At 38.4% G+C, this 72,089-nt stretch overlaps 1 protein-coding gene across 18 annotated transcripts; it reads right to left on the reverse strand.

Moving 5' to 3' along the window:
* Window positions 1–46,191: 46,191 nt before the first annotated feature.
* Window positions 46,192–54,720, reverse strand: LOC113722463 (uncharacterized). Of its 18 annotated transcripts, none has more exons than XM_072062469.1 (7): window positions 54,088–54,720; window positions 51,807–53,940; window positions 51,491–51,648; window positions 50,811–51,018; window positions 50,539–50,673; window positions 49,367–49,517; window positions 46,192–46,619 (listed from the first exon to the last, which is right to left on the reverse strand). In XM_072062469.1, the coding sequence occupies exons 1-2, from the start codon at window positions 54,425–54,427 to the stop codon at window positions 51,824–51,826; spliced, it is 2,457 nt and encodes an 818-aa protein (XP_071918570.1). In that variant the 5' UTR covers window positions 54,428–54,720; the 3' UTR covers window positions 46,192–46,619; window positions 49,367–49,517; window positions 50,539–50,673; window positions 50,811–51,018; window positions 51,491–51,648; window positions 51,807–51,823. The 18 variants fall into 18 exon arrangements, with proteins under 18 accessions (XP_071918570.1, XP_071918291.1, XP_071918319.1 ...); XM_072062190.1 differs by having other exon boundaries at window positions 50,811–50,922; window positions 51,003–51,018; window positions 51,807–54,720; XM_072062218.1 differs by having other exon boundaries at window positions 50,539–50,658; window positions 50,811–50,922; window positions 51,003–51,056; window positions 51,807–54,720.
* Window positions 54,721–72,089: the final 17,369 nt, after the last annotated feature.

Consider the following 72,089-nt stretch of genomic DNA (forward strand, 5'->3'; position numbering starts at 1 on the left):
TTTCAATAGCCGTTTAATAGACTCAAAGTGGTACAAGTACAAATTCAAGCTAGGAAAATGTCCGGAAAGGAAGACAGATTTGACGTTGTTTTGCGTAACGGACACAACTGAGGCTATGCTTATCGGATTGAGGTGTAATATATACTGTTTCGAAGCTAAGACAGAGAGCTATAACTTTGATGGAGGGTATTTAGTCCAGTTCTCACCCTAACTAGGTCAAATTTACCAAAATAACTCCAGATTTTCCAGTTCGAAGCTCACTGTGAAATTCAACTAGCAGTCCTGATTCATTCACTCATATCTCAACACACACAACTCCAATTCAGGTAATTCCAAAGTCATTTTAAAGCTAAGATACAAGGCTATAATTCTTAAGAAGACATCAACAACCAATTCGGTAATATTCCTGGTCAAACTAACCACTTACAGAGGCTGATTATCATTTTTGACAAAAACAGGGCAGCAGGGGCAATTTTGTCATTTCACAAGATACCCTGCTCTGATTGAGCTGAAATTTTGAAGGCAGCTATAAAACATCATTATCTACAACTTTCATGTTTTGTGCTAATCCTAATTCGGCCTCCATCATGGTCAAACAGAACCGGGCAGAACAGGGCAGTAACAAAACTCAAATCTGGAATTTGAACTTTTCCTCTAGAATTTCATATCCAACAAGTGTTCTATCATCAAACCCACCAATTACTAACTCAATAACATCAATTAAGAGGTAAATAACCATAATCAAGGCTGAGAATATAAACCCTAGCTCCATATTCCAACATATCATTCCAAGCTAACAAATTTACCGTCATAAGGCAAGATTAAGAGCTTCTAACTAAACTTTAACAAGATTAAATGCAAGAAAAGGATAGGAAACCATAATAACTCACCAAAGCTGCTAGCAAGAGAGAACCACAACCTTTTCCTCCAAAGTGTCACCACACAAAGCCTCTTAGGTACTAAAGGAAGAGTTTAATCGGTTTTGTTTTTGGATTTTCACTCAAATTAAGCTAAAAATCAAGATGGAAATTGAATGGTTTCTTCCCTCTTTTCTCTCTCACTCTCACGGCTAGAATGTTCAGAAATGGTGGCTGAAATGAAGCTTGAAGAAGGTTAAGATGATAGGAATTCATTTGGGTCAAAATTGGACAAGTGTCACCTTGTGATTGGAAGTCAATTTTTTGTTCTTTTCCTTGATTTTCTGGTCAAGAATTTCGGCCCTTTGAAGAAGATATTTAGGGCCAATTTTTCTGAAATAAAAGTGAGAAGATTAAGGTAATAAAATAGTGTTCAAGTGGTGCACTCATTCGGTAACAAACGGTACCCGTCGGTTCAACCCATTTTTCCTTATTTCGCGCGTACTAGGGTTTTCACTTATAATTCATTAACTTATTATTATCACTTCTAATCACACACTTAATATCATCTAAAACTCACTCTTAATCACCAAATTTGATCCACTCTCCGTACCGGATAGTCACACTACAGATAGGCGAAAAAACCTTAGTTTACCCTAACGATGAATGCAAAAGGGAAAACTCTTAATTTTATTCTTTATTCTAAACATTGGAGATGTAAATGAGTAGTATAGCTATTATAAGGGAATAAATGCCAAATAAAAAGGAATTTTAAGAAAATATGAGGGATTTTACAATTCCAGTGATTATAATTAGGGTTTTGATTCAAAATGAGAGATTTAAGAAAACCGGTTTGTCACAAGTAAATTAGGGTTTTTGTTTAGACTTTAGGGTTTCTAGAATTTAGGGTTTTCTCTCTTTTTTTTTTTAAACAAAACAATGTCTTAAATAAAGAAATCGTAATATCCTCTTGGAAACTAACAACAATAGTATCCTAAAAGTTAGGGTATCACAAAACTCGATGCTAACATTGATAGAAACTGTGTTAGTGGGTTGGACCCGATGCTAACGGATACCCGATACTAACGGTGATAGAAGGCACGTTAGTGGGTTAAACCGATGCTAACGGAGATAAAAGACACGTTAGTGGGTTGAACCCGATACTAACGGATATAAAAGACTTGTTAGTGGGTTGGATCCAATCCTAACGGATATAAAAGATGTGACGCCCCCACTTCTCCCTAAGGCGCACCAAAGGGTATCCGCGGAACGCCTGCCTAGCTCTCGCTAGGACTCAAGCAATAAACGTTCAACCTTAAAGCGATACTAGATACCAAAATCAAATTAGTACGAATACATATAGTGCGGAAACGTTCATGCTTAACAATATCCATCCATTACCCAACCTGTCAGCATATGGCTCTGATGCCAACTGTGACAGTTCTCATGGTTACATCACAAGGTACCTATCAGCTTGCCACCCGCACGTCGTGCGTTCATAATACAACTTAAATTTCAAAATATAAATCACAGATATCTGAATGATACATTAAACTTCCAAAGTACAATCATAAAGGGGTCAAGCCAAAATACACCTGAAACCCTAAAACACAACATATCCAAAAGGAGATTTCTCCGCGTTAACTCCATTTCCAGTCCTGTTAAGGAAAACAAATCTACAGGGTGAGCAAAACGCTCGTGAGGCCAAGGACACACATGCAAGCACATTGTTCAAATAGCAATCTCAACTTTATCAAATAAAACCGTGATATTTCAATAAAGTACCATTTGAGCAGGAAAAATAATCAGAAACAATTCAATGATATAGTAGCTCTCAGGAGCTAAGTTCCACTCACTCTGCCGATGTCATTCGTATACCTTCCCGCATTGACCCTCCTGTCAACCGGGTCGGTATTTCCATTTCCGTAGATCACCACTTACTTCCCTCCGTCCACCGTACACCCCAAGGGCCCACAAGTCTGTTATAAGGCGATACTCTACGAGTATGCCAAGCAGGACCTCTTATTAGGTCGAGCTTATAATCTCATGGCTCGCCCAAGTTCCCGACCAAGCCCATTGCCGGCTCGAGTTCAAGGTCGGCCTATGAGTTTGGGCGTCCCCCATTCATTTGGAAGTCGAGGAGGTTCACTCCAACGACATATGTAACCATTACATAGCATTGCATTTCATTCATTCATTCAATACATTTCATTCATTCATTTGAAATCAGAACGGATGCGATAAAGTACACACCCGCCCTTATTTTTAAAATCTCTAATAATTACCACAATTAAGCAAGTATCAAAGATTCACACACTTGACACTCACCGAGCAATTTAATAAAGATTATTCGCTGGAGTTCAAGTGTCCACGGTGAGATCCTCTTGAAGGTCTCCTTGTGTGCCTGGCAGTTAATGGTGGATAATTACTCAAGTATCTCAATTATCAAGTAAGATTGTACATTAGTACGATCTAAGGAATATTTCACAAAAATGAACCTCAATTACTCGTAAATCGAGGTTCAACTTGCGTTTTATGAAGTATAATATTAGTTGAGTTTTTTATCATGAAAATCGTGGGCAAAACGTTTAGATAATATCAAAAGTGTAAAGAGTTCTTGAAAAACTCTATTTCTTTGAAATTGGAAAATTTTCAGCTTTATCATGAATCTTTGAAAAATCGTAACTCACTCGGTACAAGTCAAAAATTGGAAAAATTTATACCGTTGGAAACCTCTTAGAAAGTACTATAAGTTCCTAGAAGACGCTTTTCCATGAATCGAAGTGGAAAGTGCTCAAAAATGGGCTTGAAGGTGCAGACTTGGTTTCAAGGCAGCATTAAGTTGGATTTCGGCCAACTTTGAAAATTCGGCACGATTTACACGTTGCAAAACGGCCTCTGAAATTTGTAACCCAATTAGAGTTGCAAGTGAGGTGTATAGCAAAGCAAGCGGATCAAGAATCGGAGTTTTGAGTACCGAGATACGGTAGCTCAAAGTTGGGGAAAATTCAGGACTGGAGAAGAATTTTCCAGATTTGAACCTCCAACTCTAGAAATTTAATTAGGTATCGAAACGAACTTGGATTGACACCAAAATTGGCAGTATTTCAATACTATATGGAAGGTATCTCCCTGTCAAAATTCAGGGAAAAATACCCTCGGGAAGGTAGTTAACTAATCATCCAAATTTTCGGAAAATTCCTAAGGCAATCTGCCTTTTGACTTTCATTTCCCAAATTCAAATCGTTTAACCAAGAAAGCTATCCAACCATGGTTCATTTGTGAAATAAAGGTCTAAGATACAACCATGATACCTTCGGTAATGGTTTAGCATCGAAATTTCAATTAATAAGATCACTCACGGTTTTTGTCCAAAACCAGTCCAAATGTTACGTTTTTCCAAAACAGGGCAGTCTTCTTATTTTGGTCACAACGCATTCAATTTAACTCGGAATGGAGTGTGGTTTATGGCGTTGGAAAATACATTCATAGGACTAAAAGTTCACAGAAGAAATCATTTCAAAATTTGGCAAGCAACCAGCTCGAAATTGAGCCTCAAGTTGCTGCCTCTACAGACCATTCCAGCAGTTCCGAGAAACAGGACAGTGGTCTTAAAACGCTTGGTTCGGCTCACTCACAAAGAATCAGAACGTGCATTTTATCTCAAATTAAAGCCTGGGATGTCTAGTTTCAAACGCCACTGACGACACATGATTTCGACATCCGAGGACAGAGTTATAGCCAAAACACCACCGCTGGTCTGAGCCATACGTGAACAGTTTCCAGATTTGCTAGTTTCCCCAAAAAAATTCATTTGCCCCACCAAACCTTATTATTTTTCAATGAAATTTTTCACACATCTCATATAACATATAAACATCAGGTTCATGCCAATAATTCACCAAAAATTGGCCTTATAGTGGCCGAACAAAACAGGGGTATTTTCGAAAATTTTTGCTTCTTGCACCCAATGAAGTTTCTATCAATTACCCACCACTAATCCATCATTTTAACCACTAAACCAACAATATAACCACCATCAATCATCAAATCAGCAACAACCCAAGTGTGGGAATCCATAGAGCCCACTTTTCAATTTTGGTTGGAAATGGTATGTAATGATGCTAGATGGTGGAAAAAGTGGAAGATTGCAAGTGATTTCTGTTTTGAATGAAATCTGGAAAATTGGGGTTTCTTGGTTCTTCATTCTGTCCGAATATTTTGGTCCTAGATAGAGGCCGAATTGGCCTTGGCTTAAAACATGAAAGTTGTAGGAAATGACATTTTATAGGTGCCTGTAAAATTTCAGGTCAATCGGAGTAGCGTAGAGTGAGAAAAGTTGAAAATACCCTTGCTGTTCTGGTTTTGTCCGAATGTAAGAACTGCACTTGTAATTGGTGATTTTGGATAGGATTACTTCAGAATTGGTTGTTCTAGTCTTCTGATGAAATGTAGCCCTGTTTCTAAGCTTTCGTATGCCTTTGAAATTTCGGAATTTGGACTTAAGTAGGCTGAGTTATGCTGTTTGCACCAGGTTGCGGTTTGTTCACCTGTTTTACGATTCTGGTTTAGTATCTTACAGTTTTGACCTAGTTACACTCGAAACTGGGTTAAGTGGCCTTCTTCAACGTTGTAGCCTTTTAAGTGCTGAATCTACCTGTAAAATTGCAGGTCAAACAGATTAATGTATTCCGAGTTATAGACAAAACCCTCAGACCTGTTTTAGACGTCCGTTTGTGTACGTTTTGCATTTCAGTTTCTGCCGTGCATTTTTCCGTTCTGATTCCATACGATCTGGGTGTCGACTCCTTCATAAGAAATTTAGATCTTGGTCTCAGCTTCGAAACGGTATAAAGTACGTCGAAAACCGAGTTCCGTAGCTCCTGTTATGATCAAAACAATAACGCTCGTCAGAACTGCCTTGTATTTGGACAGTTCTGACGGGTACGTTGACACTCGATTTTCGTTCTGTTCTGAGTGGATTCAGGTCTTGGCCAAAACATCAAAGTTTTAGCCTTATGTCTCAGCTTTCTAACGCCTTTGGAATTTCTTGATTTCGATTTCTGAGCCGTGAGTTACGGCCTTGCAAACAGGGCATGTTTGGTAACTTGCCATGAAACAGCTGGCACTATTTCGTGCCTTTTTGACCTATACCTATTGAGATCTGGGTTGAGATGTCTTCATGAGAATTGTAGCCCTTCCTCTTAGCTTCGAAACGGTATCTCGCTCACCTTGATCCGACACTCCTAGCCTAACTTTCGACCAAAACGGTTTAAGATGGCCGATTTGGCCGTCCCGTTTGCCGTTCCGCGCGCGCGCGTGTGCCCCTTTTTGCCGTTTTCGCACTTGCGCGTGCCAATTTTGCCGTTTTGCTTGTTTTACGTGTGTGAGTAGCTGTTTGTGATATATTGTGACACAATCTTCGATTTCAGACGGTGGTGAACTAGGCGGAGCCGGTGGGGCCCACTACTAGCCAACCAACGAAGTGATTTCCGCTTTTGTACTACTTTTGTATTTGGAGTAAGTATTCAGGCCGCTTTTGTATGTTAGTTGCTTATGTGTTTCGATATGTATGAAGAGGGTACTTAGACGAGGGTGTACTTTATCGCACTCGCTCTAAACCCTAATTTGCACACATATTTGTACATGGCTTATGTATATGAGCAATTTTGGAACTAAAACCCTTGAGCTGGTGGCTCAGGGTGACTTTTGAATAATTTTGTGAATTTTGTGAGTTTGAGGTTGAACTCAATACCTAGATGGACTATTCGAGCCGGTTAGGGCTTGGTCGAAGTCAGTCCAACTTGGTTTGAGGTCACCAAGTTTGTGAACCCGGTTCGCTGAGTATGTGAACCAATTTTGTGACCCGAGCTTGTGACTCAAGCTCAAGTTTGTGATTTCGTTCGCCTGGGCAAGTTTGTGAGGTGACTGGCCAGTGAGGGTGATAAGGTGTTCGGTGGGTGTACAAGTGGAGTTCTACGGACCTTATGTATGGTCGACGGAGTGTCGACAGGAGGTCACGCATGGCAACGACTTGGCTTTGGAGCCACCTGTATCCTTATTATGTGATGTTACTTTTCTGCTTTTGCTTTACTCTTATTGAGTAACTGTGGTTACGTGACATTTACGCTTTTGCCCCTGTTTACTTACTAAGCATATAGCTTACCCCGTTCCTTTTGTTTTCCTTAGCAGGGGCCGACGCGGGGACTTATGGGCACTTACACTAGTATTGGTTTGTCATAGTTGGACAATTAGGATGTTTGTTTTTATTGTGGTGGTTTGTATAAGGACCCTCCTTAGGGTCTACCTTTTAGTTTTGGTTGTAATTATAAGGGTGTAATAGTTTGAGCAGGTACTTTTGGAGAATGTAATTATAACCTTTTTGGGATTTGTATATAGTATGTAAGGTACTCTTTTGGATTTTCTGGTTTTTATCGCTTTAAGGTTTGAGTCCTGGCGCGAGCTAGGCAGGCGGCCCGCCGATACCCTTGGGTTCGCCCTTGGGAGAAGTGGGGTCGTCACAGTTGGTATCAGAGCTTAGGCTTCAGATCTCTGTAGTGTATCCTAGGCTTGAAGTTTAGGATGCCGGACTGTGGGATTTGATTTGATATGAAAGTTAAGTAATTGAGGGATAAAATATATAGCTGCTTCGCGTGGTCTCTGCGCGGAGTGAGCCTGGACTAAGTGGTGAATAAATATGAAGGACTAAGTGCTCGTTCGAGCATAAGCTGTGAATTGCAAATGTTATGGGCCTTTAATCTTTTCCGTGGTATTTGAGGATCATAAATAGGTACGTCGGGTAGGAATTTCGATTGTAGATAGTTTACTCTTGGGACTGGCCAGCTCGAGATGTGAATTATCTTATTTCGGATTCTCGTGCCCGAGTACTCTAAAGTTGAGGCAGCGTTAAGTACTTGAAATTTCATTTTGGAAACATGAACAGGCTTTGTCTGACTAGAATGAGCACAAGAGGTCAATGGACGTCTAGTTTGGATAGAAAGTAACGTGATAGATCGGACGGGGTTATTTATTTGAGACTGGGACGATTTCACCTTTTCTTTTGACTCGCCCGTATATAGTTACTACATGATGTTAGTATGTGTGTGTGTGTACATGGTTATCTGTCCAATTTGATATGTATTTGTGTAATTGATTATCTGTCTCCTTAATATGGCGTGTTATGTGCGTATAAGTTTATTTGCGTATTTCATTTATTAAAGTACCCTTTGGAAGAAAAAAAAAACATAGAGGGAAGACGTAGTCGCGGACATGGTCGTGGCCGTGGAGCCAAGCGGGGCCAAGAGTCAAGAAAAAGGGGAAACAACCACTGAACAAAACCAGGGACCGAGAGTGTCATTGGTATTTAGGAATTTATTATGACCCATTGTTTTGGCCAGCAGGCTACTATCGAAGGTCCAGCAACTCCGTGAGATGGCACATTGGGTCGAGATGTATAAGGAAATCGCAGTTCTTCGAGACGAAATAGAGGTCCAAAGGAGACTAGCCGCATACTGGGAAGGGCGATGGAAGCACGAGTATTCAGAAAAGATTGAGCTCTTGCACCAGAACTTGGAGCTAAAAAGGAAATACGAAGGGATTTCTGAGGAGGCCTTAACAATGGCACAAAACACTACTGCTATGGGGTTTCCAGAGGAAGCTCAAAGGACAGGAATTGCAAGGCCACAAGTAAATATCTTCCATGCAAAGAAAAGAGGTAAAAGGCCAGAACAGTGTAAGCGAGGTAGGCCAGTCGCTAAGAAGGGTCGTGGAGTAAGGGGTGTGAAAATTTTGGAGACACTTAAGGAGGATACTCCGGGAGGAAACCCAAGTGGAGAAGGACCACTGCATGATGTCTCACAAGAGGATCAGACCCCAATCGCTCTCTCATTTTGTGGCTACTGTAGAAAATCCAACCATATGGAGGTGGATTGCTGGAAAAAGGATGGAAGGTGTCTGCGTTGCGGGAGCACCGAGCATCGGATTGCTAATTGCCCTAGTTTATTGCGTGAAAAGAAAGGAACCCAGCAGCCAACCCAGACCGACCCTGGACCGTCAAATAGAGAAGGGACTGGAATGAAAAGCCTCGTTTCTTCTGAGGACGAAGAAGGTACAGGCCACTGGTTACTTTAGATTCGATAGGTTCCGTTCATAGAAAAATTTCGAGGACGAAATTGTTCTAAGTGGGGGAGATTGTGAGGCCCCAGTCCGTTCTACGTTGATATATTCATTAGCTGGGCGGTAACGTTTGGTTTTAGGAGTATTTCGAAAACCCTATGTAGGGATTAAGATTTAAAGCCCTACTATCCAATTATTCCATAATAAGTGCAAGTGAGCCTAGAAAGTAGGGTTTCACTCTTCGGTTTCAGCATTGGAGCAAAATTAGGGTTTTTGTGATTTTCGCCGGATGAAATTTTGGTACGGAAAAAGGATCAAATTTGGTGATTAAAAGTGACTTTTAAGTGAGAAATAATATGTAATTAGGAGCAATAAGATAAGATTAGTGAATAGGAAGTAAAAACCCTAGTACGTGTGTTTTAAGAAAAAACGGCGCGAACCGGCGGGTCCCGCGCATTACCGATTGAACGCACCAATTGACCACCACTTACTTGCCATGCAAGTTTACCACTAATAGAGCAAAATATCTTCCCCCCTCTTAGCTTCTTATTGGCCGAAAATTAGTGGTTCAAAATGCAACAAGAGAGAGAAAATTGTGTGGTTGTGATTCAACCAAGTGTTAACCAAACTTGTGGCTAGAATTAATTCTTATTTTTTCCAACCTTCTTATAAGACAAATGAAGCTTAATCTTCCTCATTCTTTTCTCTCTCTTGGCCGAAATTCTCTCCAAAGGAAGAAAGAAAAATCTCTCTCAATTCCTTGTCCTAATCTTGCTCAATCTCATAAACTAACCGGTTAATCTTGAATTCCTTCCATAAAACCTCTTCATTTGGTATTAGTAAGTTGATTGGTGAAGTGTTTGTGGAAGCTAAGGTGACAAGCAACTCCCTCTCTCTTGTTTTACTAGGTGAGTAATGAATGAACTCTCTCCTTCACCTAATGAAGCTTAATTCATGCTTAGTGGTGTTAAGAGATGAAAAATTATGGTTTATATCTTGATTTGTGGATGATTTAGTGAAGTTTTATATTTATTGGGATTTTTCCTGTTTTAATATAAGCATGATTGTGTGGCTATATATGATGGTTGGAAATGGTATGTAATGATGCTAGATGGTGGAAAAAGTGGAAGATTGCAAGTGATTTCTGTTTTGAATGAAATCTGGAAAATTGGGGTTTCTTGGTTCTTCATTCTGTCCGAATATTTTGGTCCTAGATAGAGGCCGAATTGGCCTTGGCTTAAAACATGAAAGTTGTAGGAAATGACATTTTATAGGTGCCTGTAAAATTTCAGGTCAATCGGAGTAGCGTAGAGTGAGAAAAGTTGAAAATACCCTTGCTGTTCTGGTTTTGTCCGAATGTAAGAACTGCACTTGTAATTGGTGATTTTGGATAGGATTACTTCAGAATTGGTTGTTCTAGTCTTCTGATGAAATGTAGCCCTGTTTCTAAGCTTTCGTATGCCTTTGAAATTTCTGAATTTGGACTTAAGTAGGCTGAGTTATGCTGTTTGCACCAGGTTGCGGTTTGTTCACCTGTTTTACGATTCTGGTTTAGTATCTTACAGTTTTGACCTAGTTACACTCGAAACTGGGTTAAGTGGCCTTCTTCAACGTTGTAGCCTTTTAAGTGCTGAATCTACCTGTAAAATTGCAGGTCAAACAGATTAATGTATTCCGAGTTATAGACAAAACCCTCAGACCTGTTTTAGACGTCCGTTTGTGTACGTTTTGCATTTCAGTTTCTGCCGTGCATTTTTCCGTTCTGATTCCATACGATCTGGGTGTCGACTCCTTCATAAGAAATTTAGATCTTGGTCTCAGCTTCGAAACGGTATAAAGTACGTCGAAAACCGAGTTCCGTAGCTCCTGTTATGATCAAAACAATAACGCTCGTCAGAACTGCCTTGTATTTGGACAGTTCTGACGGGTACGTTGACACTCGATTTTCGTTCTGTTCTGAGTGGATTCAGGTCTTGGCCAAAACATCAAAGTTTTAGCCTTATGTCTCAGCTTTCTAACGCCTTTGGAATTTCTTGATTTCGATTTCTGAGCCGTGAGTTACGGCCTTGCAAACAGGGCATGTTTGGTAACTTGCCATGAAACAGCTGGCACTATTTCGTGCCTTTTTGACCTATACCTATTGAGATCTGGGTTGAGATGTCTTCATGAGAATTGTAGCCCTTCCTCTTAGCTTCGAAACGGTATCTCGCTCACCTTGATCCGACACTCCTAGCCTAACTTTCGACCAAAACGGTTTAAGATGGCCGATTTGGCCGTCCCGTTTGCCGTTCCGCGCGCGCGCGTGTGCCCCTTTTTGCCGTTTTCGCACTTGCGCGTGCCAATTTTGCCATTTTGCTTGTTTTACGTGTGTGAGTAGCTGTTTGTGATATATTGTGACACAATCTTCGATTTCAGACGGTGGTGAACTAGGCGGAGCCGGTGGGGCCCACTACTAGCCAACCAACGAAGTGATTTCCGCTTTTGTACTACGTTTGTATTTGGAGCAAGTATTCAGGCCGCTTTTGTATGTTAGTTGCTTATGTGTTTCGATATGTATGAAGAGGGTACTTAGACGAGGGTGTACTTTATCGCACTCGCTCTAAACCCTAATTTGCACACATATTTGTACATGGCTTATGTATATGAGCAATTTTGGAACTAAAACCCTTGAGCTGGTGGCTCAGGGTGACCTGGAAAAAATTCTGAGAGAGGCTAAGGCAAAAGGGCGAGGGTTTTGAGAGAGAAAACAAGAAAACAGAGGCGAGAGCGAAGGGTTAGAAAGCATAGCTGGGCGGCGGCGAGAAAGAAAAACTGAAAAGGGGAGTTCATCGGGGCAAAGGAAGGAGAAAGCTTCAAGATTGGGGGCATTGAAAACGCGAGGAAGACACAAGAAAGGATCTGGGGTTGCAAGAAGGTGACAGGCTGAAAGAAAGGAGGAAAGAGCAACAGCGGGGAAGGAAACATCTTCTAGAAAATCTGTTATTCATGCTGATTTTTTGAATGCCTGCGGAGGCAATTTTCTCTAAGGAATCGGTTTCTTATGGGAGAATTTAGGTGATCTGGAACATCTACTGAGTCAGATCTTGAACTTTTGTTCAAGGATGTTTGCAAAATAATGCTGGGAAGGCACATGAATGGCTGCTCGAAGCAGCCTGCTCGCCAAGGCGGCGGTTTCGACGATGAAGATCTCGACACCATTTCTGGACTTAGCGTGCGGTTCCTGAGCAACGTCTCACGAGCAACCGACTGCAAAAATCATTCTCAGTCGAAGACAAAGTGTTGTAGGAAGGAAAACCACAGACAAGCATTCATCAGCACCATTATTGTCGAAAGCTTTGCCAGCCACGCGATTGTAAGGATTTCTTTTCGCTTTGCTTTGTAGATCGCTTCGATTAATGATAGATTTGTAAGAAACCTGGATGTTGTTCAATGCTTTGAGGAATGATGTTGAGGTTCTTTTTATGATTATGGTTTTTTGTTCTTGGGTCTTTAGACTGAGAGTTGTCGCAACAAGTTTGAATCTTTCGACTTGTTGCAGCAATTCAGACATGGCGGTAGCTTTTTCTTTGTTTTGCTGAAGCTTAGACCCGTTTGACCATGCTTGTTTTGTTATCAATGCTTTGCTGAAATGCCATGAACAACATTTGGAGTTAGAAGTGCGTTTGAGAGTCCATAACAGAAAATTTGCTGCAATGTGTTGATGTAGTTTAGTTGCGTCAGATTCAGAAGCCTTGTTTCATTGTTCTTCTGTCTTGTCCCAAGTTTTGCATTCTGTGTTTAGCTAGTGAAACAATTAGAACTCTCTGGTGGTGTTCGGCATGTATACATCTAAGTTGCAACAGGTTTGAAGTCCTGTTCTTTTTGTAGCAGCAGTTTTTGAGTAAAAATAAATCTGTTGGGCTGCTAAATTCTATCACTTGAATAAGAAACCGAAAAGCTGCAGAAGTTTTTGTTTTCTTCAAAGTCAGTATGTTTTTGTTCCATTTCTGTTATTCCAAGTCAAGTCTTTTGTATGTCGTGTTTGAATGAGGGAGAATGTGTTGAGTCATTTTCATGAATGCTTTCTCGGCCAAATGGGTAAGAAATTGCAGCAAGTTTCACTTTCGTTTGCTGAAAATTTTCATTTATAGGCAATGGTTTCAGTTTTCATTTATTCATTGGAGTGTTAAATGTCTTTAATCGGAGATGATTTGAAGGTTTTGTATGAACTTTGTTTGCCAAAAGTTTGCATACAATGGTAGAAGCTTGCGGATAAATTTTGCAGAAAATTTCCCTAGCTGCCAAATTTGCTTCGTAGCAGAAAGCTTGGTTCATATTCTTGTTGGCATGAACATCTTCATCATTTTTGGTTCTTCCATCCTCTCTCACGCATCTGGAAATGATAAGTTCGATAAAAGTTGGAGGGTGAGTTCCGAATTAAGAGATTTGTGAAACTTGTTGCACGAGGTTGATTGCCGAAGCTTCATGAGCTGCAAGTTTTTGTTGCAGAAAGCTTTCTCGTAGACTTTGCATGAGCTGCATGAAAAACTTTCAGGAAAATTGCATTCCAACCCCTCAAGTCTCCCCTTGTTCCACTATGACCCAACCAATTGAATGTTTTCCTCAATTTGGTCCCCTTGGTTTTTTTTGTTAATATTGCAAAGGCCCAATTACATTCCATTGCCAATTAAGTCCTAGAATAATTGCACTTTGGTCCACAAGTCTCTTTTTGTTCCACTAGTACCCAATCAATTGAATAATGTCCTCAATTTAGTCCTTGGTAGTTTTAATTTTGAAACTTCATTGCTTGCTTTGCTTCAAATTAACTACCATGCTTTGCCAATTGCACTTAAGCCATGACTTTGGGGGCTTTATGACCGAATGAGCTCTTGTTTGCCTATTTTCTTTAATCTCTTCAAGTAAATTGGTACCTTGACCATTTCTTTTATTTTGGAGGATAAATAAGTGATTTCACTCCATTTAGAGCTTCATTTCAAGGGCGGTATATTTTCTTTTATCCCTTTTTGTTTCTCTCCTATGTGACCCAACGTGTTAAGTGAATTGCATGCCTACTTTGCTTTCCTAGCTTTTCTTTAATTCCTTTTACTTATGTCATTTACCTTTTGTTTTCATTAAGTTATTCTTTTAATGGGGTATGTGTACACCTCTTGGCTTGTAATAGATAGGGCTTGGAGGAGCATCCGATGAAGACCTATTGAAGACGTGTGCCTAGCTAGCAAATGTAATAGTTCATTAGTTTGGTTGCTTGCTATATGTTATGTGTTAAATGCTTTATTAGGATTTTTGCATCTAGTCGAGCATGCTAAGTGTTACGTGCTACGTGTTTTAGGTGATTTGCATGTCTACTCGTTTTTCATAGTGTAGATGAATGGAATGGATGAATGTACGTTTCTACTAGTCCAACGCTAGTCGGAATTCATAGAATGGGCTAGTCCAACGCTAGACCCTTAGGGATTTCCCCTCGTTAGTACATGTTTGCATATTTCACTTCATTTCATGCATTTTTCTTAGTTTTATCATTTTGCATGCCCCTCGAACCCCTTTTCCCTCCATTTTAGGATTTTTGCATTTCATGCTAGTCATAGGGTTCATTCACTTGAGAGTCCCCTCTTGATAAGGGAAACGAGCGAGTGTGGCTACTCGATAGCCTTAGCACGCTAGTTTTACCTTCTAATCCGAGGGAAAATAAAAGTCGAAAAGTTAGGAGTCAACCCCCCACACCCGACCTGATGCATTCCTTTAGGTTCATTTATTCTCATTTATCACTTACTCATTTTTCAATTCACATTTCCTCCTCACTTTTCCTTTCCTTATTGTTTATTTTGATTTCTACTTCACAAAATTGCACTTAATTATACCTATATACACTTATCACTATATTTCATACACTGGCACACAAACACTTGGATTTTTCATACAAATTCACACATGCACCTTTTCATACACTTGCACACAAACACTTGGATTTTTCATACAATTTCACACGTGCACCTTTTTATACACTTGCACACTTGTACTTTAGCCATCATTTGCATTAATCGACCTCTGTAAGGTTTTCCTTTATTGGCCGCCACAATTCATGTGGTTGGGACCAAAAACCTTACAAGAGACATTTTAGAATTTAGGTTTGCATTTTTTCTTTTCTTTTGCATTCATGTAGTGCATCCAAATGTAATAAATTCTTTGGTTAAAATGAGAAAAACTTTGATTAAATCACGCAACTAGCCTTGGCTAGGTCGAAGGGGTGCCTTGGATTTTTATCCTTGCCTTCCCCTTCGTCAAATGGACTCCCGAACCTTTTTTTGGTTTACGTGGACTAGGAGTCGTTTAAAAGGGGTTTCTTACAACTTTTTCCTAAAAAATTCATTTTTAGGTGACTTGGTACACCTTAACTCATTACCAAGTGGCGACTCCCATTTTTTCAAAAACCCTTTTTAAACTATAATTTTGGGTCAAATCGTCGCATTTTCAAACCCCCATTTAGACCCATTTTTCTTTTAAATCACAATTCATTTTCCAATCACAAATTGAATCCAAAAATACATTTTCAAACCATTTCATTTTATTTATCAAAAAATGGGGCGCGACAGTTGGCGACTCCACTGGGGACATTCGAGAGTCCAAGCAAATTTGATTTAATCAACCTGTTTTCTTCTTTTAACCTTTTCATATATTACATTTGGGTGTTTAGGATTGCATTTTTCCTTTTATTAGGATTTTTGCATCTCACGCGTATCCAAATACTCCCTCGCTCGCGAATGTATGGTTGATTGGATGTTTACTTGCTTACCTCGCGTTTGCATTGCATTTGGGGGGGGGTGTGTGTCACCTTTAGAGTCTCGCGTGGTTCTCAACCCCTTCCCTCAAAATAGGGAGCACTTCATACGTGCACGTTTACTTAATGTTATCCCATTTTATTTTTGTTTTCGTGGGCGCTACCCCACACCGCCTTGTAGGATTAGGATTGATTGCCTTGGGTAGGCGGATGGTGTGCACTGCGCCCATAGCGCTACCTGAGGGATCACTCGAGCCACCGACCAAGGGCCTTGGGAGTGATGACCCTTTGCCTTTAGGTCTGAAGGCTTGGGAGCTGAAGCCTTATCGAGTTTAGTTGCATTAGTGAGCCCCAACCTCATGCATCCATGTTAGAATTTTCCTAGGTTAGAGTCAACCTCACCCTCTTTTAAGCACAATTAGGCAGGAGGGAAGGGGTTCCACCCCTTTTATTGGCTTTTATTGTATTTCTTTTCTTAATTGCTCCCAATATGTTATGTGTACTATCAATTGCACTAACCATTCTTTTGTTTTCTTGGATTGCATTCATGTGCCTTAGCAATAAGAGGCCTTTTTGGCACTCTTTTAGTGACTTACCCACTAGATATCTCACATGTTTCAATTTCAGTTATTACGCTTAATTTTGAATAAATACATTTCATTTTAGACCTTTTCCCCCTCGATGCATTATTCATGTCCTTTAGGCCATATTTGTCACATATTTACATCGTTTTAATAAATGGCATCATGCATAAACCATAGAAAGGGAATGCCACATAGGGAATCCCGTGTTAGGAATAAGCCACCTTGTGTCTCGGATACTTAATCCAGTGAGACTTGCACGTTTACATTTTGTACCATCCAAAGGGGTAGTGCACAAGGTTAGGTAGGATCCGATCATTTTCATAGAGTGATCTTTGGAATATGAGCATCTAACAATCACTTTTTGGCCATTTTATCAAAAATTGGTAAAAATCCCTTGCGTGAAGGACATTAATTTGAAGAAATTCACAAATGATTCCTCCTATTGAGACGATAAATAAATTGAGGCCAAAATTTGATTTTTAGAAGGTCATAGACTAATGCACCTCAATAATTTTGAAATAACCAATGGCCGGACAATTCGACCAATCCATTTTGCCAATTCATTCAATAAATCATCAATTCATTTGACCAATTTACCCTTTTTAGGGTCATCTGGTCGATTTTGAATAAATCATCAATTCATTTGACCAATTTACCCTTTTTAGGGTCATTTGGTCGATTTTGAATAAATCGTCATTCATTTGACCAATTTACCCTTTTAGGGTCATCTGATCGATTTTCAATAAATCTTCAATTCATTTGACCAATTTACCCTTTTTAGGGTCACCTGGTCGATTTTTGAATAAATCATTAATTCATTTGACCAATTTACCCTTTTTAGGGTCATCTGGTCGATTTTGAATAAAGCGTCAATTCATTTGATCAATTTACCCTTTTTAGGGTCATTTGACCAATATACCCTTTTTAGGGTCATTCGGCCAATTTTTGAATAAATCACTAATTCAATTTCATTCATTTGGCCAATTTACCCATTTTTAGGGCAACCGAGCCGATTTTGAATAAATCAAGTTTTGTTCAATCTATTTGATCAATTTACCCTTTTTAGGGTGATCTGATTAATTTTGGATAAATTAAATTTCGTTCAATTCATTTGACCTGTTCCCCTTTTTAGGGTAATCTGGTCGATTTTAAATAAATGATCAATTTCATTCAACCCATTTGACCAATTAAGGTTTCAAGATCGAATTTCAAATTGGGAAACCTAGTCGGTTTTGAGAAAACTATCCACTGCATCCAGCCATTTGATCAGTTGGGGTTTTGACCCGCGCTTTACTGAGGAAATTTTGTCAAATGAATTCCGGTCTCTTCGATAGGAAGTTCGTCAAGGTCAAACCTGTTCGTTTTTGCAAATTCTTGTATCGATCAAAAGTGATCAATCCCTTCGGACGAGGTCCTCATTTTGACCAACGTCTCTTCTCATTCCAATGGGCCAAATTTTTCAAATTATTTTTCACTCCATAAGCTGATCGGATCCATCAGGTATGGTATAGTGCCTATCCTAGAGGATTGCATTTTCATGCTAGGCCTACCCTTGGCACAAAAAGGGTTCCCCCATAGGACATGCATACCGATTTTGCAGTCTTGTTTACTAACTCGGGTTATTTTTCTTTTGTTTTTCCCCCTCCCCTGCATTCATAAAAAATGTTTCAATAAGGCAAAAATATTTTTCTACATTTGATAACATTTCTGATCTAATAAAGTGTGAAAATTACAAGTATTATTTGATTCTTGGGCAGATCCTACAATGGAAACGTGAAAGATCCATCTGAAAGTTCTAGACTAAGAGCTTCTAAGAGATTTCATAATTATTTTTCAAAGAAGACTCTGTATATTGGATTTGTTAATACATTCTTGTTCCCAAAAGAGGCAGAAATGTGTATATGGGGAGTTCTTAGAAGTTTTTCTCTTCTCATTTGTATTATAATTGAATGAGCATTTTGTTTCAAACTCTTTCAGCAATAAAATTTTTGGACAATTATTGTTTTGTATATCCATGTACATTTCATTCTTTTTGCTCATTGGAAATTTCATGATGAATTTTAAGGAAATAAGACTAAATTGAGATTTCCTCAACCTCCAGTCTGAAAATTCACAAGTGTATGCTTTCTAAAATTCTTGCGTACACTAGATTGGTGATCCGAGCTATCCAATAAGAGTGCTCAAAGTTAAAAGAAGTCACTCAAAAGACCCAATGAGATACCTTTTTTCCCTTTACTATACAATTCATATTTTGCCCACTCCTATTGACCCCAAAATAAAATCAGTCACATTGATTGATAAATTGCAAATTGGGGCAATCTTTGCTTGGAAAAATGTCCATAGCGTCTAATTAGATTCAATTCACATCTCAATGAAAGCAAAAATGTGCATTATTCTTGTTTGTTTTGAAAATTTGGAATGACACTTTAAGTGTTCGTTTCTCTATCCATACAGTTTTTATCATTTGCTCTCCCATTTGAGCCTTTAAAAGAATAATTTCGTTTCAAATAAGAGTCTTAAAGTTCACTACCCTACATTGGAAAATTTTCACATATCAAAAGGGAGTGGATTTTCAATGAGCATTGCGTTACTCTGATTGTCATGAGGTGTAAAATGATACTTTGGCCATCATTTTTACGACCTAAACACCATTTATCCCTTGCATCCTCATTTGAGCCAAAAAAAATTGGTGGTTCTTTTCGAGTGCACATATGATCGCACCCCACATTGGGGAAGGAGATTGGGGAATTTTGAAAAAAAGAAAAAAAAGGGGAAAAGCAAAAATAAAGGGGGAATCACGAATTGGAGAAATTTGCACTTGGGTTTCAATTTTTTGAAAAAAAAAGAAGAAAAGAAAAGGAAGAGTTTTGTCCGCACGGACCGCCTATGTTTCACAAATATGGACGAACCACTTATGGAGAGTCTTCCTCAGTCAATTAATTCAGATACATGTAAAAATTTTTCGCATTGACGAAAGTTTCCTTTCAGAGTTATTGTAAGGGACGGAACAAAGGTCAGGCCCTCTTCTTTTCCAATCAAGCATTCTATCCCTAGTTATCCCTTTTGAGCCATCAGAATAAATTATTTCGTTTGGCAACCCCTGAGAATCGCCAACCCCACACTGGGGCAAATTGGAGTTGAAAAGAAAAGTTTTCAAGAAGTGAAAAGTGACGAAGCCACAAAATCAAAAACAAGAGGAAAAAGAGAACCTCAGTTCAAAAATAAACTGGGGCAAATTTTGTGAAAGTTCAAGAATGGCAGAAAGCCGAAAAGTCAAAAGAAGAAAGAAAATGAAAGAGAAAAAGCCTCAATTGAGCATAAACTGGGGCAAATTCTGATTTAACCCTAAAATAGGGTTGGTGTAACAATGCGATCTCAGATTCTTCAAACCATTTTTAAAATCTGCCTTCAAGCCTAAACTTTTCTAAAACACCCCACCTGACCTCATTACAAAAGCCGAAAGTCCTGACTTCTGTTCTTTGCAATGGCCCTGTCAAGAAAATTTCTGATGCCGAAAATTTTAGCTGTATTTCTGAATTGTTTGGGTATGGGGTTGGCGCTACTCACCATATGAAAATCCACCAAGTTGAGGGAAAGGGAAAAAAGACAAAAAGCAAAGCAAGAAAAGTAAATGCAAGAAAAATGCAGAAAAATTCGACGCTGAGGTCCCTGGGGAATGATAAGAAAATCCAAACAAAGTTCAGAATCTTCGAGTTCAAAATAGGGGCAATGCAATCTTCGGAGCTATGTCCTTGAAAGTTTTATTCTTTAGCTATCGCTTTCAAGTCACATTACAAGCTAACAAAGTCCATCGTTGACTTATGCCTTCATGACAATCCAAAGGGAGGATCATGCTCATAAGAAATTCATCAAATCATTTGTGATCATAAGGGTATAACCCGTTTCCACATGTTTAGCTATCACTTCTGTCCATACGTTACAAGCCTAGAAAGCTTGTATGTTGACTAAGTTTTCTTGAAAAATAAGAATGGACAAACTATCTGCTTTCACTAAGATGTGATGTTGAATGCATTACAATTTTGGGCACAAGAATAAGACAAATTCTGACCTCCCATCTCCTTAGCCATTTCAAAAAATAAAGTCACTTGATTGGTCCAGAAAGATGAGCCAACCAGAAGTGGTGACCCGTTACCCAAAACACCAATGCTAAAAGTGAGGAATAAATCTTCTTGAATTTGGTGTTATTTCGAGGAATTCATCATGAAATTTCTGCATCAGTTCAAACTTGACGTTTAAAGTTTCTTCACATTGTTATATATGTGCATTCTTTCCTAAATTTTAGAAAGTGCGGTTTTTCTTTGTTCAAATAAATGGAAAATCATCAGAACCAATTTTTGCAATCAAATGGGCCCACACTGGGACAAAATTTTTATTTGCAAAATTTCACAAAACAAGCTCACACAGGGGCAAATATTTTTGTTAGTCCAATTGAGGATTTCGTCCAAGAATCAAATAATGCATCTTTCAAATCAATCACGCTGCTCTTTTCATGTAAATGTGAATGCATGTCATATATTGGTAAGCCTCCTGTGCAGGTATTCATTGTTGAAATCGACGAAAGAGCATCTGGTGATGTGGAAGGTCGATGCCGAAAAAAAGAAAAAAAGAAGGGAAAAAGGCCCTACACTGGGGCAAATTATTTTTGAAAAAGATTCTTACAAAAAATCAGAAAAATTCAAAAATTTCAAAAATCAAAAATCAAGTTTAATTTCTTGTTTCTTGAAAAATCAAATTCAATTTCCTGACCGCTTTTATTTTCATAGGGCATGGGTTTTATCCCTCCGATCTCGGCAGGCTCGGGTTTTATCCCACTGACCGCTTTTATTTTCATAGGGCATGGGTTTTATCCCTCCGATCTCGGCAGGCTCGGGTTTTATCCCACTGACCGCTTTTATTTTCGTTACGGCACGGGTTTTATCCCTCCGATCTCGGCAGGCTCGGGTTTTATCCCACTGACCGCTTTTATTTTCGATAGGGCATGGGTTTTATCCCTCCGACCTCGGCAGGCTCGGGTTTTATCCCACTGACCGCTTTTATTTTCATAGGGCATGGGTTTTATCCCTCCGATCTCGGCAGGCTCGGGTTTTATCCCACTGACCGCTTTTATTTTCGTTAGGGCACGGGTTTTATCCCTCCGATCTCGGCAGGCTCGGGTTTTATCCCACTGACCGCTTTTATTTTCGTTAGGGCATGGGTTTTATCCCGCCAACCTCGGCAGAACTGGGTTCTATCCCGCTGACCGTTTATCACGTTGAAACTGGGTTTTATCCCGCCAACCTCGGCAGAACTGGGTTCTATCCCGCTGACCGTTTATCACGTTGGAACTGGGTTTTATCCCGTCAACCTCGGCAGAACTGGGTTCTATCCCGCTGACCAATTCATTACACTGGGACAAATCTTGGATAATTTCCCAAGCAAGTTTTATACAGCTTTTTTCAAACATACCAACATTTCATAGCCACTGGAGCTGAGGTTTGTCCCGCCAGTGAGCTTTTCATTTTCATAGCCACTGGAGCTGAGGTTTGTCCCGCCAGTGAGTTTTTCATTTTCATAGCCACTGGAACGTGGGTCAGTACCGCCAGTGAACATTTCATTTTCACAGTCACTGGAACGTGGATCAGTCCCATTAACACTTCATTTCGCTTCTATCATTTGTATCACCAATAAACATGGGTCAACCCCACCAATACTCCATCTCACTTCAATTCATCCCATTTAAAATTCTGTTCGGGTCTATCCCGTTTAAACTCTGTTTGGGTCAGTCCCGTTTAAATTTCGTTCGGGTCAGTCCCGTTTAAATTTTGTTCGGGTCAGTCCCGTTTAAAATTCTGTTCGGGTCAGTCCCGCTTAAATTCTGTTCGGGTCAGTCCCGTTTAAAATTCTGTTCGGGTCAGTCCCGTTTAAATTCTGTTCGGGTCAGTCCCGTTTTAAATTCCTGTTCGGGTCAGTCCCGTTTAAATTCCTGTTTGGGTCAGTCCCGTTTAAATTCTGTTCGGGTCAGTCCCGTTTTAAATTCCTGTTCGGGTCAGTCCCGTTTTAAATTCCTGTCTGGGTCAATCCCATTTCAACATTTTGATAGAGAGGTCAGTCCTCGTTTCAAGAGCGGCAATCGTTCCAAACATTCGCCACCGAATAACACAGGTAAGTATTTGGTGTCTATTTCTTTGTCTCAAGTTTTTTCAAAACTCAGACAAAGAGGGGCAAACTGTAGACACCAAATTTTGGTGTAATTTCATTTACTATTTATCTTTTAGTCTGTGTTCGTTTTATTCACTTTTTAGTTTTTAGTTTTTTAGTTTTTATGTTGTTATTATTATTTTTAAGTTTTTAGCATAGAATTTCTCGAAAAGAAAAGAAACGCATTCAAAAAAATATGTTTTAATTGTTTTGATTTAAATGCAATGTTTTCTTGGAAAAAATGGAAAAAAAAAGAGAAAAAGGAAAATCATAAAAAAAGAAAAAAAAGAAGAAAATTGTTCGCAAAAATACGTTCAAATTCAATCTTTTGGCATTTTGGTTTATTTTTGTTAATTTATTTTTGAAAAAATGGAAAATGATGAAAAATGGAAAAATGAAAGAAAAGATCGAAAATGGTAATTTTTAGTTTGTTTATTTTGATTAAAATTGTTATTTTATTATTATTTAGTTTTATTTAGTTTACTATTATTTTTGTTAAATCATTAATTTTTAAAAAAAAAAAAAAAAAGAGAGAAGCCAAAAGCTGCGTTTTTGCCGCAGCTTGCAAATGAAAGTTGCGGGAGGTCCTGGGGGAAATTTTTGGCTGAAGAGGCCAGGTGTCTAGGACACCTGGAGGGGGAAGAGGAATCTAGAAGGATAGCTAGGTTTTGAGAGAGAGCAGGAGGGATAGAGAGAGGGGGAACAGCGGCAGAACTGGAAAAAATTCTGAGAGAGGCTAAGGCAAAAGGGCGAGGGTTTTGAGAGAGAAAACAAGAAAACAGAGGCGAGGGCGAGAGCGAAGGGTTAGAAAGCATAGCTGGGCGGCGGCGAGAAAGAAAAACTGAAAAGGGGAGTTCATCGGGGCAAAGGAAGGAGAAAGCTTCAAGATTGGGGGCATTGAAAAGGCGAGGAAGACACAAGAAAGGATCTGGGGTTGCAAGAAGGTGACGGGCTGAAAGAAAGGAGGAAAGAGCAACAGCGGGGAAGGAAACATCTTCTAGAAAATCTGTTATTCATGCTGATTTTTTGAATGCCTGCGGAGGCAATTTTCTCTAAGGAATCGGTTTCTTATGGGAGAATTTAGGTGATCTGGAACATCTACTGAGTCAGATCTTGAACTTTTGTTCAAGGATGTTTGCAAAATAATGCTGGGAAGGCACATGAATGGCTGCTCGAAGCAGCCTGCTCGCCAAGGCGGCGGTTTCGACGATGAAGATCTCGACACCATTTCTGGACTTAGCGTGCGGTTCCTGAGCAACGTCTCACGAGCAACCGACTGCAAAAATCATTCTCAGTCGAAGACAAAGTGTTGTAGGAAGGAAAACCACAGACAAGCATTCATCAGCACCATTATTGTCGAAAGCTTTGCCAGCCACGCGATTGTAAGGATTTCTTTTCGCTTTGCTTTGTAGATCGCTTCGATTAATGATAGATTTGTAAGAAACCTGGATGTTGTTCAATGCTTTGAGGAATGATGTTGAGGTTCTTTTTATGATTATGGTTTTTTGTTCTTGGGTCTTTAGACTGAGAGTTGTCGCAACAAGTTTGAATCTTTCGACTTGTTGCAGCAATTCAGACATGGCGGTAGCTTTTTCTTTGTTTTGCTGAAGCTTAGACCCGTTTGACCATGCTTGTTTTGTTATCAATGCTTTGCTGAAATGCCATGAACAACATTTGGAGTTAGAAGTGCGTTTGAGAGTCCATAACAGAAAATTTGCTGCAATGTGTTGATGTAGTTTAGTTGCGTCAGATTCAGAAGCCTTGTTTCATTGTTCTTCTGTCTTGTCCCAAGTTTTGCATTCTATGTTTAGCTAGTGAAACAATTAGAACTCTCTGGTGGTGTTCGGCATGTATACATCTAAGTTGCAACAGGTTTGAAGTCCTGTTCTTTTTGTAGCAGCAGTTTTTGAGTAAAAATAAATCTGTTGGGCTGCTAAATTCTATCACTTGAATAAGAAACCGAAAAGCTGCAGAAGTTTTTGTTTTCTTCAAAGTCAGTATGTTTTTGTTCCATTTCTGTTATTCCAAGTCAAGTCTTTTGTATGTCGTGTTTGAATGAGGGAGAATGTGTTGAGTCATTTTCATGAATGCTTTCTCGGCCAAATGGGTAAGAAATTGCAGCAAGTTTCACTTTCGTTTGCTGAAAATTTTCATTTATAGGCAATGGTTTCAGTTTTCATTTATTCATTGGAGTGTTAAATGTCTTTAATCGGAGATGATTTGAAGGTTTTGTATGAACTTTGTTTGCCAAAAGTTTGCATACAATGGTAGAAGCTTGCGGATAAATTTTGCAGAAAATTTCCCTAGCTGCCAAATTTGCTTCGTAGCAGAAAGCTTGGTTCATATTCTTGTTGGCATGAACATCTTCATCATTTTTGGTTCTTCCATCCTCTCTCACGCATCTGGAAATGATAAGTTCGATAAAAGTTGGAGGGTGAGTTCCGAATTAAGAGATTTGTGAAACTTGTTGCACGAGGTTGATTGCCGAAGCTTCATGAGCTGCAAGTTTTTGTTGCAGAAAGCTTTCTCGTAGACTTTGCATGAGCTGCATGAAAAACTTTCAGGAAAATTGCATTCCAACCCCTCAAGTCTCCCCTTGTTCCACTATGACCCAACCAATTGAATGTTTTCCTCAATTTGGTCCCCTTGGTTTTTTTTGTTAATATTGCAAAGGCCCAATTACATTCCATTGCCAATTAAGTCCTAGAATAATTGCACTTTGGTCCACAAGTCTCTTTTTGTTCCACTAGTACCCAATCAATTGAATAATGTCCTCAATTTAGTCCTTGGTAGTTTTAATTTTGAAACTTCATTGCTTGCTTTGCTTCAAATTAACTACCATGCTTTGCCAATTGCACTTAAGCCATGACTTTGGGGGCTTTATGACCGAATGAGCTCTTGTTTGCCTATTTTCTTTAATCTCTTCAAGTAAATTGGTACCTTGACCATTTCTTTTATTTTGGAGGATAAATAAGTGATTTCACTCCATTTAGAGCTTCATTTCAAGGGCGGTATATTTTCTTTTATCCCTTTTTGTTTCTCTCCTATGTGACCCAACGTGTTAAGTGAATTGCATGCCTACTTTGCTTTCCTAGCTTTTCTTTAATTCCTTTTACTTATGTCATTTACCTTTTGTTTTCATTAAGTTATTCTTTTAATGGGGTATGTGTACACCTCTTGGCTTGTAATAGATAGGGCTTGGAGGAGCATCCGATGAAGACCTATTGAAGACGTGTGCCTAGCTAGCAAATGTAATAGTTCATTAGTTTGGTTGCTTGCTATATGTTATGTGTTAAATGCTTTATTAGGATTTTTGCATCTAGTCGAGCATGCTAAGTGTTACGTGCTACGTGTTTTAGGTGATTTGCATGTCTACTCGTTTTTCATAGTGTAGATGAATGGAATGGATGAATGTACGTTTCTACTAGTCCAACGCTAGTCGGAATTCATAGAATGGGCTAGTCCAACGCTAGACCCTTAGGGATTTCCCCTCGTTAGTACATGTTTGCATATTTCACTTCATTTCATGCATTTTTCTTAGTTTTATCATTTTGCATGCCCCTCGAACCCCTTTTCCCTCCATTTTAGGATTTTTGCATTTCATGCTAGTCATAGGGTTCATTCACTTGAGAGTCCCCTCTTGATAAGGGAAACGAGCGAGTGTGGCTACTCGATAGCCTTAGCACGCTAGTTTTACCTTCTAATCCGAGGGAAAATAAAAGTCGAAAAGTTAGGAGTCAACCCCCCACACCCGACCTGATGCATTCCTTTAGGTTCATTTATTCTCATTTATCACTTACTCATTTTTCAATTCACATTTCCTCCTCACTTTTCCTTTCCTTATTGTTTATTTTGATTTCTACTTCACAAAATTGCACTTAATTATACCTATATACACTTATCACTATATTTCATACACTGGCACACAAACACTTGGATTTTTCATACAAATTCACACATGCACCTTTTCATACACTTGCACACAAACACTTGGATTTTTCATACAATTTCACACGTGCACCTTTTTATACACTTGCACACTTGTACTTTAGCCATCATTTGCATTAATCGACCTCTGTAAGGTTTTCCTTTATTGGCCGCCACAATTCATGTGGTTGGGACCAAAAACCTTACAAGAGACATTTTAGAATTTAGGTTTGCATTTTTTCTTTTCTTTTGCATTCATGTAGTGCATCCAAATGTAATAAATTCTTTGGTTAAAATGAGAAAAACTTTGATTAAATCACGCAACTAGCCTTGGCTAGGTCGAAGGGGTGCCATGGATTTTTATCCTTGCCTTCCCCTTCGTCAAATGGACTCCCGAACCTTTTTTTGGTTTACGTGGACTAGGAGTCGTTTAAAAGGGGTTTCTTACAACTTTTTCCTAAAAAATTCATTTTTAGGTGACTTGGTACACCTTAACTCATTACCAAGTGGCGACTCCCATTTTTTCAAAAACCCTTTTTAAACTATAATTTTGGGTCAAATCGTCGCATTTTCAAACCCCCATTTAGACCCATTTTTCTTTTAAATCACAATTCATTTTCCAATCACAAATTGAATCCAAAAATACATTTTCAAACCATTTCATTTTATTTATCAAAAAATGGGGCGCGACAACTCTTATTGAGTAACTGTGGTTACGTGACATTTACGCTTTTGCCCCTGTTTACTTACTAAGCATATAGCTTACCCCGTTCCTTTTGTTTTCCTTAGCAGGGGCCGACGCGGGGACTTATGGGCACTTACACTAGTATTGGTTTGTCATAGTTGGACAATTAGGATGTTTGTTTTTATTGTGGTGGTTTGTATAAGGACCCTCCTTAGGGTCTACCTTTTAGTTTTGGTTGTAATTATAAGGGTGTAATAGTTTGAGCAGGTACTTTTGGAGAATGTAATTATAACCTTTTTGGGATTTGTATATAGTATGTAAGGTACTCTTTTGGATTTTCTGGTTTTTATCGCTTTAAGGTTTGAGTCCTGGCGCGAGCTAGGCAGGCGGCCCGCCGATACCCTTGGGTTCGCCCTTGGGAGAAATGGGGTCGTCACACTATCCAACCATGGTTCATTTGTGAAATAAAGGTCTAAGATACATCCATGATACCTTTGGTAAGTGTTTAGCATCAAGAACTTCAATTAATAAGATCACTCCCAGGTTTTGTCCCAAACCAGTCCAAGTATTACGGTTTTTCCAAAACAGGGCAGTCCTCTTGTTTTGGTCACAACTCAGTCAATTTAACTCAGAATGGGGCATGGTTTATGTCGTTGAAAAATACATTCATAGGGCTATAATATCACAGAAGAAATCATTTCAAAATTTGGCACCCAACTAGTTCAAAATCGGGCATCAATTTGCTGCCTTATCACTTCATTCCAGTTGAACAGAGCAACAGGACAGCGATCTTAAAACGTTTGGTTCGGCTCACTCACAAAGAATCAGAACGTGCATTTTATCTCAAATTAACGCCTGGAATGTCTAGTTTCCAACGCCATCAACGGCACATGATTTCGACATCCGAGGACGGAGTTATGGCCGAAACACCACCGCTGGTCAGAGCCATACGTGAACAGTTTCCAGATTTGCTAGTTTCACAAAAAAAGATTCATTTACCCAACCAAACCTCATTATTTTTCAATGAAATTTTTCACACATCTAATACGTCATATAAACATCAGATTCAAGCCATTAGATCATTAAAAATTGGCCTTAAAATGGCCGAACAAGGCAGGGGCAAAATCGGAAACTTTTGCTTCTTGCACCCAATGAAATTTCTATCAGTTACGCACCATTAATCCATCATTTTAACCAGTAAACCAACAATATATCCACCATCAATCATCAAATCAGCAACAACCCAAGAGTGGGAGTTCATAGAGCCCACTTTCACATTTTTCTAACAATATCAAGTCATCAACTTTCATGCAAGTACTTAGAGATGCATATCTACTACTATAAATCAAGTTTAAGGTGATGGATCATGTTATACCTCCTTAGTGCTTTAGATCACAAATTTTCGGTCCTCAAGAGACTCCAAGAAACCGTGAAATGCAGCCCTTTGGTTAGCTAGATCCAACCTCCAAGTAGTTTGCTAGTTGCTCTACAAGTTTGGTGAAGATTGGTTGGAGTTTTGTGGTTGATTTGGTGAAGAAATTTTTGAAACAATGGAGTTAGAGAGGGAGAGAGGGCTGGTCGGCAATCTTGAGAAGGAAGAGAGAGAGAGTGATCAGATTTTTAAGCTTCCAAGAGAAGATACTAACTTGTGGCCACAAATCACCCATTAGTCAACTCACATTAGGGGGCGTTTGGTGCGATTAGGGTTCGATTTCTCGCGCGTTTGGTTCACTAGTGCACTAAACCTCTAATGCACTTATTTTCATGTAAATATTATTCACTCTTAATTGTCCCGAAATAAGGGTCTAAAGTCCCTCAAATAAAGTCGCGCGTGTGAAAATGCGTACCGTCAATTTTAACGCTATAACGCGAAACCTGCGAGAAATTCTTATAACGATTGTACTACTAACTATCACTTGAGTATTTATTCATAAAATTACCTATTTTAGGACCATAGTACAAGTCTCCAATATTCCAAGCTTATTGTGCTCCTACACGGTAAAATCTCCGAGCACTATTCACTATTTTTACTAAACGCACTCCAGGAAATTAATTTTTGAGAAGAGTCACTTTAAAAATATAACAAAGTTATATTATCATGTATTTAGGTCTAATAAGATTAGAAAATATTTCTCGTGGTAAAAATCCAATTAAATAATTTATTAAGCCATAAATTAGGCTTAAAAATAATAGTTTTTACAAGTCCTCACATCCTCTCCCCCTTAAGAAAATTTCGTCCCCGAAATTTACCTTGGTTGATGAACAAGTCTGGATACTTCTCTCTGATTGTCTCTTCAACTTCCCATGTTGCTTCCTCTACTCCGTGGTTCTTCCATAGAACTTTCACTAGTGGTATCTGCTTGTTCCTCAATTCCTTCACCTTTCGATCCAGAAGTTTTACCGGTCTCTCCTCATAGGTCAGCTCAACACTCTTCGGTTGTAAAACATGACAAGGGTCTGGATGATACTTCTTAAGCATGGACACATGGAACACGTTATGAATTCGAGATAAGCTCGGCGGTAATTCCAGCTTATAGGCTACATTCCCAACTCGTTGAATAATCTTATAAGGCCCTACAAACCTTGGTTGTAGTTTCTTCCCTTTTCCGAACATCAATCTCGCTTTTAAAGGCGTAATCTTGAGAAATACCATATCTCCAACAGTGAACTCCAAATCCTTTCTCCGATTGTCGGCATAACGTTTTTGTCTACTCTGAGCGGTTTGAATCCTTTGCCGTACCAACTTTACCTTTTCATTAGCTTCCTCAATCCAAGATACGGTAGTCGGGTCTCAAATTTTTCGTTTACCTACTTCATCCCAACAAATTGGGGATCTACACTTCCGACCATAAAGTGCTTCATATGGGGCCATTTGAATTGAAGAGTGGAAACTATTGTTATAGGCAAATTCCACTAAAGTCAAAAACTTACTCCAACTCTCTCCAAAATCCAGTACACAAGTCCTTAACATGTCTTCAAGGGTCTGAATTGTTCTTTCAGATTGTCCATCAGTCTGAGGATGATAGGTGGTACTAAAGTTTAATTTAGTCCCCAACACTTCTTGCATCTTTTGCCAAAACCTCAAAACAAATCTTGGATCCCTATCTGACACAATACTCACAGGTATACCATGTAGTCTAATGATCTCATCCAAGTACAACCTGGCCAGCTTCTCTAACGGGTATTTCATGTTAATTGGTAGAAAATGAGCCGATTGAGTCAATCTATCCACTATCACCCAAATGACATCATGGCCTCTCTGTGTTCTTGGTAAGTCTGATACAAAATCCATGGTAATATTTTTCCATTTCCACTCAGGTATTTCTAGAGGTTGCAAAAGTCCTGATGGTCTTTGATGCTTGGCTTTAACCTGTTGACAAACCAAGCATATCTGAACAAATTGGGCAATTTCCTTCTTCATATTCCCCCACCAATATAGACTTTTCAAGTCTTGGTACATTTTATTCTCTCCAGGGTGTACCGTAAACTTCGATCGGTGTGCTTCCTTCAAAACTTCCTTCTTAAGTGTTTCGTCCTTTGGTACTACTATCCGATTTCGAAATCTCAATATTCCATCTGATCCCAAATTGAAATCCGTCTTGTCTCCCATCTTAGCTTTTTCCACCAACTTTTGCACTTCAGTGTCCTTTTCCTGAGATTCCTTAATGCGTTCCAACAAAGTGGAGGTTATTACAATGTTTCCCAAAATTACTTTCCTTGGTTCTAATCGAAGATTCCAATAGCTAACTTCCTCCAACAATTGAAATTCCTTAACCATCAATCCAGCCATTTGTACCTGACGGCTCAAAGCATCGGCCACTACATTGGCCTTCCTAGGATGGTACTTAATCGTACAATCATAATCTTCCAGAAATTCCATCCATCTACGTTGCCTCAAATTCAGCTCCTTTTGAGAAAATAAGTACTTAAGGCTTTTGTGATCTGTAAAAACCTCAAATGTTACTCCGTACAAATAGTGTCTCCATTTCTTCAAAGCAAAGACCACAGCCGCTAACTCCAAATCATGAGTCGGATAATTTCCTTCATGCGGTTTCAATTTCCTAGAGGCATATGCTATCACTTTATCATTTTGCATCAAAACACATCACAAACCTTCCTTAGAAGCATCTGTGTAAACCACAAAACTATCCTTTCCGTTTGGCAAACCTAACACAGGCGCTCTTGTCAATCGTCTTTTCAATTCCTGAAAACTTCCTTCACACTTAGGACTCCATATAAATTTTTCATTTTTCTTGGTCAACTCAGTCATAGGCCCAGCAATTTTCGAAAAATCCTGGATGAATCTTCGGTAATACCCTGCCAATCCTATAAAACTCCGAACTTCGGTAGGGTTTTCCGGTCGTTTCCATTTCGAAACAGCTTCAACTTTAGCTGGATCCACTTTAATCCCATCCTTAGAAATTATATGCCTAAGAAAGTCACTTCTTTTAGCCAGAATTCACACTTGCTAAACTTAGCATATAATTGATGTTCCCTCAAGATTTGTAAAACAATTCTCAAATGTTTCTCATGATCCTTCACATTCTTAGAATACACCAAAATATCATCAATGAAGATCACCACAAATTGATCCAAGTAAGGTTTAAAAATCCTATGCATTAAATCCATGAAAACGGCAGGTGCATTGGTTAACCCAAAAGGTATCACTACAAACTCAAAGTGCCCATACCTCGAGTTAAAAACAGTTTTAGGTATGTCCTTCTCCAAAATCCTCAATTGATAGTAACCCTGCCTTAGATCCAACTTTGAAAACACTACCGCCCCTTGCAATTGGTCAAACAGTTCATCAATGTGGGGTAGCGGGTACTTATTCTTAATCGTAACATCATTTAAGCCTCGATAATCTATACATAACCTCAAACTCCCATCTTTCTTCTTTACAAACAAAACTGGGGCTCCCCACGGGGAATCACTCTCTCGTATAAAACCCCGTTCCAACAAATCCCGTAATTGTAACTTCAACTCCTTCAATTCAGCTGGAGCCATCCTATATGGTGTCCTTGAGATAGGTGCTGTTCCTGGGGCTACACCAATTTTAAAAGCTATTTCCCGTTCCGGGGGTAGGGACTCCAATTCCTCAGGAAAAACATCGAAAAATTCTTTCACTACCGGTGTGTCCTCCAAATTCACCTTATCGCTAGGGGTGTTGATAAGAAAAGCTAAATATCCTTGAACTCCCTTACTTAACGATTTTCTAGCCCGGATTCCCGAGATAAGTGCAGACGAAGCTAACTTACCCCTCACATCCAATTTCAAGGTTGCCTCCCCTGGAATACACAATTCTACAATTTTCGTCCTACAATTCAGTTGGGCATTATAACGGGCTAACCAATCCATCCCTAGGATCACATCATATCCTTTAATCGCTAGGCCTATCAAATCTGCCAGCAATTTTCTTTCCTTCACGTAGATTTCACTATTCTTATACACCAGATTAGCAATTAGACTTTTGCCCCCAGTGGGTGTTTTAACCTCCAAGTCATACGGTAACTTAATTGGCTTCAAGTCTATTCCACTCATGAAATCAGGGTTTACAAAAGAGTGTGTTGCACCCGGATCAATTAGAACCCTAGCTAGGCGATGAAAGATTGGAATTGTACCTTCAACCACCTCGGTCGCCTCTGGGACCTGTTGATAGTCCAATGCGTAGACCCTAGCCGGTACTTTCGGTCGACTCCCTCCGGCACCGGTATGCTTAGAGGTTGATTTTTCCGGCCTCTGCGGGTTTCCCCCTGTCTTTGGCGATTTCGGACAATTTGCGACTTGATGCTCAGCGCTCCCACACAGTAAGCATTTTCCTAACTTTCTCCAGCAATCGTTCTCAGAGTGGTTGGATTTACCATAATACCCACATGTAACTTGAGGGGTCACAGTCGATCCAACAGAAGGTGCCCCCCTAACTTGAGTCGTCCCGCTACGACCTCCTCCAGATAGAGCTCCCCTAGAAGCTCCAACAGTTCTCGTTCCTCCTTCTCCTCTTCCCATTTTAGAAGGGTGTACATTCTTACTGGTCTGCCCAGAAGTACGACTAGGAAAATTCCTTTTTCTGTTATGGAAATCCCTCACTTGAGATCTCGCATTCTCAACCCTTTGCGCTTTCTCTAAAGCCTCAGTAAATGTAGAGATTTGGGTTGCAGCCAGGCCCTCCTGAAGTTCCACATTAAGTCCCTGTACAAACCTTCTAATCCTCCTCCGTTCATTGGCTACTAACTCGGGAGCATATTTGGAAAGTTTAGTGAACTTCTCCTCATACTCTGCTACAGTAAGGGTTCCTTGTTTTAGCTTAATAAATTCGTCCTCCCTCTTTTCTTGGATTAAGGGTGGAAGGAATTTCTTATTAAACTCCCTCGTAAAGTTATCCCAAGTCCAAGGGGTTTGAACTCTTTCCCATTTTCCTTTTATCGCATCCTACCAAGCACGAGCTATTCCCTAGAATTGGAAAGCAGAAAAGTTCACTCGCCTATCCTCAGTGTAATCTAGAGCGGCGAATATATTGGTCATCCTCTCTAACCAATTCTCCGCTACTTCGGGGTCAGGTTCACCCATAAACTTAGGCGGATTAAATTTTAAGAATCTTTCCAGGGCTCTATCCTCTCCTCTATCCTGGCCCCCAGGTTGGTTAAATGGTCCAGGACCCTGTCTCTCCGCTAGACGTTCTAGGATATCAGTCATCCTATTGATGGCAGTAGCCACTTGGTTACCCTCAATGTTTTCCTGTCCCTGGGTCGGTCCAGTTGCCGAACCCTGGTCGTCCCCCTGAGGTTGGGCCTGTCTAGACGCTCGCCCACGGCCTCGACCACTCCTTAATCCTTCCATTAGTCTAAATGTGCCTAGTGCAAGAAATAGATTAATTTAAGCGGAAGAAGAAAAAAAAAAAGAAGAAATATATCAAAACGAGAACCAACCAAGAAAGCGTTGAAATTAACGATAATTTACATTCATAAGCATGTCAAGTTCGTACAATTAGCAAGTTAGGGACAATTCACAAAATATAGCACACAGGTGCTCAAAAGTATACTTTTAGTCACAGAAGACTAAAGTAAGAACAAGTGCCCCAAAAGTAGGCCACACAAGCATGCAAAATACAATGGCCTCAGCACTCGCGTCACCCTAACTAGTCCTAGCTGTACCGGTCAAAAGTCAAAAGGGGTCAACTACTAAGATCCTAGTCCATAGCAGGGCTATCAGGAGGAACCTCCTCCTCGGGATCCTCCTCCCCAGCATCAGGAATCACCTCAGTAGTTTCTTCAACCAATCTAGTAGCACCAGTCAGGATCTCGAAAGCCCGGTTACGGACGTCCCGTCCTAGCCTAGTGAGTCGAGCCCTAGTATCCCGAACCTCCTCATTAACCACTGCAGATGTGGCTACCTCACCCTCAATTACCTCATCGAGCTCCGCGATCCGCTCACCCTGAGCGCTAACCATCTGCCTAAGCTCGTCTACCTCAGCCTGTAGATCGCGGTTGGCATCCACCAACTGACGACGCTCGTCGTCCAGGGCAAGCACTAGATGGTTCGGGTAGGCGAAGGTCAACCTACACGAACATCGAGGGTATCTATCATATGGTGAGTAGCGTACTCGAGCTCCTCCCGCTAGAGCTCGGTAGAAGATAGTCCTAAGAGGCTCATAATGACCATTCGTATGGCCATTCCCGTTAGCTGTCGGGGCTCCATTTCCGTCATCCATCCCTGCAAAATAATAATACTTTTCAGGTTAGAAACCTAAATCACTACCTAGTTCCAATATCCTGCAATGCATGCCTAACTTAATCGTTGGTTCATCCCAATTGTCACTTGAGGTAGGACTAACTTAGTTGCTAGCTCGCCTCAAGTATCACTTAGGGTATGATTAAGTCATCCCATATCGAGTTTTAAAGGTAGAGTATCTAATATGTCTCCCATATAGACGTCTAACCTAGTGCTCTGATACCAACAGTGACGCCCCCACATCTCCCTAAGGCGAACCAAAGGGTATCCGCGGAACGCCTGCCCAACTCTCGCCAGGACTCAAGCAATTCCATTCAACTTAAAACCAAACTGAACATTTCGAAGAGAGCAACATGAATACAAATAATGCGGAAACGTTCAAACTTAACAAGGCACTTAACATGTAACCAGTACATCGCGTAATCGTAATACGACTTAACTTCTAAATACACGTCAGGGCCCAAATTTTTATATTTCAATTTCAAAAGTACAACCCAAACTAGGGCATAGCCAAAATATAGTAGAAATTCTAAACAAAAGAACAACGAAGGGTTTCTCCATACTTCTCCGAGATTTGGTCCTGTTAAGGAAAACAAAACTATAGGGTGAGCTAAACGCTCGTGAGGCCAAGAACACATATGCAAGCACATTGTTCAAATAGCAGTCCCAAATTTATTAAATAAAATCGTGATATTTCAATAATCAACCATTCGAGCAGGAAAAGTAATCAGAAACAATTCAAGGATATAGTAGCTCTCAGGAGCTAAGTTCCACTCGCTCTGCCGATGCCATTCGTATACCTTCCCGCGATGACCCTCCGTCAACCGGGTCGGTATTTCCATTTCCGTAGATCACCACTTACTTCCCTCCGTCCACCGTACACCTCCAAGGCCCACGAGTCATTTATAAGGCGATACTCCACGAGTATGCCAAGCAAGACCTCTCATTAGGTCGAGTTTATATATCTTATGGCTCGCCCAGGTTCCCGACCAAGCCCATTGCCGGCTCGAGTCCAAGGTCGGCCTATGAGTTTGGGCGTCCCCCATTCATTTGAAAGTCGAGAAGATTCACTCCAACGACGTATCTAGTTATAACATACAATTGCATTTCATTCATTCATTCGATATATTTCATTCATTCATTCGAAATTAGAACGAGTGTGATAAAGTACACACCCGCCTTCATTTTTAAAATCTCCAACAATCACAACAAATAAGCAGGTATCACGGATTCACACACTTGACACTCATCGAGTAATTCAATAAGAATTATTTTCTGGAAGTTCAAGTGTCCACTGTAAGATCTTCTTGAAGGTCTCCTTGTGCGCCTGGCAATTAATAGTGGATAATCACTCAAATATCCCAATTATCAAGGAAGATTGTACACTAGTACAATCTAAAGAATATTTCACAAAAATAAACCTCAATTACTCGTAAATCGAGGTTCAACTTGCATTTTATTAAGTACAATATTATTTGAGTTTTTATCATGAAAATCAAGGGCAAAACGTTTGAATAATACTAAGAGAATTAAGAGTTTTGGAAAAACTCCTTTGCCTTGAAAATTGAAAAATTTCAGTTTTATTATAAATCTTTGAAAATTCGTATCTCTCTCGATATAAGCCCAAAATTGGAAAACTTTATAACGTTGGAAACCTTTTGGAAAGTGTTAAAAGTTCTTAGAAGACACTTTTTCATGAATCTAAGTGGAAAGTACTCAAAAATGAGCTTGAAATCACTGTTCCAGAATGTTCAGGATTGAGCTGGGGTTGGTTTTTCGCTAACTTCGGAAATTTGGCAGAATTCACTCGTTGCAAACTAGCCCTTGAAATTTATAACTCAATCGGAGGTACAAGTAAGGTTTAGGGCAGAACAAGCGGATTGAGAATTGGAGTTTCGAGCACCGAGATATGGTAGCTCGAAGTTGGGAAAATTCAAGTCTGGTGAACAATTTCCAGATTTGAGTTTCCAAAATTGGAACCATAGCTAAGTGTCAAAACGAACTTGGATTGGTATAAAATTTTGTAGTATGTTACTCCTATATGAAAGGTACCGCTCTATCAAATTTCAGGGAAAAATACCTTCGGAAAGATAGTTAATTAATCATCCAAAGTTCAGGAGAATTTCTAAGGCAACCTGTATTTTGACTTCATTTCCCAATTCAAATCGTTTAATCAAGAAAGCTATCCAACCATGGTTCATTTGTGAAGTAAAGGTCTAAGATACATCCATGATACCTTTGGTAAGTGTTTAGCATCAAGAACTTCAATTAATAAGATCACTCCCAGGTTTTGTCCCAAACCAGTCCAAGTATTACGGTTTTTCCAAAACAGGGCAGTCCTCTTGTTTTGGTCACAACTCAGTCAATTAACTCAGAATGGGGCATGGTTTATGTTGTTGAAAAATACATTCATAGGGCTATAATATCACAGAAGAAATCATTTCAAAATTTGGCACCCAACTAGTTCAAAATCGGGCATCAATTTGCTGCCTTATCACTTCATTCCAGTTGAACAGAGCAACAGGACAGCGATCTTAAAACGTTTGGTTCGGCTCACTCACAAAGAATAAGAACGTGCATTTTATCTCAAATTAACGCCTGGAATGTATAGTTTCCAACGCCACCAACGGCACATGATTTCGACATCCGAGGACGGAGTTATGGCCGAAACACCACCGCTGGTCAGAGCCATACGTGAACAGTTTCCAGATTTGCTAGTTTCACAAAAAAAGATTCATTTACCCAACCAAACCTCATTATTTTTCAATGAAATTTTTCACACATCTAATACGTCATATAAACATCAGATTCAAGCCATTAGATCATTAAAAATTGGCCTTAAAATGGCCGAACAAGGCAGGGGTAAAATCGGAAACTTTTGCTTCTTGCACCCAATGAAATTTCTATCAGTTACACACCATTAATCCATCATTTTAACCACTAAACCAACAATATATCCACCATCAATCATCAAATCAGCAACAACCCAAGAGTGGGAGTTCATAGAGCCCACTTTCACATTTTTCTAACAATATCAAGTCATCAACTTTCATGCAAGTACTTAGAGATGCATATCTACTACTATAAATCAAGTTTAAGGTGATGGATCATGTTATACCTCCTTAGTGCTTTAAATCACAAATTTTCGGTCCTCAAGAGACTCCAAGAAACCGTGAAATGCAGCCCTTTGGTTAGCTAGATCCAACCTCCAAGTAGTTTGCTAGTTGCTCTACAAGTTTGGTGAAGATTGGTTGGAGTTTTGTGGTTGATTTGGTGAAGAAATTTTTGAAACAATGGAGTTAGAGAGGGAGAGAGGGCTGGTCGGCAATCTTGAGAAGGAAGAGAGAGAGAGTGATCAGATTTTTAAGCTTCCAAGAGAAGATACTAACTTGTGGCCACAAATCACCCGTTAGTCAACTCACATTAGGGGGCGTTTGGTGCGATTAGGGCTCGATTTCTCGCGCGTTTGGTTCACTAGTGCACTAAACCTCTAATGCACTTATTTTCATGTAAATATTATTCACTCTTAATTGTCCCGAAATAAGGGTCTAAAGTCCCTCAAATAAAGTCGCGTGTGTGAAAACGCGTACCGTCAATTTTAACGTTATAACGCGAAACCTGCGAGAAATTCTTATAACGATTGTACTACTAACTATCACTTGAGTATTTATTCATAAAATTACCTATTTTAGGACCATAGTACAAGTCTCCAATATTCCAACCTTATTGTGCTCCTACGCGGTAAAATCTCCGAGCACTATTCACTATTTTTACTGAACGCACTCCAGGAAATTAATTTTTGAGACGAGTCACTTTAAAAATATAACGAAGTTATATTATCATGTATTTAGGTCCAATAAGACTAGAAAATATTCCTCGTGGTAAAAATCCAATTAAATAATTTATTAAACCATAAGTTAGGCTTAAAAATAATAGTTTTACGAGTCCTCGCATAACGATCATTCTGAAAGTTCAAAAAGGGTAACTAGAGATAGAGTGTTTGATTGGAAAAGAAGAGGGCCTAACTTTTATTCCGTTCCTTATATTAATTCTGAAAGGAAACTTTTATTAATGCAAAATTTCTTGCACGTATCTGAATTAATTGACTGAGGAAGACTCCTGTTCATCCATATTTGTGAAACATAAGTAATTCACCGGATAATACTTTTTCATTTTCTTTTCTTTTCCTCTTTCCTTCTTCTTTTTTTTTTTTGACAACAAACTCTTTCCAATCTTACACCGACAACAGTTGCCTCAACATTTTGTCTTTTTTTCGAGTAGTCACGCTGTCTCTTTTCTGAGTAGTCACGATTTGATCCTTTTATTGTAAGCACAGGTCGCTCCTTTTGACTACATTTGGTTGCTTCTCATCAAATAAAGATTATTGTTCTTGACACTGCTTTCCATCAGCCTCCTTTTTCTACTTTTTATTCAAGTAACCACTAATTTTATTTCCTTCATCTTGATCCCCATTTGGTCTAAGTTCCTCCTTCGAATCTCTTTGAAGTATGTTCGGATACCTCCTCACTATTCCTACATTCATGCGGTATCGAGATTACAGCCATCAAATTTCGGAATGGTAATGCCCAAAGGGTCAGGCGGTTTTATTCTGGACCATCTGAAAAGAATGTGTAAGTCACAGTACATATAAAACTGTACATTTTATTGCATTTCAAGAAAAAACCAAACTTAATATCATGTTACTTGCTAAACGAAACGTATCTTCAAAAGCCACTTGATTGAAAGCTTTTTATAAAAAAACATAGTTAAACAAAAGACACACGCATGAACAATTTTTCATTGGCTTTAACCAAAACAATTCCCCAAATTTATCGAAACTTCCCTTCAAGAGGGAGGAATCTCACTAATTCAGCCCCTTCCAGGATTTTCAAATTTCTTCATTGGAGGTAAATACCGTGATGGTGCCCTTGTGTTCAGGAAAAGGATTCGTACTTGTGCTCGGTCTTTGTTCTTCCCTTTTTGTTAACACTATATCTCCTACTTCGATCATGTTCTGGATCTTATGCTTTAGTACCTTATGGGGGTAAGTATATGGAAAAATGGAAGTGGGGTAGGTGAAAGTCTCTTCGAGCATATTTAGTAACCTGGGTATGGGATAAAGGAGGTGGCTAGTGTTCTATTTCAAGTTGACCAATAGGCAAGGGATCATGCTGGACACCGCCACTACTAGCAACCAATTGGTCAATCATGCGCCTTTGAGCCGTCATCTCCACGCTCAATTCATTGAATTTGTGTAACATCTCCCTCAATTGAGCTCCCAAATTTGCAGCATCTGTTGGAGGTGTTGTGGTGGATCTATCAGATGATTTCGGATGTGTGCTTATATTTACACGATTTCTCAAAGCTCGACTGCGAGATCGTATAACGATGGGGCTTCTTCTTGTAGCTATATTTGAAAAACACCTGACATTTTAGAAAACCCTATTTAGCATCATCTCTTGACCTGTTGTTGGCAAAGCAAAAAAAGAAAGAAAAAGAAAAAGACACGAGTTAGTATATATTGAGGTAATTTGGATGTATGCCCTATTGGGGAACCCTTTTTACACCAAGGGTTTGCCTAGCATGAAAATACAATCCTTCAGGGTAGGCACTATACAATACCTAATGGATCCGATCAACTTATTGTCATTCAATTGAAAGGTAATTTGAAAATTTTGGCCAATTGAACGACAGGACATTTCTAGCCTAATAGAACAAGGGTAAAGTCCGAATGGATTGATTGTTTTGATTGATACAAGAATTTGTAAAAACACACTGATTTGACCTTGAAAAACGTTCTATCGGAGAGATTGAAATTTGTTGATAAATTTTCTCAATGAAACATGGATCGAACCCCCAACCGATCAAATGGCTGGATGCAATGGATGGTTTTCTCAAAATCGACTAGGTTTCCCACTTTGAAATTTGACATTGAAACCCTAATTGGTCAAATAGGTTGAATAAAATTGATGATTTGCTAAAAATAGACTGGCTCACCTAATCGATAAAAATCCTAATTTGACACTTTTGTTGCCAACGCATTAGTCTATAAGCCTTCTACAATCAAGATTTTGGCTTTGATTCATTTATTGTCTCAATAATGAGGAGTCATTCATGAATTTATTCAATTTAAGGCCCTTTATGCAAAGGATTTTACCAATTTGATAAAATGGGCCAAAAAAAATGAGTATTAGAGGCTCAATTCTAATGTACAAAAAATCGCTCTATGAAAATGATCGGATTCTACGTTACCTTGTGCACTACCTCTCCGGATGTTACAAAAATGTAAACGTGCAAGTTTCCTTAGATTAAGTATCCGAGACAAAAGGGTGAATTATTCCTAATATAGGATTCCCTCTATAGTTTTATGCATGATGCCAGCTTATCAAAGTGATTGAATATGAAATATAACCTAAAAAGGACCCCTTTATATGTTGGGGTAGATATGCAATTATTAGACTACAAATGTAATGAATCAAAGTTTAAACGTGCCAGAACCTATCTAAGAAGCTAGGCTCTAAAAGAGTACCATGTCCAAACTCTTATTTTCTAATGTTTGTGAATGCAATAGATGAGAAAACAAGGAAATGTTAGTTCAGCACTAAACACGTTAAGCAATTAGATGATATCGAAGGCGAAAGGAAAGAGAAATAAGAAAAAAGGGGTGGAATCCCTCCATTCATGCCTAGTGTTCCTAATTAGGTATGGTCGACTCTATCCTAAGCGATTTCTAATATGGATGCATGAGGTTTAGCTCACTAATATATCTAAACTCGATAAAGTTTTCAGGCTCCCAAACCTTCAAAGCAAAGGCGAAGGGTCATCAATCCCAATGCCTAAAAGTCGATGGTTCGAGTGATCCCTCGGACATTGCTACGCGCACGTCGTGCTACGGCTACATGTCCAAGTGGATCAATCCTAATCCTAAATAGGGATGAGTGGTATGACAACCACTAAAAGTAAAAAAAAAAAAGATTAGGTGTTATAAAGTAAAACGTATGCATGTATGAAGTGCTCCTTTTGAAGGGAGGGATTTAAATACCATCAAATACGGTTGAAGGTTCTAGGGTAGCTATCCCGTCCCCACAAGATGCAAGCACGATATATAAACATAAGTGAATAAACACATTATTTATCACATTCACGGATATCAAGATAATTGCGCATGTAGAATGCGAGAAAACCCTAAAAAGGAAAAATGCAACCTAAAACCTCCAAATATGATATATAAAAAGGTTAGAAAAAGAAAAGGATTGACTAAATCAAAAGCTCGGACTCTCTAAGTCCCCAACAAAGTCGCCAAGCTATTGCGCCCCATTTTTGAAAATAAAATAACATGTTATAAAAATGAATTTTTATTCAGTTTGAGAGAAAATGATGAGTTTTTTATTTTTAGAAAATAAATAAAGAAAATGGGCCTAGAATGGGACTAGAAAGTATGATGATTTTGGCCCAAATTAAAAGTTTAAAATGGTTTTTTTAAGAAAAAATAGGAGCCGCCACTTGGTATTGAGTTAAAGTGTACCAAGTCACCTAAATAAATTTTTTAAAGAAAAAGTAAAAGAAACCCTTTTTAAACGACTTCAAATCTGCAAAAATCAAGAGAAAAGGGGTTAGGAGTCACATTTGAAGAAAGGGAAGGTAAGGATAAAATCCAAAACACCCTTTCAACTCTGCCAAGGCTAGTTGCGTGATTTAGTCAAAAACTTTCTTATTTTAACTTACGAATTTATCATATTTGGATGTCACTATATGAATGCAAAACCTAACCCTAGGAGTATATCGGGGGGTCGAAATATCTTTTCAAATCTTAATTGGTGCAAATCACATTAATTATGATGCCCAAGTTGACTCTTTGAAGAGGTCACGAATATGCAAAAATATGAGACTCGAAGGAAAGAAAAGAAAATAATAATTATACAAATATACATGATCTAAAGGAATGCATCATAACGGGTGCGGGGGGCTAAAATTCGTGACTTTAATTTTTCCTTAATAGAGGGAATACGAGCGTGCTAAGATTTGAAAAAACCACACTCGTCCATATCCCATATTCGAGGGGTATTTTCCTATCTAATCAAACAAATGATCTAACCTAGTTCTAATTTTCTTAAATGGAATACAAGTCTAAATGTCATGTTTCACACGTAGGGATAAGAGATATATATACAGGGGAAATATGGGATAAAGGATATACATATAGCGGGAATATAAGATAAAGGATATACATATAAAGGAATGTCATGCAAAAATGAAGAAAAAAAACCCTAAAAGGTAAAAAGTATACATGAAATGTAGTGATTTTGTTCACACAAATATGATCTAACACGAGAACGGTCCTTAAGGGTCTAGCATTGGACTAACCCAAGTCTATAAGTTCTCACTAGCATTGGACTAGTGAGAAATTAGAAAGGAGGGCCACAACTAGCATTGGACTAGTGTGGAATCGGAAAAATGAGTCACAACTAGCGTTGGACTAGTATGGTGACGTCATGCATTTATTATAATCAAGTAAATCACACAAAACATAACAGAGCAAATAAACACATGAATCACATAAAACACATTGCACATAAGCATGATATCTAGATGTAAGGCCCTAAGAAAGCGGCAAACACTTAAACACAAACATTCAAGCACACACAAGCAAATAAAGCAAATAGATACCTATCTATTACATTTGGAGACCCTAACTACAATCTAAAGGGGAAAAGAATAAAATAAATAATAAAATAAATACCTAACTATTACAATTTGGTATTTAATCGCCTTTCAAATAATCAAAAATTAAAATAAATAAAGTGAATAAATAAATAAATGAAGTAATAAAAACATTCAAGAAAAAGCAAACAATTACACACACAAAATCACATAGGAGCACATAAGATCAAGTAAAATCAAAATATAGGAGTAGAGTGTACCTCCCTTGAATTAGTGACCTAATAAAATGAAATTTTTCTTATTTACCCTTCAAAACAAAGAAAAAGATCAAGGCATCACTTTAATTAACAAATAATCACATGAAATGGAAATAAAATTGAAATTGAATCAATCCTAGCATTCAAATGAAAGTAAACAACCAATATTCAACAAATTAAAATAAACAAAGACTCAATTGAAAGAATTAAAGAAATTTAAGGGGGTCAAATCATTATTATTAAAAATATTAAGGGCAAAATTAGAATAAAATAAAGTTAAGGATTTAATATGAAGCCTACCAAAACTAAATGCTAAAAGTTCACAAAATAAATCAAGATCCTCTCATCAAACCCCAAAACAATAATATTACCCAAATATTTAATTTTTTCACTAAAATCCAAATAAAACTATAAACCTAGCAAGAGTTATTAAACCTTCAAATTTCATCCTAAATCCACTAAAAATCTATCCAAAAATTTCATTAAATAATATCAAAGAAAAATAACATGTTAAAAGGATAAAATTGATTAAAATTTTCAATTTTCTGGGCCATAGTAGAATAAGGGAAAACTTGAAGGGTTAAACTGCAATTTTATGAAAAATTTCATGCGAGCTTCCAGCGCAATCTGCGATTCTGGGTTTATGAATGCCAACTCTTTTCGTTCAAACACAACTCATGACTCAACCAGCTAAAACTTGAACCAAAGTGAAAAACAAACACCTAGCATTCTTTCCACTTTTTGACCATTGTTTAAATACAAAAATTCAGAGAAAAGAGAGCATGTCTGCGTTTATTCACTACTCAATAAACTCTACCAATACTCACCAACATTCGGCCTAAAGCAAGACTACAAAGCCTATTCTCTATCCAAAACTTCAACATTTAAATACAGAAATTCTAACCAAACTGTTTAGCTATTCTCACGCAGGAAACAAAACGGCAAAAATGATAAATAAATAGTTTCGCACAAATGTGCTAGGTGATCAGCTGTTGAATATCTTGGTTGCTAGAAGAACCCCGTTAGTTGCTCTTAGCTCACATCTAAAAATCTGGTACAAGTACACAATCCTAGAACCCCATTCTTTGGGTAAAAACCCTTCATCAATGCTGGGAGTTCTTCATAGGAACAGATATCATCGAGGAAAACTTTTGGCTGCAACAATGATGACTACAGATGCCCAGTTGGACTATAGTACCATAGAGGTCATCAGGGATTTCGTCATCCTCAAAACAAAACAAGCAGAGCACCTTGCGTGTATATTTCTGCTCCCGCCAAAATTGTCCCAAATCAGTGTATTCTGCTAAACAAGCAAGGAATTAACATGTTAAGGTACAGTTTTTATCAACATGGGCCTCCATGGAATCTCTTTCAAGTGTCTATTTGAAGAGATTTCAACTCTGAATTATTTTAATTCTAGCACACTTACAGAATGAGAAATACATACTGGAAACTAGAGGTGGCAATTTGGATTAAAATCCATTTATCCATCCATATAATCCATAATTAAATGGATTTGGATTATCCATTTATAGTGTTGGTTTTAAATGGTTCATCAAAGTAAAACCATTAAATTAAATGGATTTATATGGATTATCCACATAAACCATATATATCCATTTACTTAAAACCAAATAAAAGAAATGGACTTTCAGTCCCCATTAATCCCCCAAATCAAAGGTTTGTTTATCTTTCTTCATTCTTCCTTGTCCATACGCGTACAGATTCAAAATTATCAACATCGCTCCTCCAACTTGAAAGATGTTCTCGGCTACATTTTTTCATTTCCTGTCATGTGTTTTCTAGTGGTGATTCAACGTGGGCAACATTTCACTTTTGTGAGTTCCTTGCAGAGGCCGTAGCCTACGAAAATCACAGGGCAATCCTCATATTCGACAGTCATGGAAGAGTTAACTCTAGCGCAACAGATTTACCGTTGCTCCTGTGTTGGAACAAAAATGTTGCAACGTTGATTCGTAAATGATCACGCAAGGGAACAGAAATCAACATTGCTGTTTTACAAATATCACGTCGTGGAATTGCAGAGCTCTTATATAGTATTAATTAGTACTTTTGTTTATCAAGAAAAAGAAAACGAAACGCTAGTAGTACTTGTGTTCATGGAGTTCAAACTTGAGTTTTAACAGCTCGAACTGCTTCACGAATTTAGTTTCAGCCTAGCATGTGAAGTTTGAAAGTTCGTCGAATTTAATCGAACTTCATACACACACACACACGTGTATATATATATATATATATATATTATTTATTAGTATAAAATGTCTATTATATCCCTTGTTTAAAATAAAATTATATGACCTCCCTCCTTTGATTATGATGTGATTCAGTCTCCATTAATCCCCCATTAATTACCATATGGTTATTTGTACAACAATCTTCATGGTTAGTTCCAATATTTTTGTAATTTATTGATTTTTGTCATTTTCAACACCTAAAATTTACAAGTACATAAAAAAGTATCTTCATATTACAAGAAATGATAATACAAAAAAAAGTAATCAAAATATTTAAATGGATTATAAATGGATAATTGGTTTTTATTTAATCCATTTAGATCCATCCATTTAGATCCATTTAATAAATGGATCTAAATGGATTGGATAAATTTAATCCACCATCCATTAAGTCAAAACCAATTATGAACCATTTATCCATATTGCCACTTCTACTGGAAACCATATTTTGTCAAGTATATAGCACTGGTCCAAACGTCTTAGTAAACCCTTCCAATAAGGCAATGCCACCTCCCGTAGTAATTTCAGCTCCTCTCTAAAATTTGAATGAATTGTAGATATCATCCTTCAAATTCCTCTATACAACAGAAACCAAATATTACAAGTGTGTGTGAGGATAGAAGATTATTTGGAAAAATTAAAATTGCTACAGATGATGAGCATCAAAGAAAATATGGTTCGGCAGTAGTATTATCGTAATCATGAAAACCAAGCAGAAAAATCCATCTTCTTGGCATGCCTTTTAATATCTTTCAGTTGTCTTGACGACAACAAAAAAAAAAAGGAATTTGCTACAAATTCCAATATTCATCACTTTGCTTAATTACATTCGCTAGTAGTTATAAATTGATTAACTAAGATAAGTCTGACAACCAAATTCAATGAATAACTTTGCACTACGAAGTCTTTACAGTTTAAGACATCAGAAGTAGTCAAAGAAATTATACACAGACAAGCCAAGGAGAAGAAAAGCGAAAGGAAAAGGAAAAGGATGATGATGCTTTTGTAATATAACGACCAGAGAACAAAGCAGGGCACACCTTGGACTAACTTGTTTCTCATTGTTATGTTTATTTTTTTTTCCCAATTGCTCTTTACGTCGTATAGATAAGCTTATGATACAAATAAAGGGCCTACAAACCAGTGTACAACAGTGTCCATATTGCACCCTAAATTTTTTTCATTTCCACTTTGCACATCAAAGTTTAATTTTGGACACATCATCTTAAAGTTTCTGATGCATATCCATTTTCCCCAAATCACTGAAAATGTAAACAAAAAACAAGAATTCGTGCATCTGCACTTCACACCAGTCTAATGTGCATGGTTATTTTTCATTTCCTGAAACTGGTTCCAACAGTTGAAGCTAAACTGATGGTCAGATTGATTTGGTTGACCTTTTAAACCACTGGATGCAACCGGAATACGTGTTGATGTAAGACAAGATAGGTAATATCTTACCTATCAGCATCAGTGGAAGAATGGTAGGATATTGGGGCCACGAACCATGGGGACAAAGAGGTCAGAAAAACAAACAACAAAACAACTAATAAACCAGAGAGTTAATTCTTCAGTGTAGCATATGTAGAAACACAGGTACTTATAAGCTATAAACTTTCTCAAAACTTCCATTTCCTATTTTAACAATTGGTCGAATTGGTTACCTAATATATAAATGCCTAAAAAGACTCAATGATGCTATTACTGAAAATCTACTGCAAACAAGTAAAAAACGAAAATAGCCCAAGCTCCAAAATCCTAGAAACTACTAAAACTTAGGTAACGAAACCATAATGAACATAAATAAACTTGAGGAAAACCACAAAAAACCTGGAAGCCCAGATTTCCTTTAACTCTTTATTGACTGCATTATTGTCCCTGATTGGATAAATCTCAACCTAGAGTTTTAAAGATTCGTAGGAGGAAGAACTTGAAGGTCTGGAATGAGCTGAAAGAAGAATTGCAACTCCAAGAACTACTCTTGCCGTGTACTTGAGGGAGCAACAGTTAAAGCTGGGGCTTTGTAGAGTGAATATTGCTGAACTCTCCAAGGACCAAGTGAATTTTTGGAGTGAATAGGCTAGAACAAATTCTTAGCATTGTTCCAAAACTTGCAGATCTATGATGCTACAAAGCCTCTTACTGTCTTTCATATGGTTGATTGCAGCAAACTCATCCAGCTTTAACTGCTTGACCTGCTCAGCTGAAATAGTGGCCTCCACTTAATTTCTACAACTTCCTTCACTCCAGAATCCTCGTATGCGTCTTCAAAAGTTTTTAGAGCCACTTATGTTTTCTCCTCAACAAACTCGTCAAGTTCAATGGTCAAGTTTGAAAGTTCAGGCACTACCACCCCCAATCGATTGCCTTCCCAGCAATATTATCGAATCTTCTAGCCATATCGTCTAATTTAGCAACACAAGATTGTAAAGCATCAAATTTTCTATCAGATACTTGCACTTTAAATTTGAGCAAAGAAACTTCATTTTGGGTACCCTCAAAGTCTTTCAAGAAAGGCCCAAACTTTGAGGAAGTTTTGCATTGGTAGCCATATTGATAGAACAAAAAATATGCCTGAACAAACAAGAAAGTTTGGGCTCTTGATACCCAGCTGATGTCGGACAAGATAGGTGAGATCTTGGGTACTAGCAATAGCAGAAGAGTGGGAGGTTTGAGGGGCTGTGAAGAGTACTCTTGAAAAGGAGCATGGGAGAAATAAAAAAGGGGAAGCAGGAAAAAAATTTATGGGGGCAAACAAAAAAAAAACAAAATAATAAAGCAAAAATGAAATTCTTATTCATCAATTTTTCTGCATAGATTAATGTTAAAAAATAGTAGTTATGAGCAACAAACTCTCCTAAAACTCCTATTTCTTCATGTAAAATAGCAAAGTATATTGTTAATAAATCTTTACTTAGGAACTTTCCTATGACAATTGACTCCAATTAGTTACCTAATATTATAAATAACTAAAAGAGGTTCAATGACACAATTGCTGGAATTTCCTGCAAACAAGTAAAAGAACAACCAACATTCTAGGAACTGCTAAAACTTAGGGATGAACCAGGCTGTTAATATTCACAGGATGTGAAGTTGAAACTTGAGGAAAATCATAAAACCTTTAATTCTAGATTTGCTTGATCTCTTTTTTGACTGCATCACATGTAGAAGTTTAGGGTGCAAATATTCCAACTTCAAAATCCTAGTTGCAAAGTGAAAACTATTAATGGTAGAAAGTGGAATTCATCCGGTGAAAGTCTTGGGTACTTGCATGTTGTGGTGGACATAAAATTCAAGGAACTTGAGAAACTGCAAATATGTTACCTCAACTATGGTATGATGCCACCATAAGATGATTGCTCACATTAGGCAGATTATACAGATGGATCAATTTTCAAATCGTTGAAATATGCAGGAAATCCTCCAGTTGGATTCTGTGTCCCAAATCACAATACTGTTCTTTTATCCAATTCACCTGCATAGATCCTAAAAATTCATTAGTTCCTGAAACACCAAAAAGGCAATGCTTTTACATAGTAGTTTGCTTCTTTTATTGGTCTTCTCTTGTTGTAACATCAGAGATCTGTTCTATAACTCCTCTAATGAAACAAAAAAAGAAAGTTTCATAAATTCAACCCTCTTTTTGTCAATGTCAAAATGTTTGACCCGTTAGTCTTATATTTCATATCTGATGGACTACATGGTCAAGAAGCCAGATCCATGCCTCCTTCCTGTACATAACCTCTCTTGTGTCACTAGCATACACTAGGCAGAAGACATGTTGATGTAGCCAAACAGCTCAAAGCACAGAACAACTTATAAGTTTTTGCAATTGCATTCAAGCATTAGGTTCACATACCTAGGAGATACAAAATACTTTAAAAGTTTTTATTTTGTTAGAATATTTTAGTACAATATTGAATTGGTTATTTTGGAATCTTCAGCAATATCTTGTCAACAAATCAAATTAGTAATTTAGTTATCATTTAAATTTAGAAATGGAATCATATTCTTTTGACGTACATCCAAAAAAAGAGAAGAAATAGGTCTATGAGCGTATAAATAATGTACTCCTCCTCCAAAAGAGATCGAAAAGATTTCATTTAGATAAACCTGCACATTGTAAGCATCACCATCAGCATTCTGCTATGCATCTTTCCATGGATGCAACGCCTTAAGTTCAATGTTCAAGGTTATCAGGATGATTCCTTGAGTTTTCTTCTTCTTTCATTGAAGTTTAAAGCAATTCTTTTGTAATTTAAGTGCACTTATACCATTCAATAGCAATTGAGCTACTAAATTATCAACATACCAGCAGATTTGTGCTGCATCACATGCTAAACTTTAATGCCCATCCTTTTCACAAATACAAACATAATAACATGCTTCAGTCCTTGTAACCACAGTTGCAATTTCCTCCCACAAACAACGGCAAAACAAAAAAGCACAAGCGAAATGGACAAACGAAAAAGAACAAGAACATGAAATTGTCATACCTAACAGGTGCTGAAGGCATCAGACATTCTCATGCTGAAGAAGCAAAACCTTCACTTGCCATTATCCTTTAATAATCTTCAAGTAGGAGTATATTTCTTCTCTCACGATCTGAAGCTGCTCTGTTCACAGTATATCTGAAAATTATGAGCATTTTACCCACAAAAACAACCTGATGATATGCCTGCTACTTATTTTTGCTTCAATGGAGCACTAAATAAACAGAAGAAATACTACATCCAAGTTAAAATAGAAATATAAAACAAACACAGACCTTCCAGCATTCCAACATAAAAAATGACCAGAAGCTAGTCCTTCAGATCTTGCATAAATGTAATCCGGCTTCATTCATATATCACTCCTCATCCAATTTGAGTCCATCTAGCCTGACAAACCAAAACAGCAAACTGGGTATTGCTACAGGAAACTGCACTAACAATCTCATTGTGATGCCCAACAGATCTACCTGACACAAGACACCACTGCATCTGGGGTCAGGTTCGAATCAGTTGTAAATGCACTCAAAATTGCAGGAAAACAGAAAAATCAATGGAAAGAACAAGTCATCCACCATAATTAAATAAAATAAAGCATTTCCTAAGCATGGTAATATTGCAGATATACATTGTCATTCTGTACAATTTAACATTTAATTGAGCAACTTCCCCATTGCACATGAAAGAGCAAGACAAAAAAGATGAACTGAAATGAGCATTATAATTATGAAGTCTAGGTATCTCATCCTATTGCCAAAAAGAGGGTGGGGACTTTACAGTTCAGGAGTCTTTCCCAAATGGCCCACAAAGCACTGTATTCCATGCATTTTATTTTGATGACACCCTAACCATAAGTTTTGACTGCTGCACTCCCAAACCATGCATTTTTATAAAGTTTCCACCTTGACTAAAAGTGTAACTTGGGTCTGACCAAAAGTTCACTGCATGAGATGGTTACCTTTTAATGTACCATATTATTTGTGTACTTGATCCATCTAGAGAGCATCCAATGAGCCAATATGGCAATAGACCCTACTTGCAGGTTCTAAAGCATGTCGCTGAGTATCTTCTGAAGAGATTCAAGTCAACATCGTCCCTTGATCTACTCCAGCTTGCCTGAGAACATTCATTGTATTATTTACTCATAGACTTGTAGAAAAATCAAGAAAGAGGAGGTAGTCAAATCCATTGACATAAATCATTCAACTTCAGTCATTTAACATGCGACCCGAAAATTTTTCCACAATTTTTTTATAAAAGCTACAAAAACCTACCACACTTTATTGGCAGTTCAGTCTTCTTGCGCAACTGCAGAAGGTTGGTGCAAACGACTGACTAAAGAAGTATATATAGCATCATCTACTTTAAATCCTGTTTGCAACATGTTATCGCATAACTTGAAGGCCTCTTCTATTTTTCCTTCTTTACAAATTCCATTTGTTAGTATACTGTAAGTGACAGAATCTGGAATAATTCCATTCTTTACCATCTCAGCAAGTAGGTGAGTTGCTTCTTTCATATTCCCAGACCTACAATACCCATCAATAACTACAGTGTAGGTAATCTCATTAGGGTGAATGTCACATAAAGACATTTCCTGCAGGAGTTTCCTTGCTTCATTCATTTGACCTAGCTTACAGTAGCCACCAATTAGTGCAGTATAACAGACAACATTAGGTACCAAGCTGTCCGTTCTCATTTCATCAAAAAGGCTTTTGGCATCCTCAACACAACCAGTCTTGCACATTGCATGTATGAGACAAGAATAGGTAGCACATGTAACTAGGATGCCTTTGATTCTCATTTCATCACGCAGTTTAATAGCTTCTGTTATACTCCCATTTCTACAATAACCTCCAATCATTATATTATAAATAATGGAGTTTAACTCAATATTGTGTCTGCTCAACTTATCAAAGAGAATTCTGCCCTCTTCAACTTTTCCATCTTTGCAGAATCCATCTATCATGATCCCATGTGTATAGGCATCGGGAACAAGGCCAATCCTTTCACATTCATTCCAAAGCATCATTGCTTCCTCAATCTTTCCCTCCTCACAAAGCCCATGCATCAGTAAATTGTATGTAACAATGTCCGGTACAATCCCCCGCTTAACCATTTCTTCTCTGAGTTTAAATCCACCATCCAACTCTCCCTCTCTGCACCAACCATAAATGAGTGTGTTGTAAGTGATTCTGTCTAGTGGCACATTTCTTTCTAACATCTCTTTAAGAAGCCTAACAGCATCCTGCATCCTACCAGCTTCACATAGTCCATGAATGAGAGCATTTGAGGCTACTGTATTGACTTTAAAACTTTTCTTCAGCAGCAGGAACCAAAGCTCCACTGCATCTGAATGGTTCTTGTTCTTGCAGAGCCCCTCAATTAATCTGGTCAGTAATGTGTCATTTGGTTTCATATTTCGCAATATCATTTCCTTTGTGAATCGTAGCGCAGAGCCCAGCTGTGACTTTTTACATAACTCATGAATAAAAGAAGTAAAGCCACCAGCATTCATGCACAACCCTTCCGATAACTTCTCCTCTACCAGCTGTACAGCTCGATCAATTTGATTTACCTTGCAGAACCCACTGACAAGAGAACCAAGAGTAACTGAATTAGGAACTAAGCCATGAATTATCATATTATCCCTTAACTCTATTGCACACTGAATGTCTCCAATTCTGCAATAACCATCTATGAGAGTGTTATAAACAATCTCATTTGGCACAAATCCTGTGTCAATCATTTCCTTCAAAACAATGTTTGCTTGATCAAAATTCTCAAGTTTTACCAAAGCATTAATAAGCGTACTGTACGTAACAATACTAGGTTTTACACCATTGTTAACCATTTTCTCCTTGAATTCAAAAGCTTCCTCTACATTGTGATTCTCGCACAGACCATGAATAATATTATTATAAGTAACAACATTTGGAGCAACACCCATCTCCTCCATTTTTTGAAACAACCTCATTGCATCCTCAACCCTTCTTCCTTTACAATATGCATTGATGGCAATGCTAAACATAAAAACATCGGGAACAAAGCCTGAGCACAGAATATCAAAAGCCTCATAACTCTTGTGAAGCTCATTCGCTTTGACAAGAGAACTCAACACAAAAACACCCGTTCTCAAAGAGGGAAACAACCCCCTTCTCGCCAACATACAAATCACATCCAATGAAGAATTCAAGCCACCCGAAACCTTAAATTGAGATGCAAAAACATGAACCAACATGTCAAGTATCCTAACATCAACCTGAGAATTTCCCATACTTAAATCAGCAAATAAAGCAGCGAGCTCCAAATGCTTACCGTTATCACCATGACCATCATTAATTCTCAAATTATCACAAAAAACACTCAATTTTCCATCGATCAGCCTTATCAAAAGCAACCGGGCAGCTGAGTCAAGGTTGGAAATAACAAGGAGACGAATCAAGATACAATACGATCTAAGACTAAATCTAAAACCACAAGAATTCGACGAAAAATAAAAGAACTTCAAAGCAGCTAAAGGTTTCACAGTCTGATGAATGTCAAGGAAAATACCCTCAAATTGCAAAGGAGACAAAAGGGTCAGCAAATCTTTACACTTGGAAAAATCTAAACGCTCTTTTGATAAAATAGAACTAACCCACTTCGCCAAATTGTTTCGTTCACCAATTCCAACCTTTTCCTTATCGATCCATTGTTCTTTCCCTGGTAAAGGCTTAGACTTTGGTATTGGCTTAGTCAGCTGTGGCTTCTGATGTTGTTGCTGTTGTTTCTCGGGTTGGTTGTTACGGTTAGAATGGATATTGTCTTGGGCTGTTGATGTAATTAAAAGGCGATTGATAGGTGGAAACAGCAACTTTGTAGCTTTGTGAGCTCTCAGTCTTGTAATGTCCATTTGAATGTGTGGATTGATTATTGGGGTGTGTACTATGTGATAGTGTGCTTTTGGGAAGAGGATGTCTGAAGGGGGAAAAAATGGTTCCTTCTAGGCAGAGAGGAACGAAGTGAGAAGAGCTAGGGTTGGCGGTGGCGGCGGTGAAGACCCTGGATGGCAGAGTGCCATCAGGGGAGGGTGGCGGTTAGACGAGGAAGAAGAGCGACGCAGAAAGAAAAGGGAAGTTAAGGCGGAGAACTCTGACCGGCTACTTTAGGGCCACGATCGGATGGGCCAAGATGATGAATTCCATTTTTTTAACCTTTTACTCTTTTTCTATTTGGTTAGATTGGAAAATTAGCTGTTTAGGTGCTATTAATTTACATTTCTTTAAATTTTGATTGTTGTAAATTAGTTTTACTGAAATTAACTATAGTTGAGGGGAAGAAACTAGGATTACACATTGTTTTATATAATTTCTTCTTGGGAAATTTTGTGAGATGGAATGCGGAAAATATACCTTTTTTATATAAAACAAATAATCAGTTTTATTTATAAGAAAAGCGTGCGTACACAATAAGGACCACAATCACACATACCCATCCATCCTCCTACGAAACGATGGAAACCCCAACCTATCCATTCAAATATCTCTCCTGACCAATCCTGGGAGATCGGAAAACTTATTAAATACCTGCCCTACTGTTGAGTCTACACCACCATTTGCCAGGCGGTCCGCTGGCAAATTTGCCTCCTTGTAATAGTGCGATATCGTTCGAAAGTGGTGTTTAAACTGAAGCAAGTCATCCAACTCCCTCTGCAAGTGCCAAGGGCAAGCACTATCCCCTTGAACGATGCGAACAAGTGTAAGCGAATCTGTCTCCAAGTGTAACTCCAAGTACCCTCGGGCAATACAATATTGGACGCCTAACAGGAGTGCTCGCAACTCAGCCTGTAGACTGGTCAGCATACCCAAAGGCTCCGAGTAACCAAATACAAAATTTGTAAGGTTCGAAAACAACCAAGTGAAAGAGATAAATAATGTAAAGATCACAAACGTAACAATAAGTAAATAAAAGGAAAGAATTACAAACCAATTAACTACCCAACTCCTCTTGAACTTGTAAATTAATTCAAACAAACTTCTTCAAGTTGATGAATTACAATCACTCTTGTGTACAAATGAAGGTTCACCTCCTCCTTGCCCCGAACTCCACTCGGCCAAGTTAGGACGTTTTACTATCCCTCAGGACAACCCTCTTAGAGCTACACTCATGAAGTATTCACTCACAAATGAAAAGCTTACAATAAACCTCACACCACTAAGGCTACAAATCTTCCTTGAAGAGTATTTTCTCACTAAAATCACTCTAAATCTTTTGTATCTTCAATTTACAAAAGTTGTTTTATGTATCTGACCGACCACTATTTATATAGGACCAAGAAAGTGCCTTATTAATGTTTTCAACGGATAGAAAGTAGCTAAAGAGTCAACTAGCCGTTGGAGTATCGGACGTCCAGTACTCCTGTTTTCTTGCGTCCGACAGCAGACAGTGAGTTTGAGAAATTTTCTTCAATTCTATCGGACGTCCGGTGCAAGCTCTTTGTGCGTCCGACAGCAAGCAGAGAGATTTGAGAAATCATCTTGTTTCTATCGGACGTCCGGTGGAGACATATTTAGCGTCCGATGGTTTCGTAGACTTTGAAGGATCCTATCGGACGTCCGAAGCATGCGTCCGAAGTTGTGCAATGATTATCGGACGTCCGGTACTCTCATCACAAGCGTCCGACAGCTTTCAGCAACCTTTGTCTTCTTTCAATTGCACTTGTTCATGGAATCAAATAACTTCATAACTGAAAGTATATCTTGAAGAAATATTAGTATCATCCATTCGTTTTGTAAACATCAAAAAATAGGGATCAAAATCAACAAAATTCCCATGAGAATCCCATACCAGCCCATCCCCACCACTTAAACCTGGGTTTCCTCGAGAACACCTATCTGAATTCAACTTCCACCCTTCCTGCGGAGACACCCATCTCACCGGTTGAATGTGCATCCTCCCCTGTCGACTTACCACCTCACGAAGCAACCCTTCCCACGAAGTTTCCACCCAACGCATCCTCGGGAACCGTGTCTGAAAGATTTCAACTAGAAATTGTGTGACGCCCCCACTTCTCCCTAAGACGAACCAAAGGGTATTCATGGGACGCCTGCCCAACTCTCGCTAGGACTCACTATAATCTACAATTCAAAAGGTCGGAATACTTCAATAATATTTCAAATAACTTCAATACATAATAAAAGTACTCCAAAATATCTCACACTTACAATTAATCAGCTCTCAAACTTAATACAACCCAAAAGAATATTTACTACAGTCATCTACTGTAATACAACTTAAAGTCTTTAAAAGAAAGCAATCTACTACTATTCACGAGCACTCTTGGTTTCGAATCCTGTTAAGGAAAACAAAATCATGGAATGAGCTACACAGCCCAGTGAAGTTCCAAGACACTCTAGCAGTTCTAATAAATCAAGTAATTAAGCATACCACATGTATGGTTCAGGGTTGCACGTTGACATATGAACATGAGACAATTATCATTCTACGAGTAATTTGAGCACATCACAGGTATAGTACATTTCCATAAAATGGTTATCATTATGTAAAATAAACACATATTGAAGGGTACGGTGTTCCATTAGAACTATTTCGGTCAATTGCACCTTATAACTTCCGGTCCCCACGGTATTGTCTGGCCATCGCCTTATCTCTCCAGTGGTAATATTCGAGTATATCGAAACGGTGGCCCAAGGTTTCAACCTATTCGACCGAGTCCAATCCTGACTCGTGTAGGTCAGTAACCAAGGGCAGGGCCCAAGTTCAGTTTAGAGCTTACAACATGCACAAGTAATCAAATAACTTGGTGAATGGTAAATTTATTCTTTTGGTAGGTCGAGTGAGATAAAGTATACAGTTGCCTTAAAATGATGGACAATTTCATATGAGTAATTACTAGCAACAATTAACACATAAACACGTAAGCAATATTTGATAATTTCATGTAAACGTAAAATTTACGGTCATCAAGTAGATAGAAAAACGGTAAGTTATTACGGTAAACGGTTAACGATTGACGGTTAACAGTAGTAATCACGGTTAATTGGTAGACATTAGTCATTTTAATAGGCCGTCATTGGCCATTTCTCACTTTTACCACTTAAGAGTCAAGGAGATTCACTCCAACCACTTGGTACCATTGGAAACTTCTTCCAAAGTACTAAAAATTCCTAAAAAACACTTTTCAATGAATCCAAGTGAAAGACATTCAAAAATTGGCTCAAAGTTAATGACTTGAGTTATCAAGACAAATTTGGGTTGGTTTTTGGCAAAGTTTGAAAATTCGGCAAAATTCACACATTGTAAACTAGCCTTTGAAATTTGGAACTCTATTAGAGTTGTAATCCAAGTTTAAAACACAAAAATCGGAACAAGAATTGGAGTTTTGAGCACCAAGATATAGTAGCTCAAAGTTGGTGAAAATGTGAAACTGTTAAGAAATTTTCAGGTTTAATTCACAAATTTTGGGACTTTGATTGAACATTTAAACGGATTCAGAATGGCACCAAATTTGGTATGATCACACTACCATATAAGGGCTATTTCTCTGCCAATTTTCATAGAAAAATACATACGAGAAGTTGGTTAACAAAGTCACGAAAGTTTCTAAATTTTCAAGGTAAAACTGCCTTGTGCTACCATTTCCCTTTTCTAAATCATCTAGCTAATGAAATATTTTCAAACATAGTTCATTTGTGTAGACAATGTCTAAGTAACATTCAAGATATATTTTCTTAGGTGATTAACACCAAGAATTCTGAAACAACAAGTCCCAATCAAGATTTGGGCATTTACTAGTCAAAAAGAGGGTTTTTACTCACTACATCAGTTTCAAAATATGGCCATAACTCACTCAATTCAACTTAGAATTGAGCATGGTTGTTAGCTGTAGACACCAAATTTTTTATTTTTTAGCTTTATTTGTTTAATTAATTTAATGGGTTCATTTGTTTCAATTCTAGGGTTTTTATTTTTATTTTATTTTATTTTATTTTGTTCTGGTTTATTTTATTTTTATTTTTGTCTTCATACTAAATTTCAGAAAAACAAAAGAAAAGGAAATGAAAAAAAAAAGGGAAACAAGCTCACACTTGCGTGAGCCACACCGGATCCAAGCCTTTTTCCATATTACATTTCCGGCAGAAAAATGAAAACGCAGAGTACAAAAGATGGCAGCTGCATTTTTTTTCCAACTATTTATCCTCACTTTTCTTTCATTCCTTACCTCCGTTAGATTATCCTAGTACAAGCCATCTGGCTTAATCTATAAATCTCACTGTTTGGGCATCAAGAACCATCATATGGTTCTCCAAATGCCGGTGGCTTCATCCAAACCATTGCTGAAAGGGTTTTAGTTTCGGGTGTGCCATATAAAAGCTAAGGAAGGGTTTAAGAGAAGGGGAGATAGATAGAGAGAGTTAGGAGGGAGTGACGGCTGGGTAGAGAGATCAGAAGCAAGAGGAAAAGGAAAATCCGACGGCAAGAAGGAGAGAAATGACGGCTGGGAGGGGAGTAAGGTAGCAACGGGTAAAAGAAAGGGAGAAGAAAAAGATATAGAGTGAGCTTGGGAGGCAACGGCGGGGACAAAACCAGAAAATCTGGTTGGCAGCTGTGGGTAGGACGGTGGAAAAGAAAAGAGTGAGAGGGAGTATAGAAAAAGTGCGGCTAGGGTTCTTGACAAAGAGGCTTCGGCTGAGGAAAACAGAGGAAGAAAAAAGAAAGGGGGGGAGAGTAAGGGAGGAGAGACCGAGGGAACCAGGAAACCTGGGGAAGGAGAAGCTGTGAAGAAAAGAACCAAAGCAAGGAAATAGGGAGGAGGAAACTGGAAAAAGAAAAGGCTGAGAGCTAAAAGAGAGTTGGAACTGGTGGCAACCACGGAAGAGGAACTCATCGCCACCATTGCTGCCGAGAGTTTTACCGGAAACGGCACTGTAAGCCTTTCTTTTCGCCTTTTCTTATAGATAGTTTCTATAAATAAATGCTGGGACTATGAGAATCATGAGTTTGTTCGCTGTTCTTGATGGCTGATGTGATGTTTCTCTTGTGAGTATGGCCTCTTGTTCTTGTTCTAAGATCCATGGTAATAAGTAAGTCGCCTGTTAGAATCCTTAGATTGAGATTTTGATGCAACAAGATTGGATCTTTCAACTTGTTGCAGCAGCTCGGGCATATCAGTTTCCTTTTTTCTTTGTTTGCTGAAGCTGTGGCTCGATTGACAGGCTTGTTTTGCTCTCTACTTGATTGGAATACCATGAATAACATCTGATATTAAAGCTGTGTTTGGAAAAGTCATTAGATTTGAAACTGATGAACGAATCTGGGGTTTTTCATGTTGAAAAGAATGCAGAATGTTTGATAATTCTGCTGTCAGGTTTTAGATTGCGTGCGGTTGAGATTTGATGCATAAAAATCTGCTGCAACAAGCTCGAAGCTCTTGGCTTTTGTTGCAGCAATGGTCGTTTCAGCTGTTTTGGTTGTTGAGGTTCTTGATTTGCTCAGAGTTGGTGTTTTGTTTGTCGTCTAATTGATGTATCATGTCCATACCTGCTGCGAGTTCCTCCTTTTATACATTTACTGAATTTTATTTGCTGACTGCACTTGTGAGCCTGCTGAAAAGAAGTAAATGTTTTTTCGAGCAAAAGCTGAATTTTCTTGCACTTATTTTCGGTTGTCAAAGTTGATAGATTTTGTCTGAGTTTCTTCACACGCAAACACATTTAGGTGAATAACCAAAGGTTGTTTTGCTGAAGTCCCAACCATTAGGAAGAGTTGCATTAACCCAGATTTTGCAGAAGGTCGCATGACTGAGTTCCTTTCGCTCTCCCGTGATTTCCTTTTTCTTTTGCTGGGTGTTAGCTCGCACTTTTCCTTTCATCATGTTTGAGATGAGTGGTGTCTTGTGTTTGTTTTTGTTGATCAAGACTTGGTGTTTGTTAGTGATGTATTTGGCTCGTGAATGTCGCATGTTGCAGTGAAAGGAAACCAGAAAGGAGAAAGCTACCAGAGCTTCGTGATCCTATCCTGAGTTTCCTCTTGCATGTTTAGATGTTAAGTTCCAGTGGGTTTTTTGTTTAGATTAAAGCCTTGATGTTTGGTTGAAAAGGTTTTGCTCAAAGTTGTGTCTTGAGGCTGAAATCCGCGTTTAAAAATGAAAGTTGGTAGCTAGTTTTGTTGCAGAAATTTTCATCAGTTGCCAAAAGCTTTTGTTGCAGAAAGTGTATTTCCCTCGTAGTTTGCATGAAGCTTGCGAAATGTGAATTTGCAGAGAAAGTTCCCGCTGCATTTTTTTTCCCTTTTTCTTTTGCTGTTTAGTTCCTTTTACCCCTGATGGTTAGCTTAAATTCTTTACTTCAATCTTGCAACAAAATTTTGTGTTTGTTTTAGTCAATGATTGATAGTTCAAATTCTGGCATTTGGTGAACATGTTTGCATGATGAAATGGAAAGAAAGTCACGGCAGAAATGGTGCAGAAAAGAAAACTTCTTTTACGTAGTTTGCATGCATGAAAATAAAGGAAGCATTGCATTTTAACTCCTTAGTTTGTGTTTAATTCTACTATGGCCTGGAAAATTGGGAAGACTAATCAATTGGGTCCTTGAAAGTTTCTTCTATGTTAAAAAATTGGTCAATAATTACCTTTTTTGAAATTATGCATTTTTTGATTTCATCTAAGTTGCAATTGAGAGGGATTTGGTGATTTTGTTTTTTTTTTTTACTATTTAATTGGTGCCTTGACCCTTTTATTGTTTTGAAGCTAATCCTTCTTTCATTTGATCACCATTGCAAGGGAGGTAATTTCTATCCCTTATTTTACCTTATTTGACCCTATGTGTGCACTTATGTGACTACATGAGTTTAATTGCATGCCTTTTGAATGTTGTTTTTATTTTTATTCGCTTTATTTTGTTTCAATCTTTGTCTATTTTATTTTAATTCAATTTGTATTTATTTGTGAAAGGCATTTTAATGCCAAGGTTGTAATAGCTAGGTTATTTAGTTATTTTATTCCTTTTTCCCCTCTAGATTGTAGTAGGGCCTCCCCAATGTAATAGATAGGGATTTATTTGTTTGTTTGTTTTATTTTGCTTGCATGTTTGTCTGCCTATGTGTTTAATCGCTTTCTTAGGGTCTTGCATCTAGATATCATGCCTATGTGCTATGCGTTTTATGCGATTTATGTGTTTATTTGCTTTATTATACTTTATTTGATTTATTAGACTATAACAAATGCATGTCGTCACCACACTAGTCCAACGCTAGTTGTGGCCCTTCATTCCGATTTTCCACTAGTCCAACGCTAGTGAGAACTCATAGACATGGGCTAGTCCAACGCTAGACCCTTAGGGACCATCTACACGTTAGATCATGATTGTGTGGTAAAATCATTTCATCTCATGCATATCTTTACTTTTTAGGGCCTCTTTCACCATATTGCGTGACATTTTCCTTATATATGTACACACCTTTTCCCATATTTTCCCTTATAGGTATATTACTTCTTCCTTTTGTATGAAGCATGACATTAGTCTTGCATTTCATATAGGCGTTAGAATTAGGTTAGTTCATTTGCTTGATTAGATTAGGGAATAGCCCCTTGGATATAGGATATGGACGGGTTTGGTTTTTCTAACCTTAGCACGCTCGTATTCCCTCTATTAAAGGGAAAATTGAGTCACGAACATTAGTCCTCCGTACCCGACATGATGCACACCTTTAAGACATGTATATTTCTATAATTAATTTTATCCCCTTTTTCTCTTGGAATCTCATATTTTTGCATAATTCGTGATATCTCCAGAGAGTCATTAGTGGGCGTCACAATTAATGTGATTGGTACCATTTGAGCTTTGAAGAGAAATTTTGCCCCCCAATGCCCTCCTAGGTTTAGGGTATGCATTCATATAGTACATCCAAATGTGATAAATTTTAAGGTTAAAACAAGAAAATCTTTGACTAAATCACGCAACTAGCCTTGGCTAGATCGAAAGGGGTGCCTTGGATTGCTATCCTTGCCTTCCCCTTCGCCAAATGTGACCCCGAACCTTTTCGTTGGTTTACGTAGACTAGGAGTCGTTTAAAAAGGGTTTTCTTTCTACCTTTTCCTTTTAAAAATTTATTTTTAGGTGATTTGGTACACCTTAACTCTATACTAAGTGGCGACTCCATTTTTCATTCAAAAAACCCTTTTTAAACTATATTTTGGGTCAAATCGTAGCATTTTCAAGTCCCATTTAGACCCACATGTTTTTCATTTTCCTTTTAAATCAAAAATTCATTTTTTTAATCAAAAATTGAATCAAATGCCATTTTTCTAAACACGTCTTTTATTTATTCTTATTTCAAAAAATGGGGCGCGACAGCTAGCGACTCCACTGGGGACTTAGAGAGTCCGAGCAAATTTGATTTAGTCAATCTTTTTCTTCTTTTAACCTTTTCATATATCGCATTTGGACGTTTAGGGTTGCATTCTTCCTTTTTAGGATTTTTGCATTTTTGCGCGTATCAACTCACTCCCTCGCCTGTTTGCGTACGATTGATTTGATGGATGGATGACTTATTTATGTGATCCCGCGCCTTGCATTGCATTTTGGGTGGGGGACAATACCCTAGAGTCTCGCGTTGGTTCTCGATTCCTCCCCTCCAAAAAGGAGCACTAGCATACGTGCATACGCTTTATTATTTATTATTTATCCCTCTTTTATTTTTCTTTTAGTGGTTTGTCACGCCACTCCACCCTACTAGGATTAGGTGACCCACTTGGACGTGTGATCGCGACACGACGTGTGCGTAGCATGATCCGAGAGGTCACTCAATCTTCCGCTTTAAGATTCGGGTTAATAGCCTTTAACTTTTAGTCGAAGGTTGAGAATTTTTGATAGATTCACTCAGACATGTAGCCGTGACACGACGTGTGCGTAGTAATGTTTGGGGAATCGCTCGAGCCACCGACAAAGAACCTTGGGATTGATGACCCTTGGTTTCCAAGTCTGAAGGCTCGGGGACCTAAAGCTTGATCGAGTCTAGATGCATTAGTGAGCCAAACCTCATGCATCCATATTAGAATTGCCTAAGGTAGAGTCGACCTTACCTTATTAAGGACACTAGGCACGAGGGGAGGGGTTCTACCCCTTTTTCTTTATTTATCTTTGTTGCTTTTTATACCATCTAATTGTCCAACGTGTTATGTGATTATGTGTTGAACTGACGTTTCCTTGTCTCTTGTCTTTTGCATTCACAAACGTTAGGAAATAAAAGGTCTGGCATGATTCTCTTTTAGGACCTACCCTCATAGATAGGCTATTACACGTTTAGAAATTCTGGTATATTTCATTCGTAAATTAATAATGGCATATCATTTTAGGTCTACCCTGGCATATAAAGGGTTCCTTAGGTCACGTTTTCATGTAAATTGCATGTTTTATTACTTTAATAAACTGGCATCATGCATACACCTTAGAAGGGAATGCCATTTAGGGGATCCCGTGCTAGGATTAAACCACCCCGTGTCTCGGATATATAATCCAATGAGACTTGCACGTTTATATTTTTTGTACTGTCCGAAGGGGTAGTGCACGAGTTAAGGTAGGTTCCGATCTTTTCGAAGACGGCAAAGCAATTTTTGAACATTAGAATATGAGCATCTAACAATCATCTTTTGGCCATTTTTAACATAGTTGGTAAAAATCCCTTGCTTAAAGGACATTGACTTGAAGAAATTCACAAATAATTCCTCATTGTTAAGACGATAAATGTATTGAGGCCAAATTTTGATTTTAGGAGGCTCATAGACTAATGCATTGCAATGATTTTTTGAAATTACCAATGGGTGGACAATTCAACCCATTTTTGAATAAACTATCAATTTCAATCAATTCATTTGACCAATTTACCCTTTTTGGGTGATCTGGTCGATTTTTGAATAAACCATCAATTTCAATCAATTCATTTGACCAATTTACCCTTTTTGGATGATCTGGTCGATTTTTGAATAAATCATCAATTTTAATCAATTCATTTGACCAATTTACCCTTTTTGGGTAATCTGGTCGATTTTTGAATAAGTCATCAATTTCATCCTATCCATTTGACTCGCTTATTCCCTTTTAGGATTTTAATCTAAGGTTCACTGAATAAATTAGTTGAGACATTGCAACCCTTTCAAGAGCAGGCTCTTTTGCACATCATGTGTTGACCAAAGCAAGCAATCCATTCGAACTTTGTCCTCATTTTTAAGACAAATGTCTCTTCTCACTCCAATTGGCCAAAATTTTCAAATCTTTTTTTTACTCAATCAATTGATCGGATTCATCAGGTATTGTATGGTGCCTACCCTAGAGGATTGCATTTTCATGCTAGGCCTACCCTTGGTATAAAAGGACTCCCCTATAGGACATGCATACCGATTTTGTAGTTTTACCTACTAATTCGGGGTATTTTTCTTTTGTTTTTCCTTCCCCTGCATTCACAAAAATGTTTAATAAGGTGAAAATATTTTTCTATGTCTGCTAAAATTTGAGAACTACAAGTATTATTTGATTCTTGGGCAGATCCTACAATCCATCTGAAGGCTCTAAGCTAAAGCCTCTGAGAGATTTCATAATTGTTTTTCAAAGAAAAATTCTGTATATTTGACTTGTTAATACATTTTTGTCCCAAAAGAAAGAGAGACGGAAAGTATATATATGGAGTTTTTTAGAAGTTTTTCTCTTCTCATTTGTATTATAATTGAACGAGAAATTTTGTTTTAAACTTTTTTCAGCAATAAAGTTTTAGACAATTATTGTTTTGTATGTAATCATGTACATTTCATTCTTTCTTTTGTTCATTGGAGATTTCATGATGAATTTTAAGAAATAAGACCAAGTTGAGATTTCCTCAACCTCTTGCCTGGAAATTCACAAGATTAGTGATCCAAACTGTACAATAAGAGTGCCCAGAATTAAAAAAGAAGCCACTCGAACTGATCAGACACTCAAAAGGCCCAATGAGATACCTCTTCTCCTTCACAAAAACACCCCAAAATAAAATCAGTCACATTGATTGAAAAATTACAAATTGCGGCAATATTTGCTTGAAAAGTGTCCTCTGTGTCTAATTATATTCAATTCACATCTCAGTGAAAGCAAAATGGTGCATTATCCTTGTTTGTTTTGAAAATTTGGAATGATATTTCAAGCGTTCGTTTCTCTACCTATACAAATTTTATCATTTGCTCTCCCATTTGAGCCTTTGAAAGAATAATTTCGTTTCAAATAAGAGTCTTAATGATCACTACCCTACATTGGAAAATTTTCAAATATTCAATGAGCAATTCGTTACTTTGGTTGTCATGAAGCGTAAGAATGATGCTTTGGCCATCGTTTCTACAACCTAAACACTGTTTTACCCCTTGCATCCTCATTTGAGCTAAAATCGGTAGTTCTTTTCAAAGCACCTATGATCGCACCTCACATTGGGGAAGGAGATTGGAGAATTTTTTCAAAAAGGAGGAAAAGTAAAATGCTAAAATTAAAAGAAAGAGAGAACCCCGAATGGGAAAATTTATTCTACTTGGGCTTCAATTTTGAAAAAGAGAGAAAAGAAAGGAGAGAAAAAGAAAAGGAAGAGTTTGTCCGGCGGATCACCTATGCTTCACAGATATGAATGAACGGAAGTCATCCTTGGTTAATTGATTCAGATGCATGCAAAAAAAATTTCGCATTAATGAAAATTTTCCTTTCAGAGTTATTGTAAGGAACGGAATAAAAAGTCAGGCCTTCTTCTTTTCCAATCAAACATTCTATCTCTAGTTATCCCTTTTGAGCCTTCAGAATCAAAATACTTCGTTTGGCAACCCTTGAGAATCGCAAACTTCACACTGGGGCAAGTTTGAGTTGAAAAAGAAAGAAAAGTCCCAAGAGGTGAAAAGTGATAAAGCAACAAAATCAAAAGAAAAAAGAGAAAAGAGAACCTCGGTTGAGAATAAATTGGGGCACATTTTTGGAAAAGTTCAAAAGAATGGCAGAAGGCCGAAAAAAAGAACAAAATGAAAGAGAAAAGAGCCTCAATTGAGAATAAATTGGGGCAAGTTCTGATTTAACCCTAAAATAGGGTTGGCACAATAATGCGATCTCAGGTCATTCAAACAGCTTTTGAAATCCGCTTTCAAGCCTTAACCTTTCTAAACATCCCACCTGACCCCATTACAAAAGCCAGAAGCCCTGACTTCTGTTCTTTGCAATATCTCTGTCAAGAAATTTTCTAATTGGCAAGTGATGTTTCTATACTGATGCCAAGAATTTTTTAAATATATCTGAATTGATTAGGTGTGAAGTTGGCACTATTCATCATGTGAAAACCCGCGGGGCACCTTTGAAAAAAAAGAGAGAAAAAGCAAAAATAAATGCAAAGGAAATGAAAAAGATTTGATGGTGAAGTCCCCGTTAAGTGATGATGAAAGTCACCAAATCTACGATTTTTGAGTTCAAAATAGGGGCAATTTCGGAAAAATGCGATCTTCGGTGCAGCGTCCTTGAAATTCTTATTCTTCAACTATCTTCTTCAAACCGCATTAGAACCTCATAAAGTCCATCGTTGACTTATCTCTCATGACAACTCGAAATGAGGATTATGCCTCTGAGGAATTCATCAAACATTTGTGATCTTAAGGCTATAACCTGTTACCACATGTTTAGCTATCGTTTCTGCCCACACGTTACAAGCCTAAAAAGCTTATATGTGACTAAATTTTCTTAAAAAATAGGGGGTGACAAACTATTTGCTTTCACTAAGATGTGGTTACATACAATTTGGGCACAAGAATAGGGCAGATCCTAACCTCTCTTTTTTCCTAAGCCATCTCAAAAGCAGAAATAATACCCACTTGATTAGTCTTAAAAGATGAGCTAACAAGAAGTGGTGACCATTACCCTAAACATCAATGCTAAAGTGAGGAAGGAATCACTTGTAATTTGATATTATTTTGAGAAATTCATTATGAAATTTTCTGTTAGGAAACATACTTTTCTACATTGTTCAAATAAATGGAGAGTCATCCAAACAAGTTTTTGCAATTAAATAGGCCCACACTGGGGCAAATTTTTTGTAATACATTTGAGGTTTTCGTCCAAGAATCAAATAATACATTTTCGAATCAATCACGCTGCTCTTTTTATGAAAATTAAGTGCATGTCATACTTTGGTAAGCCCCATGTGCAGGTATTTATGGTTGAAATCGATGAAAAACATCTGGTGATGTGGAAGGCTGATGCCGAAGAAAGAGAAGAAAGTGGAAACAGGGCCCGACACTGGGGCAGATTATTTTTGAAGAGATTCTCTCAAACAAAAACTCTCAAAAAAAAAATCAAATCAAAAAATCAGAAAGGTCACAAATCAAAAATCAAGTTTAATTTCTTGTTTCTTGACAAATCAAATTCAATTTCTTATTCACAATGAACGTTAGGACCGGGTTTCATCCCATCAACCTCGTCAGGATCGGGTTTTATCCCGCTGACCAATGAACTTTGGGACCGGGTTTCATCCCGCCAATCTCGTCAGAACCGAATTTTATCCCGCTGACCAATGAACGTTGGGATCGGGTTCCATCCCGCCAACCTCGTCAGGACCGGGTTTTATCCCGCTGACCAATGAACGTTGGGACTGGGGATCGGGTTCCATCCCGCCAACCTCGTCAGGACCGGGTTTTATCCCGCTGACCAATGAACGTTGGCACCGGGTTCCATCCCGCCAACCTCGTCAGGACCGGGTTTTATCCCGCTGACCAATGAACTTTGGGATCGGGTTTCATCCCGCCAACCTCGTCAGGACCGGGTTCTATCCCGCTGACTGTTTATACCACGTTTGGACCGGGTTTCACCCCGCCAACCTCGGCAGGACTGGGTTTTATCCCGCTGACCGCTTATATCACGTTGGGATCGGGTTTCATCCCGCCAATCTCGGCAGGACCGGGTTCTATCCCGCTGACCGTTTATACCACGTTGGGACCGGGTTTCATCCCGCCAACCTCGGCAGGACCGGGTTCTATCCCGCTGACCGTTTATACCACGTTTGGACCGGGTTTCATCCCGCCAACCTCGACAGGACTGGGTTTTATCCCGCTGACCGCTTATATCACGTTGGGATCGGATTTCATCCCGCCAACCTCGGCAGGACCGGGTTTTATCCCGCTGACCATTCATACCTCGTTGGGTTTGGGTCTAATCCCACCGACCAATCATCAAGGCAGGCTCGGGTTTAATCACACTGACCGATTCTCGAGACAGACTCGGGTTTAATCCCACTGACCAATTCATCACACTGGAGCAAATTTTTGGATAATTTTTCGAGCAAGTCTTATGCAGTTTTTTCACACATACCAGCATTTTATTTATCATTGCCACTAACCGTTGGGTCAGTCCCACTAGTGAACCTTTCGTTTACATTTCATTTTCATTTTCTTTGCCGCTAAACATGGGTCAGTCCCACTAGCGTGCATTTTATTTTCATTTTCATTGCCGCTAAACACGGGTCAGTCCCATGATTTTAAAGTTTGTTCGGGCCAGTCCCATGATTTTAAATTTTGTTCGGGCCAGTCCCATGATTTTAAATTTTGATTCGGGTCAGTCCCATGATTTAAATTTTGATTCGGATCAGTCCCATGATTTTAAATTTCGTTTGGGTCAGTCCCATGATTTTAAATTTTGATTCGGGTTAGTCCCATGATTTAAATTTTGATTCGAGTCAGTCCCATGATTTTAAATTTTGTTCGGGCCAGTCCCATGTTTTTAAATTTTGTTCGGGTCAGTCCTATGATTTAAATTTTGTTCGGGTCAGTCCCATGATTTAAATTTTGATTCGGGTCAGTCCCATGATTTTAAATTTTGATTCGGGTCAGTCCCATGATTTTAAATTCTGATTCGGGTCAGTCCCATGATTTTAAATTTTGTTCGGGTCAGTCCCATGATTTAAATTTTGATTCGGGTTAGTCCCATGATTTTTAATTTTGTTCGGGCCAGTCCCATAATTTAAAAGTTTGTTCGGGTCAGTCCCATGGTTTTAATTTTGTTCGGGCCAATCCCATGATTTTTAATTTTGTTCGGGCCAGTCCCATGATTTTAAACTTTGTTCGGGTCAGTCCCATGATTTAAATTTCTTGTCGGGGTCAGTCCCCCTTTTAATTTTCTTGTTCGGGTCAGTCCCGTTTTAAATTTCTCATCTGAGTCAGTCCCATTTTTTTTTAAAAAAAAAAAATTTTGTTGAAGGGGTTAGTCCTCATTTCAAAAATGTCAGTCGTTCGAGTGATTTGCAACAGAATAACCACAGGTGAGCATTTGGTGTCTACTTCTTTGTCTCGAGTTTCTTCGAAACTCAAACAAAGAGGGGCAAACTGTAGACACCAAATTTTTGATTTTTTAGCTTTATTTGTTTAATTAATTTAATGGGTTCATTTGTTTCAATTCTAGGGTTTTTATTCTTATTTTATTTTGTTCTGGTTTATTTTATTTTTATTTTTGTCTTCATACTAAATTTCAAAAAAACAAAAGAAAAGGAAATGAAAAAAAAAGGGAAACAAGCTCACACTTGCGTGAGCCACACCGGATCCAAGCCTTTTTCCATATTATATTTCCGGCAGAAAAATGAAAATGCAGAGTACAAAAGATGGCAGCTGCATTTTTTTTCCAACTATTTATCCTCACTTTTCTTTCATTCCTTACCTCCGTTAGATTATCCTAGTACAAGCCATCTGGCTTAATCTATAAACCTCACTGTTTGGGCATCAAGAACCATCAGATGGTTCTCCAAATGCCGGTGGCTTCATCCAAACCATTGCTGAAAGGGTTTTAGTTTCGGGTGTGCCATATAAAAGCTAAGGAAGGGTTTAAGAGAAGGGGAGATAGATAGAGAGAGTTAGGAGGGAGTGACGGCTGGGTAGAGAGATCAGAAGCAAGAGGAAAAGGAAAATCCGACGGCAAGAAGGAGAGAAATGACGGCTGGGAGGGGAGTAAGGTAGCAACGGGTAAAAGAAAGGGAGAAGAAAAAGATATAGAGTGAGCTTGGGAGGCAACGGCGGGGACAAAACCAGAAAATCTGGTTGGCAGCTGTGGGTAGGACGGTGGAAAAGAAAAGAGTGAGAGGGAGTATAGAAAAAGTGCGGCTAGGGTTCTTGACAAAGAGGCTTCGGCTGAGGAAAACAGAGGAAGAAAAAAGAAACGGGGGGAGAGTAAGGGAGGAGAGACCGAGGGAACCAGGAAACCTGGGGAAGGAGAAGCTGTGAAGAAAAGAACCAAAGCAAGGAAATAGGGAGGAGGAAACTGGAAAAAGAAAAGGCTGAGAGCTAAAAGAGAGTTGGAACTGGTGGCAACCACGGAAGAGTAACTCACCGCCACCATTGCTGCCGAGAGTTTTACCAGAAATGGCACTGTAAGCCTTTCTTTTCGCCTTTTCTTATAGATAGTTTCTATAAATAAATGCTGGGACTATGAGAATCATGAGTTTGTTCGCTGTTCTTGATGGCTGATGTGATGTTTCTCTTGTGAGTATGGCCTCTTGTTCTTGTTGCTAGATCCATGGTAATAAGTAAGTCGCCTGTTGGAATCCTTAGATTGAGATTTTGATGCAACAAGATTGGATCTTTCAACTTGTTGCAGCAGCTCGGGCATATCAGTTTCCTTTTTTCTTTGTTTGCTGAAGCTGTGGCTTGATTGACAGGCTTGTTTTGTTCTCTACTTGATTGGAATACCATGAATAACATCTGATATTAAAGCTGTGTTTGGAAAAGTCATTAGCTTTGAAACTGATGAACGAATCTGGGGTTTTTCATGTTGAAAAGAATGTAGAATGTTTGATGATTCTGCTGTCAGGTTTTAGATTGCGTGCGGTTGAGATTTGATGCATAAAAATCTGCTGCAACAAGCTCGAAGCTCTTGGCTTTTGTTGCAGCAATGGTCGTTTCAGCTGTTTTGGTTATTGAGGTTCTTGATTTGCTCAGAGTTGGTGTTTTGTTTGTCGTCTAATTGATGTATCATGTCCATACCTGCTGCGAGTTCCTCTTTTTATACATTTGCTGCATTTTATTTGCTGACTGCACTTGTGAGATTGTTGAAAAGAAGTAAATGTTTTTTCGAGCAAAAGTAGAATTTTCTTGCACTTATTTTCGGTTGTCAAAGTTGATAGATTTTGTCTGAGTTTCTTCATACGCAAACACATTTAGGTGAATAACCAAAGATTGTTTTGCTGTAGTCCCAACCATTAGGAAGAGTTGCATTAACCCAGATTTTGCAGAAGGTCGCATGACTGAGTTCCTTTCGCTCTCCCGTGATTTCCTTTTTCTTTTGCTGGGTGTTAGCTCGCACTTTTCCTTTCATCATATTTGAGATGAGTGGTGTCTTGTGTTTGTTTTTGTTGATCAAGACTTGGTGTTTGTTAGTGATGTATTTGGCTCGTGAATGTCGCATGTTGCAGTGAAAGGAAACCAGAAAGGAGAAAGCTACCAGAGCTTCGTGATCCTATCCTGAGTTTCCTCTTGCATGTTTAGATGTTAAGTTCCAGTGGGTTTTTTGTTTAGATTAAAGCCTTGATGT

This window comes from Coffea arabica, chromosome 1c (genome assembly GCF_036785885.1).
Source record: "Coffea arabica cultivar ET-39 chromosome 1c, Coffea Arabica ET-39 HiFi, whole genome shotgun sequence".
Taxonomy (NCBI): Eukaryota; Viridiplantae; Streptophyta; class Magnoliopsida; order Gentianales; family Rubiaceae; genus Coffea; species Coffea arabica.

Coding starts and splice junctions, on each gene's coding strand:
- LOC113722463 (XM_072062077.1), bottom strand. CDS start 54,427: ATGGACATTACAAGACTGAGAGCTCACAAAGCTACAAAGTTGCTGTTT.